This window comes from Saimiri boliviensis, chromosome 8 (genome assembly GCF_048565385.1).
Source record: "Saimiri boliviensis isolate mSaiBol1 chromosome 8, mSaiBol1.pri, whole genome shotgun sequence".
In the NCBI taxonomy this organism is placed as follows: Eukaryota; Metazoa; Chordata; class Mammalia; order Primates; family Cebidae; genus Saimiri; species Saimiri boliviensis.
Genome location: NC_133456.1, coordinates 92618075 through 92680318, shown reverse-complemented (window position 1 = coordinate 92680318; position 62244 = coordinate 92618075). Strand labels below are relative to the sequence as shown.

Here is a 62244-nt window from a genome sequence, read left to right as displayed (position 1 = left end):
GAGTTTGGGAAAAAATGGGAAGTTACTGCTGATAGGTGTGAGATTTTCTTCTGGGAAAATAAAAATATTTTAAATTGATTACAGTGATGATTGCCAACTCTGCTAATATATTAAAATTATTGACTTTTACACTTTAAATTGGTGAATTTTATGATATGTAAGTTACATCTCAATAAAACTGTCATTAAAAAAATACCCTAACAGGATTAGATGTCCTAACAGGATTGAGACAGAATTCTGGATAGTTAGACAAATTCTAGTGCAAAATCTATCTGTGGATTTATCAGGTGTAGCTAAAATTAAAAGCATGTCATTATTCAATAAAGAATTTAAGTAGCTTAAGTTTTTCTTCAGTTCTTTAGTTAGAGACCAGTTCTTTGCTCTGAAAATCAGGAAAATCAACCAGAATGTGTAAAAACAATAGCAAAAGCCATACAATTAAACATATTTTGTTAATGTAGGTTAATGCTCCATTTCAGTTAAAAGAGAAACTGCCATGTTCCTGGGACTGTCAATTACCTTATACACATGATCATATCATAGCCCTATAAACCTATTTTACAGATGAGTATACTGAGGCTTATGTAATTTACATAGCACAGACTCTTTGTGATGCTCTCCAAATTCACATTGTCTAGAATGGCAAAACCTTAATTCTATGATTGTTGTAATTATTATTTTTGAAAAAATAGTACAAGTGTTTAACTTGTACTTTCTGATTTGACAGTGGTAGGTGCAGAATTCCTCTTGAGAAACTCCGATTATTTCAGAGTAAGTCTGAATGTCACCTTATTAGGGAAGATCTCTCTCTCTTGTCTCTCCTTCAAGTATGCATTAAACTGCTGCTTGTATGTGTCTACTCATTTTTTTTGAGGTGTCTCCTAGGCTGAAATGCTGTGGTGTGATCATGACTCACTGAAACTCAATCTCCTTGGCTCAAGTAATCCTCTTGCTTCCGCCCCCCAAGTAGCTGGGACTACAGGTGCACACCACCATGCTAGGCTAATTTTTATATTTTGTGTAGAGACAAGCTTTCGCTATGTTGTCCAGGGTGATATTGAACTCCTACGCTCAAGTGATAAACCCACTTTGGCCTCCCAAAGCACTGAGATTACAGGCGTGAACCATCATGCCTGGCCTTACTTAAATTTTATACCATGCCAAATATTATGTTTATATCTCTGTCTCCACCACAGAGATGGCCAGGTGCAAGTCTCATATCTCTGAACTGAATGTAGATTAGACAATAGGTCTTTATTTTATTGAGCTTGGTTTTGCCAGAATTCATCCTAGTGTCTATCCAACACATAGAGTATGTTCTTGTGCTTTAAAAGGAAAGAGAGTTTCTGTTTTCGTAAAAGATAATTCCATTTGAACGTATATTTTAAAGGTAAAACATGCAATGGAGAACATCACAAGGAAGCTGCATTAGGCTTCTCTTGATTCTGATCTGAGGCTGCTGATAATTCAGAATTTTGAAGGTGATTATTCACAGCCTTTCCCTTGGGCCTTCATTCTTTTAACTATTATTGAAGTCCTATGTTTTAAAATTAATGACCCGGTATGACATTTCAGAGCAGCTAAAATTGATTTGTCTATTTACTTACCTCTTTTAAATGTAAAATAAAATTGCATTTGTGTGTAAAATCCCCCAGCACCAATGAAAATTGCGATTCTACATTTGCTGAGAAATATCTTTATTTGTCCTCTGGGAGATCTTAAACTTTAGTTGCCTTCTATTAAACTTTTATGAGAACGAAACTAGTGAATGACTTTTTCTCCAAATAGGTACTTTTTGTTGTTTCAAAGAAAGAACACATTCTTTAAACAGAACGTGTTCTTTTAAGCAAATTACTCAGTGTCACTTACAATGAAAAGTGAGGGTGGGGAGGTGTGTGAAGAAATTGCAGAATATTAAAATTAGGTCATATTTATGTTTTTATTTGACTTGTCCAAATATTGCCTCAAATAGCTCTCCCAAGAGGCCTAAAGTGCTATAATTTAAGTTTTTTTGCAGAGGCAGTGTCTCACCATGTTGTCTAGGTTTGTCTCAAACTCCTGTGCTCAAATGATCCTCCTGCCTCAGTCTCCTTAAATGCTAGGATTATAGGTGTGAGCCTCTGTGCCCAGCCTAATTCATATTTTCATAGAAACCATTATTTTACCTTTACTGTCCTATTTTATTTATTTATTTTTGAGATGAAATCTTGCTGGGTCACTGACACTGGAGTGCAGTGGTACAATTATGGCTCACTGCAGCCTCAATCTCCTGGGCTCAAGTGGTCCTCCCACCTTTACTTCCCAAGGAGCTGGAACAAGAGACTTGTGCCACCACACCTGGCTGATTTAAAAAAAAATCTATTTTTAGTATAGACAAGGTCTGGCTATGTTGCCTGGGCTAGTCTCTAATTCCTTAGCTCAGGTGATCCTCCCACCTTGGCCTCCAAAGTGCTGGAATTGCAGGTGTGAGCTACTGTACCCAGCCTAATTCATATTTTTATGGAAAGCATTATTCTTCCTTCTCTGTCATATTATAAAATGCAAGTGCTTTGGTAACGCTGATATATTAGGGAAGGCTGATGTGGAGGAGACAGTCCTGAAGTGAGTGCTGGTGGGCAGAGGCATACTCTATCAGAAAGGTCTCACCCTGCTATTTGATGGGTCTACCTCTAGTCAGTTGCGCATTTTCATTTGAAATCTAACTACCTGTGGCTCATGCCTGTAATCCCAGCACTTTAGGAGGCTGAGGCAGGTGGATCACATGAGGTCAGAAGTTCCAGACCAGCCTTACCAACATGGTGCAACCCAATAGCTACTAAAACACAAATATTACAGGGGCCTGGTGGTGGGTGCCTGTAATCCTAGCTACTTTGGAGGCTGATGCAGGAGAAATGGCTTAATTCAGGAGGTGGAGGTTGCAGTGAGCTGAGATTGCATCACTGCACTCCAGCCTGGGTGATAGAATGGGACTCCATCTTAAAAAAAAAAAAAAAAGTAAAATAAAAAAAGGAAAGGAAAAAATGAAATTGAACTACTTGCCTAAAACCTAGAAAGTAGGAGTGGGAAACAGAGAAAGTATTCAGCATTGAGGCAGATGCAGTTAATGTCAAGTCGAGCCATTAATTCTTTTTGACATCATTTTTCTTGATAGTCGTATCATCTTTTCATCCACTAGTTGGTAAAGCACAGGCTTGGCGGTTGTGGTAAGGCAGCCCTGTGGACCCATTGTAGACTTCTGACCTCCAGGACTGTAAGATGATACCCTAATGTGATTTTAAGCCACGAAGTGGGTCCTAATTTGTCACAGCAGCCATAGGAAGTGAATGCAGGGGTCATCTCTCTTTTCCTCATGTCTCACTCCATCCTCACACCTTCCAGTTTGACTCTGGTATCCACTCACTTCTATTACCTCCTGTGACAATGTCCTGACCCACCCTCCTGGGCACAACTGTCCCAGCCTCTAGCCTGGGCTCTCCAACCCATTTTCATGCTGCAGCCTGCCTGATTGCAGGAAAGCACAAATATGTTTATGAAAACCCCTGCTTTGAAAAACCTTTAATGTCTTGCTATTATCATTAAAATTAAATCCAGATGTCATCCTGAGAAGCACCCAGCACTGCATGCTCTAGTCCCTGCCTGCTTCTCCAGCCTTATCAGTGTTCAATGGTGGTTTTGAGGCAGAATTGTCTGGGTTCTTTTTTTTTTTTTTTTTTTTTTTTTTTTTTTGAGACAGAGTTTCACTCTTGTTACCCAGGCTGGAGTGCAATGGCGTGATCTCGGCTCACCGCAACCTCCGCCTCCTGGGTTCAGGCAATTCTCCTGCCTCAGCCTCCTGAGTAGCTGGGATTACAGGCACACGCAACCATGCCCAGCTAATTTTTTTTTGTATTTTTAGTAGAGACGGGGTTTCACCATGTTGACCAGGATGGTCTCGATCTCCTGACCTCGTGATCCATCCGCCTCAGCCTCCCAAAGTGCTGGGATTACAGGCTTGAGCCACCACGCCTGGCAAAAAAAAAAAAAAAAAAAAAAAAAAAAGAATTGTCTGGGTTCAAATTCTGCTTGTGCCACTTACTTTCTCTAGGATCTTATACAAATAAACCTCTCTATGCTTCAGTTTTCGTTTCTATAAAGTACCTAATTGGGTGAAGATTAAACAAGTTAATCCAAAAAAATGCCTGGCAGTGTTCTAAACAAAATATAATTGGTAGGTAGCCTTATTCTTACTATATTACTCATTGCCACTGGCACATCATGAACACGGAAACATTTGGTGAATGAGTGAATGAATGAATGCATAAGTGACTGGAGGTAATGTTACATTCACAACTTCTCTATGTGTACGATTGCTTCTCTCTCCAGTGTGCAGAATGAATCAGTGTCACAGAAACACAGTCAAAACTTAGATAAACCAAGAAACAACTGAACACTGGGGAGACATATTTTGGCTACTAGATGTATAAAGAACAGGATCTGAGATCTGGTTTACTATGAAGAAAGATGGAAGCTCTTTGAGAAAATTGCTAAACTCTTGAGGGCATCTATAGTAAGCACTGAAGGACACTCAAACCAGCGTTAAGACCTAACATTGATGTTTCTAAAAAACATTAATATGTATTTCTAAGCTGTTCTTATCTCACTTTCCTGAACAAAAAAAAAAGTTTTTTTTTGAGATAGAGTTGTGCTTTGTCGCCCAGGCTAGAGTGCAGTGGTGGGATCTTAGCTCACTGTAAACCTTTACCTCCCACGTTTGAGTGATTCTCTTGTTTCAGCCTCCCGAGTAGCTAGGATTCCAGGTTGCTCAGATAGTTTTTGTATTATTGTTCCTTTTTTTGTAGAAACAGAATTCCACCATGTTGACTGGTCTGGTCTTGAACTCCTGGCCCCAAGTGATCTGCCAGTCTCAGCCTCCCAAAGTGCTGGGCTCACAGGCGTAAGCCACCACTCCTGGCTTCCTGAACTTACTTAATAAGGAGTAGCCTTCTAACTGAAGAATAATATTCATGACTGTGGTGTTTCCAAAGAATGGTGTAAACTTGCCAGATGCTAGCAGTACTCCCTGTCTATGGTATTTACTTTGGGGTATGCCCTACAGAAAGAGAAAATTTCCAGTAGGATTTCTGTGCAGTAAATGTCAGTTCCTTTGCAGATGAAGTTTTATTTCCCTTAGGGTGGGTCTATATTAAGAGATAATAGAAAGTATCTGGTGTGGAGGAGAGGAATTTGAGATTGCTTTAGTTGTTCTCATAATATCCTAAGGGTTGAACTGGGCATTCTGTCCAGAGTTCTTTCCCCCTTTAGTTTAATGGCCTCAAAGTTCTCTGTCCTGCTTTCATAGGTACATGTTTCAATACTTGAATTAACTTAAGTTTCATGTTCTAATTTATTTTTTTGCTGATATATAAAAGTATGATTGCTTTTGGGGGAAGGTTCATTGAGATATAATTTACTAGCAGGAACGTTTATCTTTTCAATGTACTTGATATGGTTTGGGTCTGTGTCCCCGTTCAAATCTCTCATCAAATGGTAATCTCCAATGTTGGAGGTGGGGCCTGGTGGGAAGTGACTGGATCAGGGGGGTGGATTTCCCCATTGGTGGTGTTCTTCTGACAGTGAGTAAGTTGTAGTGAGATCTGGTAGTTTAAAAGTGTGTAGTACCTCCCCATCACCCCTTTTTCCTGCTCTGGCCGTGTAAGAGGAGCCTACCTCCCCTTCACCTTCCACCATGACTGTAAGTTTCCTGAGGCATCTCCAGCCATGCTTCTTATACAGCCTCTTTTCTTTATAAATTGCCCAGTCTCAAGTGTTGCTTTACAGCAGTGTGAGAATGGGCTAAAACAATACTGTTCTATGCATTATGGCAAACACACGGTTACTTAATCACCACTATAATCAAAACATAGAACAATTCTATCACCTTTTTCTCCTCTCTGAATTCTCTCGTGCACTTTTGTAGTCAGTAACTCCTCCCATCTTGAGCCCCTGGCAAGAAGTGATCTATATTTTGTTTCTATAGTTTTGCCTTTTCTGGATGCCATATGAATTCAGTCTATTACATGCAGTCTCTTGAATGTGGCTTTCTTCACTTGAGAGTCAAATGTGTTGCTGTGTGTATCAGCAGTTTGTTCTTCACCTTGTTCAGTAGTATTCCATTGTATGGATATACTCCATGTTGCTTATCCATTCATCTGCTGAAAGAAACCTGGGTTATTTTTAGTTTGGAATAATTATAAATAAAGTGAGCACACCATTCACATACACTTTTTAGTGTGAACCTAAGTTTTAATTTTTCTCAGGTAAGTATCCAGGGGTAGTATTGCTGGGCCGTAAGGTAAATGTATACCCAGTTTTATCAGACACCATTAAACTGTTTACCAAAGTGGCTGGACCAGTTTGTATTGCCACCCACAGTGTATGAGAGTTTCAGTTGCTCTTCCTCCTCATCAGCACTTGATATGTCCAGGTGTTTCAATTTTAGACATTGTAATGGTTATGTAAAGGTATCTCATTATTGGATAGGTGCAGTGGCTCACGCCTGTAATCCCAGTACTTTGGGAGGCTGAGGTGGGTGGATCACCAGGTCAAGACTTGGAGGCCAGCCTGGCCAACACAGAGAAACCTCGTCTCTACTAAAAACACAAAAATTAGCCAAGTGTGGTGGCACGTGCCTGTAATCCTGGCTACTTGGGAGGCTGAGGCAGGAGAATGGCTTGAACCTGGAAGGCAGAAGTCGCAGTGAGCCAAGACCACACTATGGCACTCCAGCCTGGGTGACAGAGTGAGACTCCCTCTCACAAAAAAAAGTTGTGTAATTTGTATTTCACTAGGGACTTTATTATATATATAAAAATACATATTTACATTATATTCTATTCGATTATATTTTAGACAGGGTCTCACTGTGTTGTCTAGGCTGGAATGCAGTGGTGCAACCATAGTTCAATACAGCCTGGACTTCCTGGGATCAAAATGTTTCTGCCACCTCAGCCTCCTGAGTAACTGAAAATACAGGCACATAACACCAACACTGGTTACTAAAAAAAACATTACAGAGAAGGGATCTTACTGTATTTCCCAGGCTGATATCAAACACCTGGGCTCAAGCAATCGTTCCACTTTAACCTCCCAAAGTGTTGGGATTACAGGCAAGAGCTACCATATCTGGCCTCTCAGTGATTGATGATGCTGTATATCTTTACATATGTTTGGTTGCTAACTATATAGCTTCTCTTATTACACTTCTTCAAATATGATATATATATTTTTACATACTACATTTTCGCTGTTAGTATATAAAACTAGAATTGATTTATGTATATTAACTGAGACCTTCCTAAATTTGTTAGTTCTGGTAGTTTTGTCAATTATGTGTAAACCACAATCGTGCTATCTGAAAATAGGGACAATTTTACTTCCTTCTGAATTGTTACACTTTCCATATCTTTTAATTGCTTTATTAATGTTTATAAACTATAGACAAATGTTAAAAAGAAGTGGTAAGATGGGGCATCCTTGCCTTGTTCTTGATATGAGGGTAAGCGTGTTCAAAACATTAATGTCAAGTCTGATATTGGCTATAGATTTTTCATGGATGTCCTTTACCATATTGAGGAAGTCTCTTCTAGATTTTTTTTTTGGCAGTTTTTATGAGTAGGTATTGAATTTTAAGTGGTCTGTCTGCGTTTATTGGGATGATGATAGTTTTTCTTTTTCAGCCTGTTAATATGGTGAATTACATTGATTGGTTTTTAGATCTTGAATTCACCTTGCATTCCTTGCATTTGGGGTAAACCCAAATCGATCATGATGTATTATCTTTCTATATACTGATGGATTCATTTCCTGACATTTTATTAAAGTTTTTTTGTTTCTATGTTCATGTAGTCTATTAAGCTGTACATTAATTTTTTTGTAGTGTTGATGTGAAGTTATTTGGGTTACACTGGCCTCAGAATAAGGGTAAAACTGTTTCCTCTTCTATTTTTTAAACAGATTTTGTACAAGATTGAAGTTCATTCTTCCTTATGTGTTTGATAAATTTGTCTTGAAACCACCTGGGCCTGGAATTACTTTTGTGGGAAGTCTGTTGAACAACATTCAATTTCTTTAAAAAATGAAGAGCTATTCAGATTTTTAAATTTTACCCTATTTCAGTTATGACAAATTGTCTTTTTTATAGAATTGGTGCATTTCATCTACATTGCCAAATTAATTGGCGTGAAATTATTCATAACATCTTCTAATGTCTATATGATCTGTAGTAATATCCCTGTTTTTATTTCATTTTCTTAGTCATTATAGTAGGAATTCTCTCCCTCTCTTTCTTCTCTCTCTCTCCAGTTGACCTTCCATAGCCATGGGTTTTGCATCCGTGGATTCAACTGCCACAGATCAAAAATATTAAGTAAGACTGGGCACTGAGGCTCATGTCTGTAATCCTAGCACTTTGGGAGGCAAAGGTGGGTGGACCTGAGGTCAGCAGTTTGAGATTAGCCTGGCCAACATGGTGAAGCCCTATCTCTACTAAAAATACAAAGATTAGCTGGGCGTGGTGTCGGGTGCCTGTAATCCCAGCTACTTGAAAGGCTGAGGCAGAGGCTGTAGTGAGCCCAGATGGTGCCACTGCACTCCAGTCGGGGCGACAGAGGGTTGAAACTCCGTATCAAAAGTAAATAAATAAAATAAATAGCAATTTAAAAATACAAAGAAGCAATATAGCATAACGACTGTTTACACAGCATTTACATTATATCAAGGTATTATAAGTAATCTAGAAATAATTTAAAGTATACTAGTGAATGTGGATAGGCTATATGCAAATACTATGCCATTTTATATAAAGAACTTGAACATTGGTTGGGGTGGCTTTCTGAAACCAATCCCCCATGGATACGGAAGGACAACTGTGTATACACATATATATATATACAAACTATGTATTTACATGGACAGAAATTGGTTATTTGAGGGTGCCCAGCACAGTAACTGGCACGAAATAAGTTACCATAACAGTCGTAATTAGCGTTGCCTTCATAGGTGGTGACTTGGAGAATCTATTGTAGTTGGGTACAGCAACGAAGGCTTTGGTCCAGTTTGTCTAGAGTCATGGTGGTGAGAAATAGGAGATAAGCCTGAAAGAGTAATTTGGGGCTTTCCTGGCTCTGTTAAGCCACTGGATTAAATCTTTGAATGTCAATTTGGAAAGCCAGTCCCGTGCTGCTTAAAACAGGATACTCCACACCCTGAAAAGCTGTGGTAATTGGGTATTTTACTTTTTACATTATAGAGTGTCTACAGAGAGTGGGGCTGAAAAGTTTGGGAAGAACAGGTAGGTGTGTGGGGAGGGCAAAAGAACAGAAATACCAAGCACATGCATTTTTCTAGGAAAATTTGGGGGAAAGCTAGGTGATGTATAGTTACACTGAAAAGACTACACATTTCCGCACTTTCAGGGCTCAACGGCTGTATTCCCACTCCTATGCCACTCTCTTTGCTCTTCTCTGCTCTAGAAAAAAAATTAAAGAATTGAATCAAATCTAAGTTCTCCACTTTACAGCTGCAAAGCCTCCAGGCCAAGGAGGGCAATGGTTACACAACCAGGTAAGAAAATAAAATATGCCCAGTAATTTCACAGGACCAGAGGGCTTACATTTAGAATGCGTGTGACTGTCTGTGGACCCGACCCTTTGCAGGGATTACAGAACAGTCAAGCAAGAATAAGTTAACATTTGCCGAACTGCCTCGGTTCCGCGGAGGAACTGGCCATCGTCGCCCTGGGGAAGGTTTTGTTAACAGTGTCGTTTTGCAGAGGAAGACAGCCAGCTGCCAGTTGTCCCAGATGGCCCCGGCATGCCGTGTGGACCAGCGTCTGACTAGCTCAGGGCCAAACAGAGGTGCGGCGAGAGGCGCGTGATTAAACAAACGCGCGCTGGTTTCCTCCGGGCCCCCTAGGGTTCCGCTTCGCCCAGGTGTGCCTCGGCCGGGCGGAAAAAACCGGTTCCGAGCTTCACCGCCTGCTGTAGAAGAGCGAGGGGAGCGTGAAGCCCTTCGGGCCGCCCCCGCCCCGTCCGCTCCCTGCCGCGACTTCCTATTGGCTTCCAACCGACGTGCGTCGGTGACGTCACCGCGTTCACCGTCCCGGAAGTGTGCGTGGCGGCGGCGGCGGCGGCGGCGGCAACAACTGGGCGGGTAAGCAGGCGTGTAGCGCTCGGGAGGGCAGCGTCGGTCGCACCAAGCATCCTCTCCCGCTGCCGGCCGGGTGTGCCGTGCCTCGGGTCCGCGAGGAAGGCGGGAGCGGGACGTGGCGAGAGGCCCTCAGCACTGGGCGAAAGAACCTTGACACGGTGGTCACGTCTCTGCCGACCGCACGCGCGGATTCGCTGGTTTCCTTCGGCATTTTCTCCTCGGCGCGGGCGGCCCTCAGGCGCTTTCTCACTGGGCCTGGTCCCCAGCACCCGGCTTTGGGGGCCGGACGCGCCTTTTCAGGGCCAGGGTTCCCAGCGCGTTTTCCCAAGTTGAGGCGGAGGTGCCAGGAAACGGAGTCGGTCTTTCTGTCCCGCTTGGCCTGCTGGGAAGCGCCGCACCTGCGTCCCGTTTCCGCGGCATGGGATGGTTTTTCTCTGGAAGTTTGCACTGGGGTTTCTCGAGAGCTGCTGTCGCCTCCCCGTACCGGGAGAACGAGGGTGGTATGGAGAAGGGAAGGCAGGGGCGTGCTGGAGATCCGAGGAGATTGCGAGATGGTAGGACAAGCATGAAGAAAATGGGGGCAGCTAAGCTAATTGATTCATCAAACTACACTTCCTAGGAGCTATCCCAGAGTTAGGAATTCTCGAGTGCAGGTGCGGAAGTAGGGTGATACCCACCTGTGACCGACAAGTTCTGCAGACCAGGTGTTGCTGGTCTAATGGATCGAGTTTCTAGAACCCCGCACCCCTCACACACCGAAGCCCTGTTCTGGGGAGAGTGTCATCACAGTACTATGTGGCTTGCGAGTGAAGTGCTCCTGGACCGAACCACCAAAGCAAGGGTCGGGCTACTTACTCCCGCCGTCCAATAACTAGATGCAGATAACCTGGAAAAGAAGGGAGTTTATTTCTGTAACTGTGTACAGGGAGAAGGCCTGGAAAATACCACCAGACTAGATCATTTAAAAAGTTTTCCGGAGCCTATATACTTTCTAAGCTATATGTTTACGTGTAAGTGTGCATTCATCTAGAGACTTAAGTGATTCACTTTAGATCTGTAACTAAGATCTGAATCCTGAAGACCTTCCTCTGGAGCCTCAGTAAATTTACTTAATCTAAATGGGTTCAGGTGCTGGGGTGGTCACACTTACCTTCTCTCCTGCTAAACATGAAGGTTTGGGGAGTTCCTTCAGACCCCCGGTAAACTTGTTTGTGGAGGCCTGGAGAGTTTCCACAGACCCCCAGTAGAACTTGTTTAATACTAAACTGGTCCTGTTAAGAGTTCCTTTGTGGCCAGGGGCGGTGGGTCACACCTGTAATCTCAGCACTTTGGGAGGCTGAGGCGGGCAGATCACTTGAGGGCAGGAGATACAGATCAGCCTGGCCAACATGATGAAACGCGGTCTCTACCAAAAAAGTAGAAAAAATTAGCCAGGTGTGGTGGCCTGCGCCTATAATCCCAACTACTGGGGAGGCTGAGGCAGGAGAATAGCTTGAACCCTGGAGGCGGAGGTTGCAGTGAGCCGAGATCATGCCACTGTAGTCCAGCCTGGGTGGCAGAGCCAGACTCCGCCTCAAAAAAAAAAAGAATTTCTTGGTTATCATGCCTCAAGGCTCAGGAAAGGCTTAGGCAAAACTCTTGGTTGGGCTTTTGTTACCTTCCAGCCTTTGTTTAAGGGAACTGACTGGCTCTTTCAGCTTTTAATGTACTCAGCCACTCAGTCAGTACTGAAACAGTTGTGATGGAGGCCTGCCTTAGTGAGACCTGGCCTGCCACAGTAAGTATTTCTGGAGAACAAAACCAGGTAGATACATAGATCTAGTCTTAATGATCCCTCAGACTGACACCTTTTTCAGTTTTTCATCTGAACAAGAGGTGAATTTCTGAGTTGATAAAGTTGCAACGTGTCTCTTTATTTTCCTTCACTTTGAAATTTCATTGGTGTGTCTTTGTGTTTGCCTTGTAGACGTATAGTTGGCGACTGCCTCTCCAGATGCTGAGGTGCTTGTATCATTGGCACAAGCCAGTACTGAGCTGCAGGTGGAGTAGGCTGTGCCTTCTGAAGCAGTATCTATTTACAATGAAGTTGCAGTCTCCAGAATTCCAGTCACTTTTTACAGAAGGATTGAAGAGTCTGACAGGTGAGAGATTAGGCTGCCTTTACTTGATTTGGAAACGTGTATACATGGAGAAGTAGAGGATTAACTTTTTTTTTTTTTTTTTTTTTTTTTTCTGAGACGGAGTCTAGCTCTGTCACCCAGTCTGGAGTATAGTGCAATCTTGGCTCACTGCACTGTCTGCCTCCCAGGTTCAAGTGATTCTCCTCCCTCAGCCTCCCGAGTAGCTGGGACTACAGGTGTGTGCCACCATGCCTGGCTAATTGTTTGTATTTTCAGTGGAGAGGAGGTTGTGTTAGCCCGGATGGTCTCGATCTCCTGATCCACCTGCCTCAGCCTCCTAAAGTGCTCAGATTACAAGTGTGAGCCACTGTGCCTGGCTGAGGGTTAACTTTTTTAGCTAGCATTTGGATATTTTCATTGTTGTTTTAATTATTTTTATGTAAAAAAAAAACGAAACAAGTAGAGAGTCTCAGTGTGTTACCCAAGCTGGTCTGTAACTCCTGGGCTCAATCCTTGGCCTCCCAAAGTGCTGGCATTACTAGCAGGTGTGAGCCATGATGCCCAGCCGACATGTTTTCATTGTTGGAAGGAAGGCTTGTCTGGGTGTACCCAGCCTGTAATCTCTTAGGGAGGCCAAGGTGGGAGGATTACTTGAGCCCTGGAGTTTGAGACTGGAGTGAACTATGATCATGCCACTCTATCGTGGGCAGCAGAGTGAGACCCTGTCTCAAAAAAAAAAGGCGAAGAAATATTAAGAGAAAAATGAAAGGCTTGCATATGGGTGATCCACAAATATAGCTAAATCACTGGAAAAGGCAAGAAGTTGACTGCAATAAAAAGCTTGGCTTTTCTGTATGCTAAGTACTTTCCATACTTTACAGGACTGGTCCTACTAACTTAATGAGTAGGTATATTTTGACTTGTTAGGTGGAAAAGGAAAGATTCTTAGGCATGTGAAGTGCTTTGCTTATGTTTCTGTAACTAATAACAAGAGAATTGGGTTTCGAACTTGTGCGGTCTGATTTCAGAGTCTAGCTTGTAACCACTAAGCTCTGTTTCCTTTCTAAGTATAAATGCTTTCCATGAGAACTGAAGGAAGAAGGATATAGGAGTTACCTCCATCATGCACTTTGCAAAACCTGTCTGGAAGGAGCACAGGAAATGGCTTTAGCTAAGTGCGTGATTCCAGTAGCTTCTTGGCTGTTGCCAGTTTTATCAGTATTGGTCCTTAATGTTATCTGATGTTGCGAAAGCAGCCACACGGTAGCATTTCAAAGCCTGTGGGAATTTTAGTAGCACTTTCATAAATATACTGTGTATTATATGTAGAAATATGACCTAAACAGCCGTGGCTGTCTATTAGATTCACCTGGAGAGCTTTTAAAACATACACATGCTGGGGTTCTGCCTGCAGCCTGCTGAATTGGAATCTCTGGATGGGATGACCATTTTAATAAAAACTCCACAGTTTAATTCTGATGCACAGAAGGTAGAAGAATCATTACTTTAATATGACTCACCTTGTATGAGCTTATTCCCAAAGGTACTTTACCATTTTTGAAATTAGATGATGGCTTTTTAGGTACATGCCAGAGATAAACGGCCCAGAACATGTTGATTCTTTTAGGTTCTTTTAGGTAGACTTCAAGTAGAGGGCTTAAATGCAGGTTTGGTTATGCTGATGCTTCGCTCTTTTTTAATTGGAAAGAGTGAAAATTGCTAAAAACTCACTGTTGAATAGAAATTTATGAGCCCATATGTAATACAAACTTTTCTACTAACCACATTAAAAAGATAAAAAGAAATGGTGAAATAAATTTTAATAATTATTTTTAGTACATCTAATTTAATCCAATATATCTAAGATCCTATCAGTTTGAACTTTGCATAAAAATTGTTAATGAGGCCAGGCACAGTGGCTCCCACCTTTAATCCTAGTACTTTGGGAGGCTGGTCGCAGTGACTGAGGCCTGTGATTCCAGCATTTTGAGTGGCTGAGGTGGGTGGATTGCTTGAGCCCAGGAGTTCAAGACCAGCCTGGGCAACACAGTGAAACCCCATCTCTACTAAAAATACAAAAAAATAGGCAGACATAGTGGTATGTGTCTGTAGTCCCTGCTGCTCGGGAGGCTGAGGTGGGAGGATCACTTGAGCCTGGGAGGTGGGGATTGCAGTGAGCTGAGATTGTGCCACTGCATTCCAGCCTGGGAGACACAGACTGTGTCTTTAAAAAAAAAAATGGTTAATGAGATATTTCATATTTGGAAGTCTTTGAAATCTGTGCATTTAACACGTACAGCACATTTGAATTCAGACTTACCACACTTGAAGTGCTCAGTAAGCACAAGTGGCTGCTGTTTGAATAGTGCAGATTTAGAAGCTCTGATCTTAAATTGAGTTAGGTTTTTTCTTTCTGTGTATGCCATTCACCACCCCAACTTTTTCAACTTCAGTTGCAAGAGGCCTCTTAGAAGAAAGAAAAGAAAAGCATTTTTTGGAAATACGATTGTAGATGTTGATTACTATAATTTCTTGAACATCATTTTAACAATTGTGTTTAACTTTTTAATCCTGGATTAGAAATAATTGGATTTTCTCCACCCTGAGAAATGAGGTCCTAAGTAAGTTACAGAGTAAATGGTATGGTAAGGTAGAAGTAGTGTTGCTTCCAGAGTTCTGTCCTTCGAGGCCTGGCAAATGAGAACATGGATAGATTCTAAAGTTGACTTTTTCTAGGCTACTGGAGAAGTGGCAGGAATGGAATGTTTTAGTGCAATGATCAACAAGTTAGAATGTCAGACACTTGGGTGCTGTGTTAAAATGTAATGTTCTGAATAAAAACAAAATGTACAAAAACACACAGCCTTTGTGATGGCTGCTGTATAGTGATACTTGGAGTTTAAATCTTACTGTAGCAATTCTCAAATCTTAATAGCTGCTTTGCCATGTGTAAAATTTATTTTCAGTTTGCAAGAATATGAGAGACTAGAATAATGTATTGTCATATCATAAGGGTTTTATAATTTGCCAGGTTATTTTATTTATCTTTTTGCTTTCGTACAGTCATATACTAGTGGCATATACGATTATTTCTCAGCTAGCTGTGGTAGCTCGTGCCTAAAATTCCAGGACTTTGGGAGGCCAAGGGGGAAAATTGCTTGAGGCCAGGAGTTAAAGACCAGCCTGACCAAGATAGTGAGATCCCATCTCTACAAATAATAATAATAATAATAATAATAAGCAATTTAGCCAGTTATGGTGATGCACACCTGTAGTCCCAGCTACTGAGGAAGCTGACGCAGGGGGTTCCTTGGAGTCGGGGTCAAGACTGCACAGTGAGCTGTGATGTTGTCACTGTACTCCAGCCTGGATGACAGAGTGAGATCCTCTCTCAAAAAATAATAATTTTTTTGTCCTAGAGATGAGGCTAAAGTTAAAGTTCCCAATGTAGATGATTTTTGCTTGAATTAATAGCACTAGTAGATGAGCAAGGACTTCTTTGGTCCCTTGGCTGTTGTCCATAACGCATGATAGCCAGTCAGTGTTATGTCAGAAATCCATCATATTAAAGTTTAGCGTAATAGAAACAACTGATCACTCTCTTGAAGTCCGGAGCTCTTAAAACAGATGGTCTGTTTTCCTGTGGTAATGGTCATGCCATGACTTCCCACTCATAGCTCCCACTCACTGCCCCCTACCCCACCCTAGCATCCAGTCGTCAAAATTCAGAGTTGTAAAGGGAACAAGTTCATGAAAATTTAAAGTTAACATTAAAAAGAGGTGACAATTATAAAAGATTTCTGACACATCAATATATGGTCTTTCGAACTGCTGAGAAGAGTAACAATTGCTTACTATCAGATGTGGCATTTGGAGCAGATAAACAGTTTGGGAATGAAGAGATTCTGCATTTCTTGACTTTTAGGCTTGAGTTTACAGTTAAATTTAGTTGCCTTAGGTGTTATTTTCACTGAATTATTTCAATGAATGTATCTTGCATAGTCTTTTGAAATGTTGACTGCATTCCTATTTCTGTAAGGCTGAAGATATCAGTAACAGGAATAAAGAAATCTTTAAGCTTCATAGTACCTGCTGTTTTGGGCCAATGTGAAATTTTGCTTTTCTTATAATTTTTATGACTACTCTTTCATATAGACAGATAAATATGCCTTGATATGTCTTTCTCAGTTGTATTAAATGTTATTTTAAAAATCCTGAATGGTAAGTTTTTCAGAGTGGTTTAATAAGGCTAATCAAAATGGTGAATATATTACTTGGAGTTCTGGATCTCTTTTTAATGCAACTAAGTTACCAAGTAACTTTGAACTTAGCATTTTATTTTAGTAAAGCCAGCAGTAGAATCTTAAAACAGTAGTTATCTATATAGATTCAGCCTTGACCTTCTTCATCCTATTTAAAGTAGGTTCAAATGAACATGAAACTTGCCCTTTATTTGCTTGAATTTCAGAACAGCTACTTGATACTGTTTTAATCTGAAGGAAGAAAACTTAAAAAAAACCCCAATACTTTCCAGTCTAGTCATTCCTTTTTTTTTTTTTTTAATAGCTAGAATATCACAGTTCGGTTTAATTATGAGCCAAATTGGTATAATGATGAATAAGATAGTCTCCCCTTGACAAGTGGGGAGACAAAGACATAAAACAGGTAATTTTAATATAATTGTTATGTATAAAGATATGCTATACTAGTAGCTTAGAAGAAATTCACTTAACCTCACCTTCAGGAGAGGCTTCTTAAAGTGAATCACAGCAGATAAGTAAGAGTGAGCTAGATCGGTGTTTTCCAACTGGGTAGTTACCCCTTAGTGGGCCATAAAGTTAATTTAGTGGCCATGACCAATATTTAAAAAAAAGTGATGAGAGACTAAGGGGTAGTTACCCCTTAGTGGGCCATAAAGTCAATTTAGTGGTCATGACCAGTATTTTAAAAAAAGAGACAGATTGCATGGTAGACATACAAATTTCAGTGACTGCTAGTGAATGTCTTAGTGTGGGTTATGGGCCAAGAAGTGTCACAGCCAGCCACTGAACTAGATGAGTAAGTTAGGGAGGTGTTTCACTAAAGTTACTCACAGAAGCATAATTGTGGAGGAAAGCTACAGGGACAGTTTAGTGCAGAGTGTGATGCAAGGTTTAGCAAGAGATGAGACAAATACGTTATGGAAGCCTTTGGATATAGCACTGAGGAGTTTGGGTACTGTGTTGTGAGTAGTTGTTAGGAGCAGTTAATGCATAGCATAATTAAACTGGTGTTTTAGATCTCTAAGTCTGGATGGCGGAGGCTGAACGAGGTGATGTGGTCCTGGAAGTGAGCCTTGATGGAAAATGTGGCATTAAGGGAATATGAACACTTCGCCTTGGGGAGAGCTTATGGAAAGGATATCCTTAATTAAGGTCAGAGGGTAGAGGGAGGGAGCATTTGTTATTTTTAAGCATTTTAAGGAGTCTACAGAGAGTGAGACTGAAAGATTTGGGAAGAGTAGCTAGAAGAGGAGTGTGGGCAGGACAGAGACGTTGAGGTAGGGTTGGAGGATTATGTTTTTAGTTGTGATTGGGGTGCCAGAATTCTGATGTATGATGAATTTAGCTGAATGCTCATGTCACTGTCCTCTAGTCAAAGGCCAACAGGGACACAAGTTGGGTTGTTGGTCCTGGCAGTGAGGAGCAACATGCTGAGTGAGGAGCAGCATGCTGACCCTGGATCCAGTGAGGAGCAACACGCTGAGTGAGGAGTAGCCTATGTATACTCAGTAAGAGGACTGTAGAAAGGATTTCTTATAGTTGGGCTTGTATTGGGTCGTTTTGGAGAGGGTTTAAGGTAGTAGAGCTTTGCAGTGGGTTAGATGCTGTCAGGAAGCAGAAGTATTTCTGTGATTGGGTGTCTTAATAATGCTTTCCTAGAAGTTGAGTACAGTGTGAGACTAAAACTAATTGGTAAGACAGAATCACTCTTATCAACTATTGTAGGGTGTATCATGGACAGTGTTCATATATTGTGTATGTTTAGGTGATTACAGAGTTGTCTTGATGATCCATCATGGTCACAGAATGGGCTTGTCTGATACTGATTTTCTGTGAAATTGTTTCTGTTCCACAGAACCACAGGGTCTAGTTTTGTGGGAGGCCAGCTCCTGGATGTCATTCTCACTAGGTTGCGTATTGTGTCCTTTGGGCATATGGATATACTCATAGTGGACTTTTCTTATGCTTTACACATAGAGGAGTCAGCTATGTAGTTGCTTATAGTCATTCATTCCAGTGTTCAAATGGTTCTGCCTAGGGCACAGATAGGAGTTGATTTTAGAATCATTTCTTGAAGGATTCTTAGCTATAAACATTTATCATAAGTGGTATGATAGACTAATGTCTGATAGTTCCATAGTTTGATGCATGAATATTCTGCCTCAACATCTATCTGTGTACAGAGAAGTACAAGAACATGTTACCATTTCAAAATATGCATATAACTGGGGTGGGCCGGGGGCGGGGGAAGCAGAATTGTTTGATTTACTTTTTTTTTTTTTTTTTTTTTAAGAGAATGTCTTCCTCTGTCACTCAGGCGGGAGTATAGTGGCACGATCTTAGCTTTCTGCAGTGTTGAACTCCTGGGCTCAAGCCATTCTCCCACCTCGGCCTCCCGAGTAGCTGGGACTGCTGCTACTAGTGTGCACCACTGAACCTGGCTCTTCTTTTTTGTAGAGACAGGGTCTTGCTGTTTGTTCAGGTTGGTCTTGAACTCCTGGGCTCAAGTGGTCCTTTCGCCTCAGCCTCCCAAAGTATTGTGAGCCACTGCACCTGGCCTGCTTTAGGCTTTAGTAGTAGTTCACATTTATATTGATCACTTTGAGGCATCTTGGAATTCTGAATTATCTTCTGAATAAGCAAAGAAAAACTCTAAGTTCCTTGTTTCCCGTGGTCCTCAGAGACATTCTCCTGTAAGCAAGTCTTTTTACTTCTTTGGGCCTTGTTCTCATTTTTCATATGAAAAACCTCAGTTAATTGAATCTCCGCTGTTCCAACTAGATGGAAAAGCCTTGTACTTTTGTGGTTCTTAAAAGAAACATTGAAATAAAGATCTTTTTTCTCTCATTTCAGAATTATTTGTCAAAGAGAATCATGAATTAAGAATAGCAGGAGGAGCAGTGAGGGATTTATTAAATGGAGTAAAGCCTCAGGATGTCGATTTTGCCACCACTGCTACCCCTATTCAAATGAAGGAGATGTTTCAGTCGGCTGGGATTCGGATGATTAACAACAGAGGAGAAAAGCACGGAACAATTACTGCCAGGGTGAGTGAAAAGTTTGACAGTTAATTACATTGCTTTTTTGGTAATTTTTTAAAATTTAATGATTTTTTCTAGTTAAAAGCAGATAACAAAAACTCTAATAAAAAAACATTAGTCTCCTCTACCCGTCTTAAAACCTGTAGTCCTCTGTTCTTGCAGCTGTGTTTAATTTTTATGTTACCTCTCTATTTCTAAAAAGACCTTTGTATGCTACAGTATTTACTTTTACTATCCCAGTTTTAAGATGTGTTATGTATTGACTTCCCATGAGGGAAGATGATTTAGCTTTCTTACCACACCCTTCTCAACAACAGGCACGTACAATTCTCCTTCTCCCATCTTCCTAGTATATTTATATAATAATTTTTGGTTAAGTCAATATTCAGGGTTTACATTTATGACTCTGTATTGTTTACAGCCAGATTGTGAAGTAAATTATGATTACTTTTCTTCTTTTGGCATGTTTTTAATTTTCCTGCAGTTAATAGCATTTTTCTTTCACATAGCTTTCCATGTACCACTAATTTATTCCTGCGCTCTGTGCCAGAGCTGTAGAGTTCCTCTCAAAAGATTTAAAACATATCACATCAAGTTTCAGTTGGGTTTTCGGGAGACATCTTACCTGGTGCTGTCTTCCTGCTCCAATATATACTTTTAGGGATTTCCTTGGCCTCTCTTTTTATTTAGACCTCCTGTTTCCTGGGTCCCATGTGCTGTTCTTTCTTGGTTTAAGCCGTCATTTTAATAATCCAAATCCTGAGGAAGCTCTACACATGTGAAAATATTTTTATTTTACCTCCACACTGGTTTGATAGTTTTGGTTATAGAATTCTAGGCTGGGAATATTTTTATGCAGAATTTAAAGGCATTGTTTTCTAGCTTCAAGTACTGCCACTAAGTCTAGTTCCATTTAGATTTTTTGTTTAAAACCTGATTATCATTATTTCCTTTTGGAAGTCTTTCTGATCTTTTTATGCCTAATGTTTTTAATTTCAAGACGATATAACTTGTTTTGGGTTTTTCACTTGCCATGCAAGGCACTTAATGCCTTCTTATGTTTCTTTCAAAATTTCATCCCTTTTGTTAAATATTTTCTCCTTTGGAAACTCCTATTATTTGGATGCAGGACTGTTGGGATTGGCCTTCTAGTTTTATCTTTTGCCTTTTTAAAAATATATTCTCTTGTCTTTCACTTTCTATGAGAGTGCCTTAACTTCATCTCCCAATCATTGTATGATATTGACAACTTCTGTGGTCTTGTAGAATTTCAAGAGGTCTTTCTTAGTATATTTCTTTCCTGTTCATGTTTAAGATGCAAGATATTTTATTTCTCTTAGGATATCTAATGTAGTTATTTTGACAATGGCTTTGTTTCCTCTGAGCTTTTTCTTTCATGTTGGCTTTCCTTAAATGTGGGTATTCTTTGGCTTTGCCTTTATATTTTATTTGGGTGATGCTCTATAATTGAGGACTTTTTTATAATTTTGCATGGGACGTGTCAGCCAATTGGGACTCCCAATGTAAGTCTCAGTAGGAGTTTTCATTAGGAGAAATCAGAGAACACTCCAGGATTATGCCACGGAAGGAGGCATGAGGATGATGTTAAGTTTCATTGATCTTGTTTTCATCTTGATGCTTCATTTCCATGAACATCTGTGCCTGGTGCAACAAGTTCTGATTACTTTTGGTTCAGCCTTTCAAGAGAGTCAATCCCTGGTTTTCTGTCTCTAAGGGAGTCATTCTAGGTGGGTCTGATTATTTCTTATGATGAGTTTCAATTAGTTTTCCTATTTCAAACCTTATTTTATTCTTTGCCTCAAGAGATACCTGTGCCTTAAATTCTTGAGTTCTGGAATTCCATAGTGAGAGATAGATTAGCTTGTATCTAGAGAAGAGTATCTATGAAATTGAGAGAAATCCTAGAAAAGACTGCTGGTGATCATTAATGGCTGTCACTTACCAAATTCCTAACTTCTGCTTGGCATATCAAACACTATACTCTCTACTCCTAAATGCTAATATGCTGTCAGGTATACTTTCTCTTTTACATATATTCCTCTTTCTCCATGGTGCCTGTGGTCTTTTCTCTGCATTTGAAATTTTCTTATCACACCTGCGTGTACAGACCCTGCTGCTTCTTCAAGGCTTGGCACAGATACCACCCTATCATGAAATTACTCAGCTTCCCCAGCTGGAGGTAGTCTGTCTTCCTATGATAGAGGTAACTCTTTATTTTAATTTCTTTCTCTTTTGATACAGGGTCTCACTCTTTTGCCCAGGCTGGAGTGCACAGTGTGATCTCATTTCACTGCAGCCTCTGCCTTGTGGGCTCAAGCGATCCTCCCACCTCAGTCTCCTGGGTAGCTAGGACCACAGAGTGTACCACAACACCTTGCTTTTTTTTTTTTTTTTGTATTTTTGGGAGAGACAGGATTTTACCATTTTACCCAGACTGGTCTTGAACTCTTGAGCTCAAGTGATCTGCCTGCCTTGGCCTCCCAAAATTGTGGGAATACAGGCGTAAGCCACCATCCTGGCCTTTTTTTAGTTTTATTGGAGATTACCAGTAGGGGACTTGCAGGATCTGTTAGCTGTACTTCCTCCTTTATCAGTCTTTGGCTCAATGACATATATTCCATAAAGCAACATTCGCCTCTTTGCAAACTGGAGCTATTAAAAATACTTCAGATAATAGTTTGATTTTAAATTGAAGAACAGTTTTGAGAGTTTCTACATACCACCTGGCAGAGCTGACATGTTTGTGTATTAAACTTCTATTTTTTAATAATGATGGGTATTTAAAAAAAATCATTTTTTGGATCTGGTTTTGAATAATGTGGCTATTTTTGTTTCAATGTTTGGTATGATAGTTGATGTTAAAAGGACTAACTGTCACGGCTTATGGTATCATCCCTTTATAAAGACAAAAACTTATTTTTTTTCAATTCACTAGTATGAAAAACTAAACAACAAAAAAAACCCCATGTATTTAATTGCAGCTTCATGAAGAAAATTTTGAGATTACTACACTACGGATTGATGTCACCACTGATGGAAGACATGCTGAGGTAGAATTTACAACTGATTGGCAGAAAGATGCTGAACGCAGAGATCTCACTATAAATTCTATGTTTTTAGGTAATATTTGTAGATACAACCATGTTTTAAATGGGTTTATCAAAATGCCTTCTTTTCAAGTAAAACCTACATTCTGGAAATGTTCTTCAACTTGAGAAGCTGCATTAATTTCTTCTAAGAGATGGTGTAGCAGATCGCTGAAAAGAATAGACTCTGGAGCCAAAATCCCTAGGGTCAAATTCTGACTCCATCACTCGCTAGCCATAAAACGAAAATGTTAATTAATATTGACTTTCTTTGTACAGCTCTTGTGAGGGTTAAGAGAGTTAATAATTATAAATGCTTAGAACACTGCCCGACACATGTACACATTCAGTGAATGCTAACTTCTTTACTGCATCTAAACATGAACATTTCAGGGAAGAAAAATGCACACATGCCTGCATGTACACACTTCACATACACCCATACCCAGCATCATTCTTTTTCCTCTGCACTATCTTTCATGAATGTGTATTCATTCTTTCCTCTCTTCTGCTGCCTGGACACACAATGGTGAATGTCTTCACCACCTTTTTTACTGCTCTGCCTACACACAACCTCAGATTCTTTTTTAGCATTGTATTCTAGGAATCATCAATAATCAGTCAGAGTTGGCATGTAAGAGGAAACCTATTTATTTCAGCTTATCTTTTTTGTTTAATGAAAGCACTGAGAATTATATGGGGTGGTTATGAATTATGTGAGTGTTTTGTTACATTACTGATATGTTGTACTTTAAAGTTAAGACAAGCCCTTTAATGTTTAAGATTTTGGATTAAAAAAGAAAGGATGAAACATCCACTATTCATAGTCTGGTTCGTAGCAACAGTGTGGTAAAAAGGTAAAGTAATAGGATTTACTGCATGCATGGATGGCCAAGAAGTTTATAAGCTAAAGTGGCATCTCTTGCTGATTACAGCAATGACAAATAAAATTTCTAGGGTACCTACTGGGTTCTAGTTACAACCTTAGGTATCTGATAATACTTTTTATTTCATTGAACTGTCAGAAAAACTAAAGTAAGAAGCCCACTTGATAGAATAGATAACTTGAGACTCGGAGATATTAAGTAACTTAGTTTAAGTTACAGAGAACCATGATGTTGGCTTGTTTCCAAAGCCAATATATGACCATAGGGAGCGCAACTAGTGCACTGTCTCTCAGTTACATAGTCAGAGCTCCTGGTATCTGTTTCTTCTCATATTACTCATGGAGGAAACTGCTCCAAATAGTGCAATAAAGAGAATATTGTCTAACTAGCTTCTCATAAGCATACTTAACTGAAAGAGAGAAACTTAATATTCTTTTTCAGTGTCATCGTTTATAAAATAAAAGCTATTCTTATTGATAATACCATTTTCTTAACCCTTATAACGTGCCAGGCGCTGTTCTAAGCACCTTATTTAATCTTAATCTCCTGACAACCCTATGAAGCAGATACTTCTGTTTAACCAATGGTAACTTGCCCATAGTTGCACAGCTTGTAAATGATAGGATTAGAATTCCAACTCAGGCAGCCTGACTCCAGAGGTCACATTCTTAACCACCACATTATTGCCTGCAACACAACTGTATATTTTTATTTACTGTATTTTAAAAGGATGATATTCAGAGCAAAACAAAATGAACACCAATATGATGCTTACTAAGCTTTGTGCAATTTTCTATCCTGGCTTTGTCCAAGCATTACTGGATCAAGCATTAATAGTTCCGGCATTTATGGTTGGTTACTTAGCTTCCCAAACCCTCATTTTTGCTTTGGTCATATTCCTACGATTTTTTCCTCCAAATTTTGATTTTGCTTTAGGTTTCCCATGGAGAGTTACAAGTCTCTTCACTGGGAGAAATAACAGAGATGGATATACTATATTATTTGCTACTTTGTGATCATATTTGTGTCTGTTACTTATTTCCTTTTGATCTTCATTTCCTTTTATGTCTTTTTGAATCTGAAGCCTTCAAAATTGGCCATATACATCAAGATGGTTCCCTTTTAAAAGTCACTATGCATATAAAACTATTAACAGCTTGGGAAGAGTTAAGCATTAAGTGTGAACTTACCAATATATTGTTGCTTTGGAGATAAAGAGCATTCAAGTTCAAACAGAACTAAATTGACAAGAGGTGTTTTTGATAAGTAGTTGTCAAAAACTACTGTGATGCTACTGAGTAAAGTGTCTCATGGGGTCACTGACCTCCCCATTTGGTTAGCTAAATGGTATCTGTGTTTTAGCTTTAAATTGCTTTTTTTTTTTTAACGTCTCCATGGTAACCAACTGTCTTAAGTTTGCTGAGCTTGAAAGACTTCCTTGGATGTGTGATTTTCAACTTTAAAACTAGGAGTCTCAGGCAAACAGTTTGAAGTGGTCACTCTGCTAATTAATACTTAAGGTTTTATGTCACTTTTTCTTTTTTAGTTTAATATATGAGAGAACATTTGCTTGTTACCATTTTTGTGAATGGCTAATAGATGAACATGGTTCAAAATTCACGAAGTTTTAAAGGCTCTGAAGTGAAGTTTCCTGATCTATAATGAACAGGACTGCCTGTTTTACCACACCCTTGCTAACACCGTTATCAAATGTTTGGATCATTGCCAATCTGAAAAATGCTATCTTAAAAATTTGTATTCACTGGCCAGGCTTGGTGGCTCATGCCTGTAATCCCAGTTCTTTGAGACGCTGAGGTGGTCCTATCACTTTTTGAGATAAGCCTGGCCAACATGCCAAAAACCTGTCTCTACTAAAAATACAAAAATTTGCCAGGTGTAGTGGCGGGTGCCTGTAATCTCAGCTACTTGGGAAGCTGAGGCAGGAGTATCATCTGAACCTGGGAGGTGGAAGGTGCAGTGAGCAGAGATTGCACCACTGCACTTCAACCAGGGTGACAAAGTGAGCTTCTAACTCAAAGGGGGGGGAAAAAAAAAGGATTTATGACTAAGGATGAAAATCTTCATTATTAAAGAGATTTCTGTATTTCCTTTATATGTAGCCTGTTTTTCTATTTATGTGGCCTTTTTATTTATCAGAGCTTTATATTATGGAAATTAGCCATTTGATTTTTTAATATTGACTTAGATATATTTTTCCCCAGATGTCACTTATCTTAGGATTTTGTGTGACAGTGGTTTCTGCCATATAGGCATACTTGGTTTTTTTTTTGTCATTCAGTTATTTATTTGAAAATCCTGTTGTTTTGTTTTCTGTTTTCTTGCTAAGTAGAGTTTGAAAGATCTTCCCCATTCCAAGATTACAAAATAATTTTCTCTTTTTTTTTCTGTTAATCCTGTTATATATTTTTTCCATTTTATTTTGGCTATTTTCTCATGTTGTGAAAATCAGCTTGTATGGTGTCTTGTTGGCCCCACTACACCTCATGTAAGTTTTGCATATTTCTGTTTTAGTTTATTCTTGGATTATCTTTTCAGTTGTAATTGTAAATGCAGTTGAACAGACTAAAAGACAATCTTTTATTGTCTTCCATTTGCTAGTTGGTATATATGAATACTTACATGTTTTAATAACTCTTCACCTTGCTGAATTCTTACTGTTTGTGATAGTTTTTAGCTGATCTTCTTGTGTTTTCAAATTCTTACTCGCCAACAGTAATGTTTCTCTTTTTTAATGAATAGGTTTTGATGGCACTTTATTTGACTACTTTAATGGTTATGAAGATTTAAAAAATAAGAAAGTTAGATTTGTTGGACAAGCTAAACAGAGAATACAAGAGGATTATCTTAGAATTTTAAGATACTTCAGGTAAGAATTTTTAAAAATAAAAAATGATAGTTTTAATATCATCACCAGAGCATTAACACTGGTCACATGAAACACACAGCAGGTCATTGTACAAAATGGTGACATCCCAAATGTCTGTCTCTAGTGGAGACCTAGCAACCAATGACTTACGAGTGAAAATTACTTAGATACATCATACTCTATTTTCATTCCCAGAACGGACATACACTTACTCCATTTTACGTGATCTTTCCTATAATTCTGATTTATATCATTTTTTAAAATGCCCATTTTTCTTTGTGATTAATGATATTTCCTCCAGTGATATTAATTACACAGGTGTTCAAACGCTTACCACAGGTCAATTCCTGTGCTAGGTGCATTAAACATGGTAATGAATGAATGAAAGTGTTTGCCTTCATATAGCTTATGGTCTTAGTTGGTCGTGAAAATCTCAGATGCTTCACAACAAAATGATTTTGGTGAAAAGAAATACCTGTTACATGGTCAGTAAAAAATCAAAGTATAGATATACTCAAAATTTGGATAAACCTGGTAAATACGAAATGCATGAAGAGTTTTGTGGGTAGCAGTGATTTTTACATGCCACACACTAACCTCTTTAAAAAACTGAATTGGCTAGTTTGTGTCCAGTAATACTCATTTTTCACTTGATTGGGATTGCTCTCAGAATATTCTATTAACAGATCACACATATTTTATCAATAAATGTAGTTTCTGTAAACTTGGATATTTGCAGCTTCTGTTAAAATAATAGAACTTAGATTAAGACTTAGCTGTATTTGGGTCACTAATCCAAAGTTAGCATTACTTAGGACCACTGATGAATAGAGGGTATTTTTCATTAGAATTTTAGGCGTATGAGTGGTAAAACACATGTACTTTAGGGCTTCCAGTTCTAAGATTCCATGAAATATACTCTAGGGTGTACAACTAGATTAGTCATATTTGAAGATTTTCATTGAAAGTATTAATGTGCAGACAGGCAGGCTTTGAGGAATTAAGACTGTTAAGGCACTGCAGTCTGGTTTTAATTTGCTGCCTTTACAAGAATGCTGTATTCATCTCTAAGTGCCAATTCAGTAATTGCGTTTGATGACTATTCCGAGTGTCTGAGTCAGTGATTTGGAAGTGAGGTTGAGACCCTAAGGTTCTAGTTCTTCTTGACCTTAAGAAGGCTGCTTATATTTTATTCAATCTTGGGTTTTCTTATCTGGAAGAAAAAAAGGAGGTGGAGAAATGACTAGTTGCTTTCTAAGGTCCCTTCTATACCTAACGAATTCTATGTTGTTTTCATTAAGTACATATATGGGATAGTACCAAATAAAAATGAAAAACAGATTTTTCTTGTGACATGCCAGTATAGAGGTAATACCCTGTGAAGATTTTGTCTTCTAGGTTTTATGGGAGAATTGTAGACAAACCTGGTGACCATGATCCTGAAACTTTGGAAGCAATTGCAGAAAACGCCACAGGCTTGGCTGGAATCTCAGGAGAGAGGATTTGGGTGGAACTGAAAAAAATTCTTGTTGGTAACCATGTAAATCATTTGATTCACCTTATCTATGATCTTGATGTGGCTCCTCATATAGGTGAGAGCAAGTTTTAAAGTGTTTGAATTTTTGGCAGTGAAATACCTGGTTTCAGATTTCGTAAGGAAAAAATGATTCATTTGGTTGAAGAATTCTTGTTGGAGAAATGGAATATTTTAAAATAAGACAAAGTTTGGGTTATGGGATAGGTCTAAGTTTTGTCATGAGTAGGGAACAGCTCAAAGACAGCCTACGGTGCTTGTAGTCTTGAGTCAGATCTGATTTGAAGGAAGCTCAGCCCCTTATCTAATCTTTGCAACCTGGCTTAGTTTCTAACTTAAAAATGGGGTTTAAAAATAATATAGCATCTATCTAACAGAAAAGCTAAAAGGATTCAGTGAGTTAATATATGTGAAGATCTTTTAGAAGAATGACTTGTACATAGAAGTTTTTCAGTAAATGTTGTAATTCATTTTCACAAAGAACAGTGGGATTACATGGTTTCTCACACTTCTGAAAACTTGCTATATTATTTCAAATTTCAATAACATTGAATGGAAGGTGGATGTTGTATCAATGGGAAGTCGGGAATTTGTGACTGCAAAGAGTATGCCTTGTGAGTCTGATATCACTACCTCTGGACCTCTTGATGTAGGTTGTTGGAAACAAGAACATTTTAGAGGTTTTGAGGGTGACGGGAGAGAATAGCGATAATGTATTAGTGGTTTGCCTATAAGTTGGAACATCAGACTGAACCTATATAATGTATCCTATCCTAGTGACAAGGCATTTCCGTATACCAAAACAGTGGTCAGCTTTAGGATATGAGTGGTTTTTTACCTCACTAAAAACGGGAAAAATGCTTTTGTCCCTACAGGTTTACCTGCTAATGCAAGTTTAGAAGAATTTGACAAAGTCAGTAAAAATGTTGAAGGTTTTTCACCAAAACCAATGACTCTTTTGGCTTCATTATTCAAAGTACAAGATGATGTCACAAAATTGGATTTGAGGTTGAAGATCGCAAAAGAAGAGAAAAACCTTGGCTTGTTTATAGTTAAAAATAGGAAAGATTTAATTAAAGCAGCAGATACTTCGGAGCCATTAAAACCCTATCAAGACTGCATTATAGATGTAAGTATATACTAGGCTTGGTCAGAAATATAATAAAGTATCTTCACTAATTTAGAATTTATATGTTTGAAACTAAGGTCTACAATTCTGTGAATTTTAAATGAAAAAATTTATGTTGAGTAGTATTTAAATTTTACGTTAAGATCCTAAGTGTGTGTTTTCATGTGTGATGAAACTATTTCATGTTTGATTTTGACATGTAGTCTAGGGAACCTGATGCAACTACTCGTGTATGTGAACTACTGAAGTACCAAGGAGAACACTGTCTCCTCAAGGAAATGCAGCAGTGGTCCATTCCTCCATTTCCTGTAAGTGGCCATGACATCAGAAAAGTTGGCATTTCTTCAGGAAAAGAAATTGGGGCTCTATTACAACAGTTGCGAGAACAGTGGAAAAAAAGTGGTTACCAAATGGAAAAAGATGAACTTCTGAGTTACATAAAGAAGACCTAAAACTGATGGCTACAGAAAAGCAGAGCGTTTTTGGTAGGACTCATTTTTCTCTCCTCACTCTGGATGAGGTTTTAGAAACTATGCCAGTTTAGAGGACCTCTTTAGAACGAGGGTCTTATTTTGTGACTTCTGTTTCAAGAACTAAACTAAGATCCATCTTTCTTGATCTGATTTGGAATAGTTTCAAGTGAGAAAGGCATAGTTGGCTATTATTTTAACCTGTTCAGGCTTTTAAAAAAATGTTGGTTTTGCATAGGGTGGTACTAAGATTAATCTTAGAAGATGGTAACTATTGAAGAAAAAAATGTTTATTAATGTTTGCAATTGAAATAACTGCGTTACCTTGTACAGTGACTATCTACAGTGTGTCAGTTCTTATATGAATTCCAAAATAAACTTGTGCTTAAAAAGGAAATAATTGACAAGTTTGCATAAAATACGAATACTAAATGTGTCCCTAGTTGCTGGCATTCATACATACAGGATTTGTTCCAGCAGGCTATGTTTTAGTATGCAGTTGATATTTTTCTGTCACAATGATTTCTTTATGCATGCAGAGCCTGGGAAAGTAAAGCGATTAACTTGAGGGTTACTCTTGAGCCTATTAGTTTAGTAAAATGTTGTTATTATGTGTTTATGTGGTATCTGACAATATATATCTGGTGCCATATACAGTGGTTAATATGCCTCTCTTTAAAAGTTAACAAACTAAATGTTAACTTATTTTTCTAATTTAAATGGATACAGCTTACATTATTATATATTTACAAGATTTGTGTCCTAAATGCTTTCATTTGGTAAATATGGTAAATATATTTATAATGCAAACTATTGTTTATTTCAGCTGCTATACTGACATTTCATAATTCATTTTCCTTCCTGTGTAGCCAGTCAAGACATCTTTGTACTCTCTGAGCAAATAGTAATATTGGACCTTGATAAAACAATTTTGTAGAGTGTAATATTTCTAAGAGGAAGTTTAACAGGGGCTATGATGCAAGAAAGGGAGCCTCAGAAATTCCTGCGCACAGGTCAGTAGTTAATGCATTATAAAATACTTTGGAATATTTAAGTACTGCCAAAATACAGATTTAGACCCAACACCATGGAATACATACTATTTCTATATAGAAAGTATGCAAATTTGGCTATATTGGAGGTCTCGTTTTGTCATTATATGCTTGTTTTTACATATCAGAAAATTTTATTTGCTAGTAAACAGTATGGGACATTGAAAGTACACCTTTTCAGGGGAAAAGGTAACTCATTCTAACTGGTTTAGATTTCATCCTATAGAGATGTACTATGCTACTGAAAAGAACTTCCTGGGATCCTCTTAGCTCAAGTTTTAGTGCAGTGTAAGAACTATATGAACAACCAGTAAAGTCATATAAACCCAAAACTATTAAAAGTAGAAAACTATTAAAAGTTAGTTAAGTAGAGCTTAGAAAAAATAAGGCAGGGGCATATCCTGAACAGCAGCATTGTTGAATTGCTTTTCATCTACTCTATTTATGTAAATAAATATGCAATTTGATACTCAACTGATTCCACTCAACGCATGTTTGGGCAAAACCAATTTTGGCCTCATACTATTACCATAGTTCGTACATTTAACCTAATGGGTTTTATTGATAGTCCTTTGCTACTTTAAAACTAAAGTTGTTACATAAATGTGAAAGGACCCACTAAACCCTTTATGTATAAGCAAAGAGGTCCATGGCAAAGCAGTCTTTTGAGGACTTTACATGATTTAAACAAAGAACATGTTTAGTTTCACGCTTAAGGTTTACTTAGATTTTCTCCAACTTACCAACATTGAACAAAATACAGTATCACGTCTAGCCTGTGTGAAGGGGACATGTTTTGGCATCTCTTCCGTATGGTAGTTTTAGTTCAAATTAATTTTTGAAAAATTGCTCTTGTATGGAACAGAATAAATGGGCTTATAGTTCAAATACTGAGCAAATACACAGAAAAGACTAACAGGCACATGAGGGAAATGACAACTATTTGTGAGCTCAAAACTATATACTCTAATATTTTTAAATTAGAGTTAAAATTAGATTTTACAAATCAGTATTGAACAAAGCCCTTTTAGAATAATATCCATTGCCTTGCCTCTTTTGAAAAAGGAACATGCAGTTATCAGAGCATTGGTACAGATAACGCTGTCCCATCCATCAGGATCAACTGATTGATTAGTTTCACATTGGTTTCATGTAGGAATTTATGATATTCTACACAGAAAGTCATCTCATCATTTCCAAAGATGTCTTTATGTCGCATCAATGACATGCTACAGACACATCAGATTCCACAGGATAATGGCACCAAGCTACCCATGTAGATATTTCTGAAACTAAATTTGTATTCTAGACTGCCGTTTATCCTTTCCAAAAGTATACTACTTTAAGTTTCAGATACAGTTTTAACTTGAGAACTGCAACCCTCCAAGTAATGTTACGTATCAGAGGCAGTAATTTCCAAAGCAGATCTGATTTTAGAATAACAAATTTGTTAGATAAATTTATCTCTAGCACATCTGTTTACAAGCAAAGTATTACTTTGTCTGGACTTATTTCATCTTCTGTGTCTGGGATTGTAGGCAACAGCGCAGATCGTGTTAAGCCCCAAAATTTCTGAGGTGACATGTCTTTTTTGGTGGCTGTAAACTTCCATCCAATATGGCTTGCACAGATCTTACACTGGGCAACAGTCCAGGCATACCTAAAAAATTAGGGAAAAGTATCAGCTAAGGAAACAAACACTTCTTTACTCCAATCCTATCTTAGAGACAAATTCTAAGTGAAGATTTGATCTATACAGTTCCCTGAAACCTCGTACTATCTAATTTGGATACATTCTATGATAATACATCAGTGTGTTACATATAATTTTGTAATATATATGAGTTTTATGCTCTTAAGCTATGTTTACATTTTTCCTCCACTCCACAGAAGTAATCTTACGAATATCTTTACACAACTTGCTGGTTGCCAGGATCACATTCTAACTTGCACTGGCTTCTCCTTTGTTGTAGTTAGTTAGAAAACAGCAACCACCTGCAGAAATAGATACTTCTATCTGAGTCAAACTGGATGGAACAGGAAGGACTTGTTGTCTCATAAAATACTTGAAAACTACTATTCTAAAATAAGAATGATTGTCAGACAATGCAACCAGAAATACAAACCATGGCATTTCTGTTCTTACTTTGTCCATTTGTATACTATGCTACATCTACTATTTACAGTAACAAATTTATTCTACTTTTAGTCATCACACAGGGTGCCAAATAAGCTAGTTAAAGGCAATCCAAGTGATACGGTCCTAACTCACTCCAGAGTAGCAAGTAATCCCTACTTAGCATCCCTCTTTGAAAATTGAAGCTACTACAGCTGAGGGAACCGAACAGGTAGGATCATACTTCAAAATCATTAAGGTGAAACAAAAAAAAAGGCAAACTAGAAGAAAAAATGTGTTCTGCATCTTAGTCTACCATTGCTTGATAAACATTCTTCAGTTTTACATTACTACAGAATATGATCCAGATGTAACGTTTTACTGGGTCATAAGACACTTGATTTTCAGGATGACATGACAGAAAAAGAGTGTTTTGGATTTAACTGTAATTTGAGGACAACTGCAGTTGCCAACCTTTCCCTTCACTAATAGAAATCAGTTTTCATTCACTGATACTATATAAAAATACAAAAAAAGTGTAACAGGTGTTTCTAGCTATTTGTGGAATGAAGAACATTTAAATAAAATCAAATTTTGTCTCACTCTGTCACCCAGGCTGGAGTGCAGTGGCACAATCCTGGCTCACTGCAACCTCTGCCTCCTGGGTTCAATTAATTCTTGTGCTCAGCCTCCTGAATAGCTGGGATTATAGGCGTCTGTCACCACACCTGGCTAATTTTTGTATAAAATCATTCATTTCATTGTCTACTTGTTATTACAAAGATTGTAGCAACTCTGCTTAGGATTGCGGGTTTTTCTACCCAATTAAGGTAAAACAAAAGCAACCACCACCATAATCTTACCCAGGAAACCAGCTGTGTTCTGTAGAAGGCCGGCCTATCAGATTCAAGTTGCAAGCCTTATACACAGTAAGTGTCTCATGCACGTAGCCATGAGGATTTACATAAGCTGCCATCGGCCCACATAAGGATAAACTAAAAGAAACAACATGGGGGACAAGTCAAAATGAGAAGTCTAATCCTATTAAATGGTTAGAATTTTCTTGAAGTTCACCAAGAAATTTAGTTTTTAATACTTTAGTTTTACCTAATAGCAGGATCTTAGTACAAAAACGGGGTAGGGGATACAGCTGGCAGACCTGTTTTGTTCAGTCTAAATGTTTTATGTGATCACTCAAAGGAAATTTTAAAACCCTTCTCAAGACAGACATTGTCAAGAATACAAAACTCAAATGCTTCTAAAGGAGTCTGAAAGTGAAAATGCAATGAAAAGGTCCTGTGTGGTCATTCTGGGGCAATTGATTATTGAGTAGAAAGCAGTTTCCTTTCTTTCTTGATTTATAATTCTGATGAATCTGTCATAAAATGATTTTCAAACACCGTTGCATCAGTAAGTGTTCCGAATCATGTCCTACTTTGTATGGCAGAACTGATTACTGAAACATAATTTCTGAGGTATCTACATTAGGGCCTAATAGAACACAACTAGTATGCATATGTCTAAGATAGTCTAATATATAGGTTGTCAACAAGAATTGGGGAAAAAAGAATTGCTCAGTTGTTTCACTTTACCGTGCTCATTACCTGTGGGTAATCCCTGACATGCATTGTTGCTCTGAGTACCCAATCTGGAAGACAGTCTTACCAAAAGTGAGCTACTTCCCTGTATTTCATTGGCTAAGTGTTTGTAACTTTTAAGTATTGGAGGAAAGTGTATGGAAAACAGAAATACAGTTTTGATTATAATTCTGGCAAGGTAAGTATACTAAAAATGTAATAAAGAACTTACCTGAATATTTCATTTTTGGTTGTTATTTCTGTTTCTTGACATTGTTTACAGCAAAGGGAAGTACACTAAAAAATTTGAGAGAAAAATTATTGTTGGGAAAAGCTGGCATTCATTTTATCATGTAATCACATAGATGATCAAGAAACTTCTAAAGATATTGCTGTCTCTGAATATCACATTCTCCTTCCAACCATTCAAAAACTTTTAGTTTTAAAAATGCAGGAAGCAAAGCAAAACTGAGATCTGCCACGTATTTAAACTAAATGACTTTCTAGGGTAAAGGAATAGTGATATATAACCTCAGGTATTAGAAATCAAGTTGATAACTATTCACATTTGACAGCACAAAACAATCTGAGTTTATCTGTAAGAGCCAAATTGCATGACTACATTACTGGACTCTTATTTTAGCTCCATTGGTCCCAACAGAGCATCCTAGTTCTCTAGCCTGACTAAACATGGGCATCAAAAACATAGTCGCTTTACTCACTTTATTCATAATGTCTAATTCACAGCGAAGTCGCTGGATAGCACTGCCAATTTTAAGGAGCTGAATTCTCAATACATCATCAATAGGAAGACAAGCAGCTACTCTGTAAGAAAAATCTTAAACACATAGTTTTTCAAGTTTTAAACTTATGAGTCAGATAAGCATCAGATTACTTAAAAATTGGATAATGTCCTTTTGAAATAAACCCTTCTCTATAAAGTTACACATTTTATACTAAAAACAGTGCTAAAATACACCAATCAAAGATATACTTTTCAGAAGCTCTAAATTTAAAATCTTTTCCTGTACTTTTTTTTGGTAAAATCCTTTTATGTTAAACATGAACCTGAATACATGTTAGAAATTGCTTATTTGCCAAGAGACTAGAAAAATAAACTATACCTTATAAACAGATACAGTATATGTAATTAAGGTAGGTCCTGCAACTAGAGTCAATTCTTTTAAAAAAGTACCTTAAAGAACAGGGAGAGGAGTCCTTATACTCAAGGAAGTGTTTTTGGATGACAGCCACTTACTGCAATTTGAACTTTTTATAGAAAACTTATCTAAAATTGTAGTGCTCACAGAATGTAAGGATTTTATTACAATTTTGAAATACTCTTTTTTTTCAACTGCTCAAAGGAAATCATGCTTTTCAGAATTAAAATGTTTTTAATCAGTCTTAGAAACTAAAATATATGATTTAATCCATTAGAAAACTATTTTTTAAATAGCAAGACATTCAGGCCACAGCCAGGAAAGTTAACTTTCATACCTATTGGATTTGAAGGAAGAGAATCATCTTTTAGATTTTCATCCCATTCACGTAGCTGTTTCTTGATTCTGTCCATTAAGGTTTCCTTGTTTAAAATAAAGGTAGACATGAAATCAAGTTCACAGACTTATTAAAATTTAAATAAAACTAACATTGGTAGCAATTTAATCACTGTGGTAAAATCTCAGTCCTAGTTTAAGTATCTCCATTTTCTTAGGCAGAAATGATCAAACTCCAGCTCCTTTGCCCAGCACTAAGTCTGCCTTCCAGCCTTCTCTCACTGTCTTATCCCAAGGGTATATACTCCCAACTGCCTGTGGATTGCTCTGTCTGTTCTATGCACCTGCTTGGAACTCGCCTCTCTTCTGCTATTAGGCCATTCTTGACCCAATCCATAGGGACTATGGCACCTATAAATTGCACTAGCACTTACTATCTACATACCTAACTTGGACCTATTTACTACATTATTTTCACAAGCATATGCAAAACGTATGCAGAAATATTCTTGTATAGTGTGTCTTTGGAAGGCTTAAAAGCTGCCAAACAGCAGAGATCAATTGCAGTTCCCTTTAGTATCATGCATGTTGTTGAGTTTTCCCAGGACTCCAGATCTATCGGCAATGATTCATTAAGGGAAATAATTAGCATTTACTGAATGCCCACTATGCACACCAAGTATAATAGCTACCATTATATCCATTTTATAGCTCCTTGGAGAAATAATTTGCTCCAGACCCACAGAGTGACAGGAATGAGACTCTGAGGTCAGTCTCTGCTCTGAAACCTAGATTCTTAAAACTACTTCAGCACTATCCCTTACTTAAGATTTGCAAAACGTGGCAATGCCTAGTGTCAAACTCTGAGGAGCAGAAACCATCATGGATGCATTAATTAATAGACTACTGATCAAGAGATGCAAGTTAATCTACTTGTTTAGAGAAAAAGCAAAACTGTTATATAAGGATGCTGTAATGTTCTAAAAGTATCACCCAACCCAACAAGACTTCAAGTGCTTAATAAAACTATAGAGTCTTACGATACTTTTTTTTTTTTTTTTTTTTTTTGAGACAGAGTCTTGCTTTGTTGTCCAGGCTGGAGTAGAGTGGCACAAACTCAGTTTTCTGCAGCCTCAACCTCCCAGGCTCAATCAGTTACCGCAGCCCAGCCTCCCACGTAGCTGGGACTATAGCCACAAGCTACCATGTCTGGGTAATTTTCCTATTTTTAGAGATGGGGTTACGCCATGTTGCCTAGGCTGGTCTTGAATGCCTGGCCTCAAGCAATCCATCTGCCTTGGCCTCCCAAAGTGGATTACAGGTGTGAGTCACCCTATGGCATCTTGTTCTTAAAAGGCACTAGCAACTGGAAAAAGTAAAAATTCTATAAATAAAGCTATCCAGCAGTATCTCTGACTGCTCCCTGTTTACTTGAAATGTACAAATGGCATTAGTTCTGAAAATAAAATAGTAACAAGTATGAAAACCTTTGTTTTTAAATTACCATTAAGTATGACATGGCCTACCACAGACAAAGTAAATTTAAGGTACATTACTTACAGCATCATATAAGGAATATAGCCAGCGAGGCCATGAAGTCAGATTTGCACAATGAAACTTTCTCTGAAAAGAAAACAAAACAAAAAGGCACTAAATAACCCTTCTCTATAAGGTTACACATTATAGAGAAGATTCTAATGGTAGAATGAGCAACATCTGAGAAATGATTCTGGCCTAGGAAAACATCTAATTTTAAAAAGATTTTTTTTTTTAGCTAATCTGTAACATGACTATGAAATGTAAAATCATGCTTCTATATCCTTCAAATATGTATTTTAACTAGAATCTTGATTGCTATTTAAAAAGGTCATATTAAAGTTTCAATGCTGAAGACAACTTTGAAAAGATAAATGTGAAGAATAACTTAACACCATGCTTCTATTATGACCATGTTAGTTGACTTCATACTAGTAATAACTTTTCCAGTATCTGAAGTGAAAACCTCAAAATATTATCCAAACTGTTTGTATAAAAACTTTAAATGAGTCTCAACTGAATCAGTATAAGGGCAGACATAACAAGTGATACAATCCCCAGAAAGATGAACCATTCATATACTTGAGACTTCATGATGAAGTTCTCCACTAAATAAAACTCAAGGAAAGGGGAAACCCATTACATGTCACCTTCAACTGTAAATGAAGTCCACACAGAAGCATGCCTAAATCCATTTAAAAATGTGAATTGTACTTGATTCTGTTAGAATTTGAGTATTTGAGAAGGAGACTCAATGTTGTTAAGATGTCAGTCCTCAAATTATGTATTTAGTGCAATAGCAGTGAGACTGGAATTTGTAAGAATAATTTAAAGTTCATTTGGAAAAAAATAACTGCAAAAATAACCACAAAATTTTTGAAAGAGAAGCAAATGGTCTATAGGACACAAAAATATTGCTGAAGGGATGTACTGCAGCAGTGTTGCTAATAGCAACAAATCAGAAACAACCTAAACATCGATCAGAAATAGAGTGAAATACATTATAATATGTTTATACCAAGGAATGCTCTCCAAGTGATCAAACAGGGTATAGCAGAATATAAAGAATTACATTTTTCTCAAAAAATAAAACCTGCATATGTACAAATCTTTGTAATTTCACTGTAAATATTAATTGACATACGACATGACACATAAAAGTAACAGAGAAAAGGAGTAAGGTAGATCGAAAGGGACATTTAACAGATCAGAAGAAGAAAAACAAGGTAATATTTAGCACAGCAAGAGGAAGACCCTACTCCTGCACCTGCAAGATCAAATGACTGGGTATATTTCATATGCTGAGTGATACTGACCCTAGGTATGTTTCACACCTAGTCATTTGATCTTGCAAGTACAGGAGCAGAATCTGCAGGAAATGTGGGTAAACAGCCCACACGAAAGGGACTTGGGACTGAGCTGATAGCTGGAATTGTGCTACGCAACTGTACAATGCGCTACATTACTCACACCCTCTACTTCCCTACCACCCCAATCCTATTCTAGCTATGCTAGTTGGTGCAAAAGTAACTGTGGTTTTAATAGAAGACTAGAATCTTAGAGACAGTGTTACTCTATTCCATGATGTTCAAATATGGGAACTTTATCAAAGGGAACGTCTTGTTATCGGGGATGTTCAGTTTAGAGCTGTCTCTCAAGTGGGCATACTTGTTTTCAAATATTTTAGGAGTTGCAACAGAGAAGAGGACAGACCTGTTCTAAAACATGAGCTACAGCTCAAAATAAAGAATTCCTTAATGAGAAACATTTATGGCTTAATATAATCCTTGTATTTGAGACTATGCAAGAGATCAATAGTCCCCAACCTTTTTTGGCACCAGGGACCAGTCTTGTGGAAAACAATTTTTCAAAAGATGGGGTGGAGGATGGTTTTGGAATGATTCCAATGTATTATATGCATGCAATCTAGATCCCTGATAAGCGCAGTTCACAGTTGGGTTAACAATCCTATGAGAATCTGTGCCACCACTAATCCGGTAAAAGGCAGAGCTCGGCTTCACTTGCTCATTCACTACGCACCTCCTGATGTGCGACCCAGTACCTAACAGGCCACAGACCAGTGCTGGGCCGCGGCCCAGGATTTGGGGATCCCTGTCAAAGATTATCTGAGATGGCCTCCGACTATGTGCTCTGGTAGTAAAGCCTGAGAAAACAGACCATGAGACCCTTAAGGTACTTGCCAGTAAGTTGCCCTTCACTTTTAAGACCAAATATCTAATGCTAAGATTATTGTCACAGTCCAATTGCGGAATTTTAAAAAATCCTACCAGCAGCACATCAAGTAGCTCTGAATATTCAGGAACAGCAATGGCAACCATTGGTATTATGCCAAGAACTTCACATTTCTTTTAAGAACACTATATGGTGAGCAGATTATCTCCATTCTAAAGATAAGGAAACCAAGGCACAAAAGGATGGTATAACTTGCCCAAGGTCACACAATCGGTAAAAAGGAAGAAGCTACGATTTGTATGCAGGGAGGCTGACTAACCATTATTCGTTCAACAAATACTGTGAGTGCCTGATATGGTTTGGCTTGTCCCCACACAGAGATCATCTTGAATTGTAGTTCCTAAAATCCCCACATGTTGTGGGAGGGATCCAGAGGGAGGTAATTGAATCATGGGGACAGTTATCTCCATGTTTTTCTCATGAGAGTGAGTTCTCATGAGATCTGCTGGTTTTAGGCTTTTCCCCTTTTGCTTGGTACTTCCCCTTCCTGCCATCATGTGAATAACATGTTTGCTTCCCCTTCTGCTGTGATGGTAAGTTTCCTGATGCTTCCCTAGCAATGCTGAACTGTGAGTCAAATAAAACTCTTTTCTTTATCAATTACCCAGTCTCGCGTATGTCTTTATTTGCAGTGTAAAACCAGACCAATACAGTGCCTAACATGTGTCAGGCTAATTATTTTTATACATTTAGGCTATGCCAGTGAATACGGGAAAAACAGACTAAATTCATTGCCCTGTGGAGCTTATATTTTAGAGGGAAAAAGCTTACTAAGTTATATATTCTTTGAATTACAAAATGACAAAGACCCAACTGAAAGTTTCTTTGGCTGACTGACACATTCCTCATTCAGTTATTAAAATATACTTCACAAATCAGAACGGTCACTTTTGCCATACAAAAAAATGTAAAAAAGTGTAGTACAAAAGTGTAATTTCATTTGGCACCCATGTCAAGGAAGAGAAGCTGAAATAAAATGTGGCACGCTAGCATATTGAGAGCAATGCACTGGGTCAGACATTCACTCTGCCACCATGCCCGGGAGGCAAGCTAGAATCTCAAGTAGCTTATTTTCAGAGTGAGAAGACCTCTATAATTTTATTTTCAAACTACTTAAGGTATTTGTAGTTATTTTTATTATCATTGTTTCATCATGGCCTCACAGGCAATGTGGTATCAAACTTGATGTTTGCTGATCTAAGTGAAATATATTACATTGAAGGTCAATCTGAATTTCTCTGAGAGCAAGGGTAAGCATTTTGTTTTAAGAGCCGTTTGTATTTCCTTTTCTATAAAGTATTTGCACATTTTCCTACTGGCTTGTTAATTTCTTGTAGGCTTCATAATCTCTGTAATTAATGAGTTCCAGACATTTTTCCTATTTTCTATAGGATTTTTAATGGTTAAGAATTTTTAACCCATCTTGATGTGGAAGAACTATTCTATATATGCAAATACTTAATACAGGCATACTTCATTTTACTGCGATTCACAAATATTACCTTAAAAACAAAATTGAAGATTTCTAGCAGCCCTGTTTCAAGCAAGTCTATCAAGCCATTTTTCCAACAGCATATGCTCACTACCTGTCTGTGTCATATTTTGGTAAATCTCACAATACTTCAAACTTCTTAATTGTTACATCTGTTATGATGGTTTGTGATTAGTGAACTCTGATCTTATTACTGTAACTATTTTGGGGGACGATGAACTGTAGCCACTTAAGACAGTAAACTTAGTCATAATAAGTATGTTTTTGACTGCTCCTATGACCCAGCCCTTCCATCTCTAGTCCTCTCCTCAGGCTTCCCTATTTCTCTGAGACACAGCAATATTGAAAGTAGGCCAATTAATAACTCCACAATGGAGTTATTAATTGCAATACACTGGGCTAATTTTTTGGTTTACTTTATGGCTATTTCCCCTATAATAATAATATTTCTGTTCAATGCAAAAACTATTTTAAAGGGAAAACACAATCTGAACAAATGGGGCTGTGAATCTCACAATATTACTGTCATTGAATTGAATTGAGTTGAATTAGAAATTCTTGCAAGTGGTTTATTTCTTTGTTTTTTGGGTAAATATAATGATAGCAAATACAGTTATCTACCTTTCAAAATAGGCAACAAAAGCATGATATCTTCAATATGTATTTTTCCCAAGGAAAAAATAGCATTAATAAAATAGCAGCAGACAAATAAGACAGTCAGCAGGAATAAGAAAGTATGAACTTGATTGAAATTTAACAAAATCTGAACTGAGATTTAACAGCAGCATGGAAAGTTAAGCTACTTTATTATTGCCTTTTAAAGAGTTATCCAACATGAGACTGGTTTACAGCAATAGAACCTTTCCTAGTATTTGTTATGAATTTTTTTCCCGTGAAGCACTTTGCTGACTTGATACCTCAGTATACAAACGGGGAAATGCTAATCTGCAGCTCTCTCCATGAAACATCTTGAGGGCCACTTCTAACATCTTTCCAATGGAATAAAATAAAATGTTTCTTATCTTGAAAAAAAAAAAAAAAATTCAGTTTCAAAGTTGTTTGAGAGTCTTCAAGCAGTCTAATTATATCTTCCTGATTAGAATCTTCCTTAGAAACACTAGTCAAAACACACTGCACTATGAAACAGATAAGACCAGGAAGTCTTAAAGACACCAGTTATAATCCTGATGCCCATCAAGTGCCCATTCTACACAAGTTTTCAGTGAAAATTTGAGGAATTTTACTGCCAAAACAATAAAAGTTGGGTACAATGACTAGTGTGTAAATCTGCTTCATAAACTATCCGTACTAATTTATGTTAAATTAGGATCCTATACTAATTTACATTAAAATATTAAATCCTCACCACTCAACAAAGGGATAATACAGAATTTTTAAGGTTGCAATGGAAATTGTCTTTCCATATTTAAAAAAATAAACCTCAAAAAGCCCAATTATTCTAAATTTAGAAACTAGTAATTTTTTTCTTTAGGCAGAAATTAAAAATATTACCTATACTTAAAACCACACATCTCACAAATGAGTAGAAACAGGCTCCTTCAATTTTTTTTTCCCCTATGACAATTATGATTTAGTCAAAAGGATATACTTGGGAATTAGTGTCCAAACAAGCAACATTTTTAAAGAGCATCAGGTTTCATGTCAGTGTTTGCAATGTCAACTGCATTTCACTGAAACACATAGCAAAAAAAAAAAAAAAAAAAAAAAAAAATGCTTTTCTCTCTGGTCTGTAAGAAGGAAAACAGACTCTACGTCTCTACTACCCACTCTACCCCAAATGAATCCTCCCTTCTTTAAGATATTGGAATGTTTATGACTCAAGAGCCAAACATCTAATTTGAACATTTAATAAGTGATTCCTATGGAATTTGCAATCATAAGCTGTCAATATAACTGATAAGCATAACAAAGACACCTTACAGCTGTGTGACATTTTGTTATTTTTGCAAACTGCTTTTACATAAAATAGCTGCTTTTGGAATTTTCAGAGTGACTGGCCATGATCAAATGCAGCTACAACAGTGCCACACAGGAAAAAACCAACCTGTCTTTGTTTTTTGAAGATGCATAAAAAATGAGTTTCTCACCTTCTGGTATTTCTGCCACCATTTATATGAACACTGGTCTTCCCATGAGACAGGTTTTGAAGGAAATATCTGGCATTTATTGAGGGATTCTAACTGGACTGCAGACATGGTGGAAGGCAGCACACATTCGGGAAGAATCTGCACTTTAGCTTGCTGGATTCTAAAATGAAGAGGACCAAGCATGGTATTCATTTCTAAGATCAACTCACCCAAACTCTAAGTTTCTAAACACTGATGATAATTTTAAAAACTAAGACTTTCAAAATTTTATCTTTTAACATATTCATCAAATGCTGATGTTAAGATATAAAAACTTTCAGAAAATAATTTTATTTCCTAAATCATACCAAAGTTAAAACCAAAGATAAACTAAGCTATGGATTTTCAATGTCACTGTAGAATGGAAAGGGAGATCTATACATTTCGGGTAAATACAGAGTCTATAAATGAAAGTTTTAAAAATAATCAACATACAACTACTGCTTGATAATAATTTCTTAAACATTCTTACGATACCCAAACTCTTCTATCCTTACTTCTTATGCTGCTTAACTTTTACATATATCCTTTCTCATAAGTTATCTAATCTGAGTAGAGAAATGTAGAGAAAAATAAAAAATGTATTTACATAGATGAATTAAAATAACACTAAAGAATTACATGCAGCCTTTCTGTGTGCATTCCTTTTCACATTCTTGAAAGTTTACCTTGAATACACAAAGGATCACACTATACATTATATTTTTTCTTAAACGTTATTTTAAAATGTCATAATAAAGTCATTTCCAAGATGCTACTTGAGAATAGAATTGCAAACATCTTATCATGAACTAGTGCAAACAGGAAGGTTGTAACTATGAGCTGTCTTCCTGTGAGGCGTTCTATCTTTTGGAGTATAGCTTTTGAAATGTAGAATATGTTACTATATTCAAATGCTAGTACAAAACACTGTTAGACTGACAAAGTCAAAAAGTTTCTGCTTTATTACTAGTTATACCTAAGACTTCTAAAGTAGTCTTTCGTAATAACCACCGTTGGACCACAAAATATTATGGACAAAATTCTGACATTTTACTTATTTATTCAAAGAAAATAGCTGAGTGTGTCAGGAAGTATCTAAGTTTAATGATAATAGTAGACTCACTCTACTAACTTTATTTTCTTCCTGCAAATTCATTAGAAATACTCAGAAAATTTCTGTCTACATGACTTGGGGAAAATGTTAAAAATTTTACTATAGTCAAACTATGGTCAAGTGTTCTTGCATTATTAGAGCTCATTAGAAACAAAATCTCAATTTTCTTCACCTTATTCATGAACACAAATAACTTGTTAATTATATTATTAAGGTGTCCTATAGAAATTTTTAGAAATCTGATTCAGTTATAAGCAACTGAATTAAGAATTATGCTTTACCAACTACTGTATAAGATTTGATTATGATAAAAGTAATATTATTGATCCCCTGGCTTATAGATCATGTTAATAATTAATTAGTCTGCAATACAGCTGTCTGAATTGTCTTGCAGGGTTAAGGAATGCTCTCCTTCACCTGGTTAAACATGCCCAGGGTCCACTGCATATGCAGTGGCTGGTTCTTCTCCCAGCATTTGAGTTTTGTTTTTAACATAAGCTAGTTTTGTTTCTTTCCAACTGGTTTATCACAGTTGTTTTTTGATTACAGCAACATAATTTATACAAATGTTATAAAAACCAGTGAAATATGAGTACAACAATAACATTGCTTCAAGGAACATTAAGTTGAGACATTAAAAAACTGCTTTCAAATTAGGTGCAGACAACTCTAATAGTAGGAAAAAACTGAACAAATCTGGAAAAAATATGCACTCACATTGCCTTGTGACTATCTTTAGAATCTCTCTCTAAAGAAAAACTAGCAGTATAAACTGTGGATAATGTACGATGAAAGAGTCAGAAAGTCTACAGTAACCTCCCATCGGCAGACCTGCTTCAATTAAAAGACCTTGGCCTCTCCAAATGAAAAATGAGTCAATTTATATACTTTAAGTAAAAATAAAATATTTAAGCTATGTATGTGTAACATTTTGTGATTTCCAGCTTAACTTTTTGACTAACAATTACTGGTATCAATCATGACAGGTAAGAAGTCTTCTCTTGTGATGCCAACAGGATATATCAATCCCCTCCTCCTCCTCTCTACATGCTAAGAAGTAGCAACTTCTGAAGAGTCCTACGTCAGAGACCTATGTTTTTATTAATTAAAAAAAATTTCCATGTGTTCAGAAGTGTGTGCGCGCACACGCATGCGTGCGCGCACACACACACACACACAGACTCTGGTTGCTGTATCTTTTTTTTAGATGGAGCCTCAATCTGTTGGCCAGGCTGGAGTGCAGTGGTATGATCTTTGCTCATTGCAACCTCTCCCTCCCATGTTCAGATGATTCTTGTGCCTCAGCCTCCCAAGTAGCTGTAATTACACTACTTGTAAAATACTTGTAAAAATACACTACTTGTATTTTTAGTAGTGATGGGGCTGGTCTGAAATTCCTGGCCTCAAGAGATCCACACACCTTGGTCTCCCAGAGTGCTGAGATTACAGGTATGAGCCACCATACCCGGCCTCTGTAGTATACTTCTAATACATAAAGTATCATTTAGGTAAAAGACAAATGGAAATTTTTATTTTTTTTAAATGTTTTTCTATATGCTTATTTCTCAAAAAAAAAAAAATGAAAAGAATATATTTTACTGGAGAAAGGGAAACTGGCTTGAGTTTCAAATGTGCTATGGATAAATTCTGGTATAATGGAAGAGTACTAGTTTGGAAGTCAAGGGACCTAGAACCAATCAGATCTGTCGCTTACTAGCTGTTTAGGCAAATTACCTATCCTCTCTAGTACTTGGCATTCTGATATAGAAAAGACTAGACTGCACTAGATCACCTCAAGAATTTCTTTGATTTCATCATTTCCAGTGAAGGTGGTTAAAGGGCCAGAGAAGCAGTGGAGCCAAGAGACATCTCATTCCACAGAGGCCTTTTAAATGCAGACAGACATACCCTTACGAGAGGCCTTAATAATGGGTCCACAAAATACTAGAGAGGATATCCCCCCAAGGCTTGTCTAGCTCTGTCAGTCTGATATTAATCTTTAGAGTCAAACAGCCATTCCTTGTCTTGTTTTCAGAGTTAATGATATACTGCCATCTTGTGTTCAATAGTTTTTCTACACTCAAAAGTCACTAATGTCAAGACAGTCTGAGAAGTATACTTTTCCCCAAGTCAATTTTCCTTTATGGTTCTGGAATAGTATTCACAAATATTCAAAATTGTATGAAGGTAAGAAGTACTTTAAAAATGGAACTGTTAGCAAAATCCACAGTAACAAAACAGTGTGCTAATTATCATAATGCAGACCCTACTGGAGATCATTCTTTCATTTGTTCTTATAAAATTTATGGTCCTAAATGTAAAACATAAATAAGTCTTGGTCACTATTCTCAAACAGCTTATCTACTGAGGGAGACAGACAAATAATCCTGTAAGGACAGTGCAATGTGGTAAGGCTATCAGAATGTGCACAATAAATGTTCTGGGAAAGTACCGGGAGAGAACTAAACAGCCTAAGAGCTCTGGCAATCCCATCTCACATTCCTTTATGCTCTCTTTACTCCAAAGAGCTGCCTGACACTTCAATATTTTTACAATTCAAAAATATATAGGTATGCCCACCATGTGGAACAAAAACAGACAAAACCTTCCTGCCCTCACGCTGCTGATACTCTTTTTTTCAGTGTTAACCCCACACCCTCAAAAAACTCAGAACTTGCATGTGTTCAGAAGACATTACCTGTGCAACAGAGGTCTGATGAGATTTTCAACTCTGGGTATAAACTGGAAACCAGTTCAGTAGTACTGTATGGAACCCAGGATTGTGTATCTGTAAGACCTCACAGGTGACATGTCACAGCTGAGACGCACTCCCTTAAGAGGTAACATCCAATGATCAAGACAAATGCTTTATTTTGTTTGCTTTTTAAAAGAGGATTTTAAACTAGACTTTTTCTGTCTGTTTTAATGTATATCTCTTGAATTTGTGCAAAACCTAGTCATGAGAGCTATGCCAAAATGAGTAACTGCTACAACAGTACACTAAGGGAATTTCTAAATGTCAGAAGGTACATAGAGTACAGGTATTTACTGATCACTTACTATGTAAACAGCATTTCTAGGTGATATAAAATTCACACTAGAGATGGACACTGAATGTAAATGGCTTGTATATCTCAGATAGAGCAGCTGGCAGATGTAACCAGTGTGGCTTTCAAACATCACAACAATGCTACAAAAACCACAGCTGTCCTGGTGAGCACACAGGCAACTCACAAGCCTCTGGTCTCCCTAACCTCTTACCCTCTGAGAGGCCTTCAATCCTTAAGAAGCCAAGACCCAAACAGCACTTCCCTTTGTGTTTACATTACTGTTCTCAAACCTGGTGGGACATTAGAATCACCTGAAACTCATTTTTAAAAGATGCTGCAGCCTCATCACTCTCTGGAGATGGGAGATGAGGTTGGAACTCAAGCTTCTATAGTTTTAAAAGCTTCCCAGGTGATTCTCATGCATAGCAAGGTTGGAAACCACTGGGCTATACCTTAGAAGGGAAAGAGAACAACTAGTTAAACGTTACAAAATATCAAGGGTCAGCAGAAGAGAAAAAGTACAAGAAAACCACTTCATTATAAGACATTCACAGAGCTTTAAGGTGTATGTTATTTCTTACCCATCTGACTGTGTTCTTAGCTCAAGGACTTTGAACCTTTGTCTTCCAATTGCTTTCACTTTCACTATCTCAATTCCAAAATCCTGTTCTTCTCGATAGGCATATATCTCTGCTGTTGTTCCGAATTGTGCTTCCCTTTCCTGTATATTGCTTCCAAGAAGATTTTTAAAAGAAAGAAATTTCAACACTTGAATTTTAAATATAAGCAAATTTGGCAAAATCAATATATATAAACAATTTATAGAACCAACCCTTCTTACAAAGCTATTATAATTTATGTATTTATTTATCTGGCACAGAGTCTTGTTCTGTCGCCCAGAGTGCAGTGGCACAATCTCAGTTCACTGCAACTTCTGCCTCCTGGATTCAAGGGATTCTCCTGCCTCAGCCTCCTGAGCATCTGGGATTATAGGCATGCGCCACCACACCAGGCCAATTTTTGTATTTTTAGTAAAGACAGGGTTTCACCATTTTGGTGAGGCTGGTCTCATACTCCCAACCTCCCGCCTTGGCCTCCCAAAGTGCAGGGATTACAGGTATGAGCCACCATGTCCAGACAATTTTATTTATTTTTAAATTGCATGGGGGATATAGAAGGAGGATTCAAAAAGTACAATTAGAGAACTTTAGGAAAAGAGAAGATTTCTAGTCACTGAAAATAATTTAAAACTTACAGGGGTTTAAACTCATTTCCCAAACCAAACATTTCTTCACTTTGTGAAATGACTTAACCATTTCTGCTGCTTACTGGCAGTACTATATGGGGGTGGGAGCTTCCTGTATGTATTTCCTGCCTCTACTGCAGATTTCCTTTATTTGCCATGGGATACTCAAAAGTTCAGCTCCAATTTAAAATGGTACACATTATCAATTTTGAGAGAGAAAGGGAAAGAACAGACCACTTCTTTTGGAAAAGTAGTTCTTTACGTTCAAATATAAAAGCCTTATTTCTCGTTTATTAAAGACAGTTATTGAAACTAAGATTCCAAAAATGATTTTCATGAAATGATTAAAAATTTTTCAAATACCAGAAAGTTAAATTGTGTATGACAGTGAAGAGCTGAGTTAGATGGTAATGAAATGAACAAAAATACTACAACTTGCACTATCCAATTTCTGCTTAACCAAATCCCTCACCTCACATTCTTATCCACCCTCTCCTGTACATGCAAAACAACAGCCTGCTTTGGTTTTAATGCTGACCACTGCAATTACCCACGAGAGGAAATGTGTTAAGCAAATGGACTCCAATATTTTACCTGTATGCAAGAACAGCAAAGGTTCTATCTTTCTGAATTAAATTCCGCACCATACTGACTTCTTGAGGGTGAAAAAGTTGAAGAGGTAATGTCTGTCCAGGAATCAGGATCATCATCACCTGTGGCAGAACTGGAATCACCTGACAGCTGTCATCATCGTGCAAAGTCCTGCCATGAAATTCTTCCATATCAGCGCCCAGGTACTATTTAAGAACATATATAGGTACAGTGTCATGATTGATATGTAATAAAAATACAAATAAAAATACAAGCTCAGCAGACTAAACAGCAAATCACATTAAAAGAAATACAGGCCGGGCATGGTGACTCATGTCTGTAATCTCAGCACTTTGGGAGGACGAGGTGGGCAGATCACCTGGTGTCAGGAGTTCAAGATCAACCTGGCCAACACAGTGAAACCCTCTCTACTAAAAATACAAAAATTAGCCGGGTGTGGTGGCAGATGCCTGTAATCCCACCAACTAGAGAGGCTGAGACAGGGGAACCACCTGAACCCAGAAAGCAGAGGTTGCAGTGAGCTCAGACTGTGCCACTGCACTTACTCCAGCCTAAGCGACAGGGCAAGACTCAATCTCAAAAAAAAAAAAAAAAAAAAAAAAAAAAAAAAAAAAAGAAATACCAATAGGGTTACAAATATTTACTTTAAAAATGTGGTATATAAGCATCCCAAGTGAAAATATAATTTTTAATCTAACAACTTTAACTCTTAGAAGTAGAATTTCTAATCTTTTTGAATATCTCAAAAACATACAAATTCAAGGATTTTTTAGTACAAGCTATTTTCTTTTTATCAAGATAAGAAACATCTCTATGTCCAAATATCACAAACAGCAAGTATAAAATGTTACATGTTCAATAACACTCCACTACCTAGAACAGGCGTCCTCAAACTTTTTACACAGGGGGCCAGTTCACTGTCCCTCAGATTGTTGGAGGGCCGCCACATACTGTGCTCCTCTCACTGACCACCAGTGAAAGAGGTGCCCCTTCCTGAAGTGCGGCGGGGGGCCGGATAAATGGCCTCAGGGGGCTGCATGCGGCCCATGGGCCGTAGTTTGGGGACGCCTGACCTAGAAGTACAGGGAAGTACTTAATAGCTCAATTACTAGAAAGACTATAAAGAGCAACAATTCCTCAAGCAATTCCATCACAACATAGTATTAAGCTTCTTAAAAATTACAGTTATGGCTGGGTGCAGTGGCCCAAAGTGCGCCTGTAATCCCAGCACTTTGGGAGGCTAAGGGGGGCAGATCATGAGGTCAGGAGATCGAGACAATCCTGGCCAACATAGTGAAACCCTGTCTCTACTAAAATACGCAAAATTAGCCAAGCATGGTGGTGCATGCCTGTAGTCCCAGCTACTCAAGAGACTGAGGCAGGGGAATCACTTGAACCTGGGAGGTGGAGGTTGCAGTAAGCGAAGATCATGCTACTGCACTCCAGCCTGGTGACAGAGCAAGGCTCCATCTTAAAAACAAAACAAAACAAAAAAACAACAAAAAACCTTAGTTACATGTTTATCTACTTGCAAATAGCCTATGTCCCCATCCACAATTTCTGATGTCCAGTAAGAAAAAATCTGCCACTTGTTTTTAATGAACTTTTTTCTACATTTATATGTACATTATATTAGCTCTATTACTAAATTACATACCGTATGTGATGTCGGCAGACTGGTGTCAAAATTTATGATGTTTGGTTTTTTGGCTTCTTTACTATCCTGGTCTTCAACTTCCATTTCATCTTCTTCCTCACTCTCTGCTGTAAGAGTAGAATATTGTAAGAAAAAAAAAAGATGAAAACCCTATCAAACACATAATTCCATCTTCAGAAAAGGGGTACTTGTAAAACCACATGCCTTTGGTAAACTCTACAGTACTGTAAAGAGGCAGCCAGAGGGCTGGGATTTATGCTGGTCTCTGTTACTATCTTTTTTTTAAGTCAACTTTGAATTTTAGAATAGTTTAACATTTATAGAGAAGTTGCAAAGATAGTACAGAGTGCTCCTGTGTGTCACACATACTTTTCCCCTACAGCTAACAATTTATATTAGCATCGTACATTTGCTACGACGAAGGAGTCAGTCTTGGTACACTGCTATAACTAAAGATCACATTTTATTTGGACCTCCTTAGTTTTTATTTAATCTTTTTGTGTTCTAGGATCCCATATTACATTTAGTTATCATGTCTCCTACCCTCCTCTCAGCTAGGATGATTCTTCAGACTTTGCTTGTTTCCGAGTTTTGAGGGGTACTGGTCAGCTATTTTGTAGAGTATCCCTCAACTGGGTTTTGTTTGATGTAATTCCCATGATTAGACTGAAGCTATGTGTTTTAGGGAGGAAGACCACAGAAGTGAAGTATCGTTATTCTTTTCTTTTTTAGAAATGGGGTCTGTTGCCAATGTACTGTTTTTATTATATATCAAGCCTACATATTATGAACTATCCCTGTTGATGTTCACCTTGATCACCTGGCTAAAGCAGTATGTTTCAGGTTTTTCCACTGTAAAGTTACTCTTCCCCTCCTTTTCACACTGTAGCCTTAGGCAGCAAATCATCAGGTGCAGCCTACACTCAAGAGGTGATGTTCCACTCCCTTGAAGGGGAAATACCTATATAAGTTATTTAAAACTCTTCTATATGGGATATTTTTCACTTCTCCTTCACCAGTAATTTTAATGCCTCAGACAACTCACTCGGCCCAATTAAACTTTAGTTTCTTCATCTGCAAAATGACAGGCTTGAACAAGTCAATCTCTAAGGTTCTTTCAAACTCTCAACTTCAAAGAGTTCCTACCTAAGAAAGAAAAGAAATGAGGCAGGCAAGATCTGTTAATTAAAAGTGAGAGAAAGAATCTGGCAGGAAGAATTTTACAGCATTTTTCCAGTGACATCATTCCCCTGACTATCCCCATTATTCTAAAATGAAGGCTGGTTGTGGTAGTTCACACCTGTTATCCCAGCACTTTGGGAGGCCAAGGTAGGTGGATCACTTGAGGTCAGGAGTTTGAGACTAGCCTGGCCAACATCTTGAAATCCTGTCCCTACTAAAAATCAAAAATTAGCTGGGTGTGGTGACAGGTGCCTGTAATCCCAGCTACTTAGGAGGCTGAGGCAGGAGAATTGCTTGAATCAGGGAGCTGAGATTGCACCATTGCACTCCAGCCTGTGGGACAAAGATTTTGCAATCATTTTCATACCGTTTTGCTTTGTAATTTTAAATTTAAAAATAAAGTTGGGATGAAGCATAAAACATTTTAAAAGAATGTCTTAGAAAACCAGATGTTACCCATGACAGCAAATAAAATTAGAAAAAGGTACATAATACAGGGGCTATTCTACTAACTGTGAGTCTGTCCTTTTCATACAAAGTATGAGTAAATTTCCTGTCTTAGATCAATGACTCTCAACCACAGGTGATCCTGCCTCAGGGGATATTGGTTGTCATAACTAAAGGAGTCTGACTGGCATCTAATGGGCAGAGGCCAGGTATGCAGCTAAGTATTTTACAATGCAGAAGACAATCCCACCCAAAGAATTCTCCAGCCCAAAAGTCAAGTGTTGAAGTTGGGAAACCCTGGCCTAGATGGATAATAAAGGATTACTGGATCTCATTTCTCAATCCCTAGTTCACGTATTTTTAAATGCCCCAAATAAACTTCTAAATCGATAAAATGTCATTACAAAATAATCCTTTTTTTCCTTTGTGCATATCATTATTTAAGTCAAATCACTTCTAACCAGGTACCTGACAGAAAATACAAATGTTTTTCAATATGGTAACTGCCTTGGACTTTCTATTTATTTCTACAATTCGTAGATATAAAACTCCCTCAAAAACAGAATGACTTCAACTTCATACAAATTTTCCTTGGAACATGTAAGTTTCACTAAGAGATAAAGAACAATCTAAATGAACGAGAAAAATATTCTAAGTCAAATTCTTTGTATTTCCGACTCTGACAGCATGGCTATCACTTGGCATGCAGCACAACCCATTTTACTGTTCTACTGCAGAAAGTTGAAAAGATAAACTATCAGCTCAAAGGCTGGAATTAATATTGTTAAAAATTTACATTTTAACTCTTCTGACTTCGTCTCTAAAAAATTTCTTTGGTAACATTTTTTCATAAGTATGGCTAAAAACCACTTTCCCCTACTATTAACATTTCACTTGCCTAGGATAAATTCTTCACATCTCAAATATAGGACTTTTTGTTGGAACCTAGAGGATTTACTCTTCAGAACTCGTACTACATGGAATTATGAAAAATCCAACATTTTTCTACAAATAAAACTTGTGTAATTTGGAAAGGCATTATTGCTATATCTACATAATCTCTGGGTCCTCTCAATTTTTTTCTGAAAAAAAAAAAACAAAAAAAAAAAACAAAAAAACAAAAAACCACACACACTGTTCAGAGCTATCAGAGTGAAATCAGAGTGAAGTCTGATGACTCATCTCATGCAGAAACACCATGTGAATGCTGACAGAACATCACTATCCTCCCTCCTCTATTCACCATTCTCCCTGAAACACTGGATTTGGCACAGAGAGTAGGGCTAATGTCTCTGAAAAAACAGCTCAGCTTTACAGCAAAGACTGGCATACTTACCTTTCTGTCAATTCAGCTAGGATGGCTTCAGGAACAATCACTGAGTATGACTTATTTTTATAGGAAAGTTCTCTCCTATATGGTGGGCATACACTCAATGTCTTCCTCTTTTAATCCATGCTGCTAGCAGTGGACAAATTAATCTTCCAAGCATAGATTTCCCTAGGCAATTACCTGAGACCTAACATTGTTTCTTGGCAACCCACAGGAAAAACCCGAACCCACCGGCAGGAGATGCCAGGTTGTCAACAACTTAGACCCAATCTACCTCCTAGGCCTTATGTCCCACAACCATATCCTAAATATGTGCTTTTGGATGTTACCGTAAAAGGCTCTTCCACAACTCCTCTGACACTCGAACAACCTGTCTGAAAAACCATAAAAGCATTCATTTATCTGGCCCTAAATCAACCACCTCTGCAGCTGATTTATGTTTAGTTATATTCTCAGGAGCCCCGCCTAGACAGTAAACCTCAAGTATCAGATTCCGTATTAGCTCTTATTTCATCCCCAAAACAACTCTGTCTGTCATATAACGAAGGGATGCGGGTAATAGTCTCAAGTTTAGATGCATCTCTTGAAAAGCATTCCATGGAAAGTTTATACAATATTCCACGCCTTTTTGTTTTCTGCTCAGTATTTCAACATCAGGCCAAGGTCTAAACACTTCACACAACATACAGGAAAAAGAAAAACTAAGTATCTCTGATTAAGCATATTCGAACTCGCCTGAGAAAAACAGACCAGTAGTAAGAAAAACAAACTAAATACAGAAGTGGTTTAGAGATATGACAGACACACCCGGGCTAGAATCCTGGATCTGCAACTGTGTGACCTTGGGCAAGTCACTGAACTAATCTGCAAATCCATTACTCGCTTATCAAATCGGAAACTGAAAAGTGATGCGGGAAGGATTAAAAGGCGAAATGCATGCCAGGCGTTAACTGCAAGGCTCCTAACATGGTAAGGGCTTAGTACGTGTTAGCTCTCATTCTTAATAAAAGGAAGGAGTCCAGCAAAAGTAACAGCTGTGAATCTGACCCGGTCCCCTAGTTTCAGAGCATTTCCTAGGAGCTCAATTCAGGAGACAGGGAGGATGGGAGGACAGGTTCCCTGTTTTGGGAGCAAACGCCCCCTACCCCCACCCCCGACACCCTAGCCCACAGCTTGGGGCGATAGAGCAGCAAAGAAAGCGCCGCGACTCCATCGCTGGCCGAGGGCCGACGGCCGACGTGAAGCAGCTTCCCAGTGCGGCCCTGCTGGAAAGGCTGGCCAGCCTCGGCGCCCCCACGCCCGCCTCCCAGGCCCAGCTGCACCGCCAGCGGCTCCGGGGCTCGCCCCACTCCCGCCTCCAAGGAACGGCTCCGGGCGGTTACCAGGCAGGAGCGGCAGGTGGTTGCCCATGTTGTGCGCAGCGTCCTGCTGGTCTCCCTCGCCGGCCATGTCTGTTTACCCGCAAAGGAGGCTGGGACAGGGCGGCGCCGGCGGCTCCGGGGGAGGGTCCGCGTCGCGCCGCTGCCGCGCACCGGGGCCGCAGCGCCTCCTGGCGGCCCCAGAGGAGCTAAGGCGGCGCCGACCCAGACCTGGAAGTGATGCCCTAGGCGGGAGGACAATTAAAAGCCTGTGCTCTGCCCAGGACAGAACGCTGTCTCCTGCCATCCATGGCTAAGTGCCCTTCGTACACGCTAAGAGAGCCCTCACCTCGTTCCAGCCCTTAGTATGACTTATTTAATCATGATATTTTGCATATGGAGAAACTAAGGCTGAGAGCCTTTAGTCTCCACCTTGTTCTTAAACGAAGAGGGCAAGAAGCAAAGAGAAACCTGTTCATGCAGCATTAGTTTTAATTCTTAAAATAAGAAGCATGTATATAAAGCCTGGGGAAATGCATCAGTTATTCGGAGAGTGTTGAATTACTGCTGATTTTCTTTTCAATAACTTCAGTAGTTTCCATATATGTACATTCCAAAATTATCAAGTATTAATCAGAAACATACTTGAAACGATGATTGCACAGAATGGAAAAAAGTCCTATAATTGGAAAGTAAAATTGTCCGAATATAAACTAGCCTACTCATTATGACTTCAGCTATGTTGAAACAAGGCACTAAGTGGCAAAAAATAAAGACTATGTAAAAAATGAAGATAATTCTGTTATAACGCTGGAGTTGTGACTGGTAAGATACTTGTTTTGGAGGGTACACAAACGTTTTCTTGGTGTATTTTCAACATCATAATCCCAGCGAGGAAGGAAAACTGAAAAAATCCTTAAATGAAATACAGCAATACAGCATCTAAACGTGGTGGTGGTGGTGGGCGGGGGGTGAGACGAAGCAACAGCATTGCTCGACAGAAAAGTCATGGATCTGAGGTTTGAGAAAATGATTTCAGAACATCTGCCTCCCTTGTGACAGGGGCTTGTGAATCACTCCTGTCTTATTTTGCCTTCTGTCTCCCAACTGGTCTGTGGCCTTGGTCAAATCACTTATAGCCACAGGCCTCAGTTCGCTCATTTGCAAAATAAGAACGAACCAAAAAGTGTTGCATATTTGTTCCAGTTAATAGTGTCTGCAATATTAATCATAGCATCACATTTTATGATTAGGTTAACAACAATTACTTATATTACGTGATGAGATAGTGGAGTTAAGGTGATCATTCTGGTCAACTGAAGGATTATTCTATGCCAGAATGCCAGCACAGAATGATGAGGGAATATCCGGTGTATGTGTGTGAGTGTGTGTGTGCACATGTAAAAAAGAGAGAACGCGCATGCACGCTGGTAGCATGCACTAAGTAATAGGTGTGTGTGTGTTTGATGCTGTAGCATTATCAGTCTCACTATAGTGTAGACTTTGTAGAATTTCAATAATCTCTGCTTACCTGCAGCAGAATTTTCTTTACACAAGCATCTGGCTTCTAAACAAGGAAGTTCTGACTTTCTGCTGGTCCTCCCCAGAGGTGACAACGGAACTGTCTGAACCCTGGGTCAATTGAGAACTCTCTGGACAAGAAAGCACAGCTGCAAGCCTGATAGAGTCCACAGATGTGGCTAGCTCTTTCTTTCTTCTTTTGTGCATTGCTTCAAGATTGCCAGAGCTCCCATCTGCATATCTTTAACTCCCCATTCTCCTCCTTTTCTCCCCTCTTTTCACATTCACTATCTGCTTCCTCCTTCATTTTATGCCTTCAGAGTCTACCCAGTCGTCTATAGCTACACGTTTCCAGGCGTCCCCAAACTACAGCCCTCGGGCAGCATGCGGCCCCCTGAGGCCATTTATCCGGCCCCCTGCCGCACTTCAGGAAGGGGCACCTCTTTCACTGGTGGTCAGTGAGAGGAGCACAGTATGTGGCGGCCCTCCAACGGTCTGAGGGACAGTGAACTGGCCCCCTGTGTAAAAAGTTTGGGGACGCCTGCAACAGACGATCATTGAACAAAAATATCTAAGTAAGCAGGTTTCTTGGATTAAGCACTGGTTATTAAAACCAAAAAGAAAACATAATCATTTGCCATTGATTTTTGATTTGGTAGATTTATCCTGAAACAAGATATCATACTGAGTTCCTCACATTTCCTTTTGGTTGCATGAAATGTCGAAGGGTAAGGAGCTCTGCAAACCAGAAGGAAAAGAAATATGTAGGTTCTTAGATCACTGTCTTACAGCGCAAGAATTAACTTTAATAGTACAGAATTGAGGCTGGTATAAGATGTGAGAAAGTGTAAATGAAAAAGACCATGGCTCTTTCAATATCTGGCTTCTACACACGATTAGCAGCAAGAGATAACGTATGCTTAGAGAAGACGAGAAGACATTTCTGTCTCCCTTTTTTAAAAATTTTCTCTCTGCATATATATCTATTTCTTCCTCAAGGCAGGGCCTTGTTCTGTCCTAGGCTGTAGTGCAGTGGTGCAATCTTGGCTCACTGCAACTTCCACTTCCCGGGCTCAAGTGATCTTCCCACCTCAGCATCCAGAGTACCTGAGACCACAGGCACCAGCCACCACAGCCAGCTAATTTGTGTATATTTAGTAGAGATGGAGTTTCGTCATGTCACCCAGGCTGATCTAGAACTCCTTAGCTTAAGCCATCTGCCCACCTTCACCTCTCAAAGTTCTGGGATTAAGGGATTAAGGCATGAACCACCACACCTAGTCTCATATTTAACACATGTTTTTTAATACGTTAAAGAATGCTACTCTGGTCTAAGCAGTTGATTATCTCTTGCCTGGAGTATCGCAATAGCATCAATACTGGTTTCTCAGCTTCTACCCTTAGCTCTACAGCACTTTCTCAACAAAGCAGTCTGAGTGATCCTGTTAAGCCACAAGTCAGATCATGTGAATCCCCAGCTCAGTACCCTTCCTTGGCTTCCCATCTCCCTTGTAATGGTCCTTATAATGCACACTGGGTCCCCTGTGTCCTGCTCTGATGTCACTTCGCTGCTGCTCTTTGGGCTTTCCCTCCCCTCCATCAACACTAACCTTCTTCTTCCAGAATCACACAGACCCATGACCACCTCAGGGCGTTTGCAATTCCTTTTCCTTTGCCTGGAATGCTCTCCTTCCCCGTGGATGCATGACTTTCTCCCTTATACCTTTTGGGTCAAATGCCCCTTCCTTGGAGAGTCCTTCCTACACGACCTAGTGTCAGATTGTGATCCTCTTCCCAGACTTCCCACCATTCTCTACCCTTCTTCTCTGCTTCATTTGCCTTCAAAGCATTTCTCAGCTTTTAAAATACTATGAGGCCTGGATGACAGAATGAGATCTTGTCACCAAAATAATAACAGAACAATAAAATACTGTGAGGCTTACTTTTAAAAATGGTCTCATTTCTCACCCCTCAAAGATATAAGGTCTGGATGGGGGATCTCTGCTCCCAAGAACAGGTTCTGGCAATTAAAAGCTGCTCAAAAGGATGCTCATTAAATGAAAGATGAATTGCACAGTTGTTGCAGACACTGCTGATTTCCTGCCTACTCAACAGCAGTTCTCTTCCTGCCTTGCCAAGAACTCTGATTTTGTTTGGGGCAATAATGTGCTCTGCTATGGGGTCATGTTTACTATAAGCCTGAAATAATGAGCCCACTCTCTTCCCCAAGCTCCTCTATGGCTGATGGTATCACCTGACCCGGTCCCAGCTGATAACACCTAGAGAAAGTCAGCTTGGTAGCCTCTGAGAACGAGAAAGGGGGAAGATGACTTTTAGAAGAGATTTTCATCTGTGATTAAAGGCAAAGATGTCATTCCTACCCACTTCCTGCTGGGATGAAGATTAAGACCCATATTGGTTTGACAGATAAAGCCAGCCAACCTAGACCAAAGAGCCAACATTTTTTAAAGGAAGCTGAATTTTAGAAAAAGCAAAGCTAGATTAACTTGCAGGCATATTCGGCTACCATTTTTTGAATAGATGAATTCGTTAATTTTGGAACTGCATAAATCCTCCCATGCTTTCTCCCTTGGGGCAAAAGCAAGGGTGAGCTCCATGAGCACGTTCCTCTCGCAGTGCTGCAGTTCCCTCTGCCATTCTGTGAGACAGAGGTCACAAACAGGTGGCCTCCCAAGCTAGAGGCTTTCTTGCCCTGTGTGATATTTTGAGTTTTTGAATTATACGATTGCCAGCCAGCATTTGGCAGTTGAAGAGTGCAGATACCAATATTGATTTCCAGCTTCTCTTTAAAAATGGGAAGATTTGGCAACCATAGTTCAGATTCATGCATGGGAACAATTATCTTCAACTAAATAACAATGCCTGGCTTAGATGGGGCAGTCCTTGTCGGTCACAGAACTCAACCAGCCAGTATGTGTGTGTTACCTGCCTGGGTCTGGCCTGCATTTGTATATGCAACCACTTATATGAGTATGTAGCAATAGATAGGGCAACCCCACATTGCAATTTGCCCAGGACAGCCCTGGTATGTGTTTGTTCTATCAGCGTAACTACCAGAGCAGCCCGAACCCTGGCCTCATTCCACTCGTTGAAGTACGCCAGTTTGGACAATAAATTATCCTACATATGAAGCGGCAGAGGTGCTCGCAGCACTGTAACTGGGCTGTGAGCAGACATCCCTGTCTGCCTGGAGAGTCACATTCATATTCAGCCTCCTTTGACAATGAAGGGTCATTATCAATCCTTAAATCCTTTGTAGCTGTCTGATTCAGGCACAGAGAATCATGTTCATGAATTTTCTTTGAACTATGCTAGTTGTGCTGTCACTAACTTAAAATAAAACATCTTTAGAATTAAACCAGGGTAATTCTCAACTTCCCAGTCTTCTGAGGCTACCAACAATTTCCCAAACTTATCCCAGTGGAAAAAGCTTTGAAACTTTTTGGCAACCTATAAATCAAGAAAAATAGTAAAATTTTCAGGAATGCCTTTTTTTTTTTTTTTTTTTTTTTTTTAAGTCTCCTTCTTACCATCAAGTTCAGGGGCTAAAAGCCATGGCTGTGGAATGTGTGCAGAAGCATTTTATCCTGTAAATCCCAGAATTACAAGAGAATGAAAGATAGATCTTGTCAGCTGTATGCAGACCTAGAGAGAAGAAAAACAGGGAAGCCTGCTCTGTTAGCAGGCAGGAAACTAGATGTCGTAAGAGTATTTCATAGCCCCTTCAAAATGTTGACAATTTATTAATGACTCAGTTTCCTATTTCAGGAATATGGTGAATAATTTGGGATTTGAAAAAAATTCCTTTATATGCAACTTTCCCTGCTACAGTAATATTTTCAGGTACCCCAGAGCCTATACAAGACCCAAGAATGTTGGATTATTTGCAAAAAAAAGTTATTTGTGATGATACTTAATGTTGCAATTTACTCAGACTTCCTGCCAGTACATCCATCTCTGACTTGACGGGTAAAGTAGGGAAGATTTTTGCAAGACAGTAACATGTTGGGCAATTTATGGTTTTTAAACTTGTGTGCAAAACTGTGTTCATGACTCACCCAACAGCTTGTCCTGACACTACGTGCTGTTCCCACTGGAAGCAAAGGCATACAGAATATTGCAGAGGGATGAACACAAAGCAAGGGAAGAGGAGACCTCGGTTCTATTCACTGCCTTGTTTCTACCTGTAACTTTAGTTGGGTTATTTCAATGTCTTCCTCCCTGGACTTGTATTCTTGGTCTTGCAAATAAGGGTTTACAAAGGCCAGGATATGTGAGGTTTTGCCACTGCAACAAAATTTCAGCAGCTTAACTAATGGAGGTGTATTTTTTGCTCAAATCAAATATTCTGTGGACTTGGTGACTCTCCAGGGCATCATATTCTTGCCTGTTGACAGATCACCAGGCAAGGCTACTTTGGTCTCGTGGAACCCTCACATCAGTATGTGCTTCTACAATTGCAGAGTGCCATGGCTGAAAGAAAAAGCTTGGAGAATTGAACACTGTCTCCCAAATGCTTCTGCCTGGAAGTTACACGTATCACTTTCACTCATATTTTACAGGCTAAGGTGAATCCCAGGCTCAGTCTAACTTCAAGGGAGCAGAGAAGTCTACTACTGTGTGTGGAAGAAATGGAATTTGGATACATTAGTAGTCTCTGCCACAGGGTAGTACTAACTTAGTGATTTTTATATCTGTGTACATATGTTGATACTTGCATGTATGCATACAAATGTATACATGCATACACATATATATTCACATATATAAGCTTCAAAATTCTTTGCTCAGAGGAAATCTTACATGGAAACATAAATATAGCAAATGAAAGTGGAGCTACTAAGGATGATGTTCTTGGCTCCTATCCCCATTTTATACTTGAAGGAGACCAACATTTCACAATCCCTGGACCGTTCTAAAATGCTGCGATGCTATTCAGTGGCCAGAAACAGAATAACTTCATAAGAAACTAGCTGATAAGCAACTTCAGCAAAGTCTTAAAATACAAAATCAATGTGAAGAAATCACAAGCATTCCCATACACCAATAACAGACAAACAGAGAGGCAAATCAAAAGTGAACTCCTATTCACAATTGCTATAAGGAGAATAAAATACCTAGGAATACAACTAACAAAGGAGGTAAAGGACCTCTTCAAGGAAAACTAAAAACCACTGCTCAAGGAAATAAGAGAGGACACAAACAGATGGAGAAACATTCCATGCTCATGGTTAGGAAGAATCAATATCATGAAAATGGCCATACTGCCCAAAGTAATGTACACATTTAACACTATCCCCATCAAACTACAAATGACCATCTTCACAGAACTGAAAATGACAGTTTAAAGTTCATATGGAATTGAAAAAGAGCCTGCATAGCCAAAACAATCCTAAGCAAAAAGAACAAAGCTGGCGGCATCATGCTGCTGGA

At 38.6% G+C, this 62244-nt stretch overlaps 2 protein-coding genes across 7 annotated transcripts; one reads left to right on the top strand and one right to left on the bottom strand.

The window, feature by feature from the left end:
* The first annotated feature begins 10119 nt into the window (after positions 1 to 10119).
* On the top strand, positions 10120 to 34604 carry TRNT1 (tRNA nucleotidyl transferase 1). Of its 3 annotated transcripts, none has more exons than XM_003927132.4 (8): positions 10120 to 10188; positions 12152 to 12326; positions 19421 to 19614; positions 22611 to 22749; positions 26363 to 26489; positions 27888 to 28081; positions 28899 to 29152; positions 29356 to 34604. In XM_003927132.4, the coding sequence occupies exons 2-8, from the start codon at positions 12179 to 12181 to the stop codon at positions 29602 to 29604; spliced, it is 1305 nt and encodes a 434-aa protein (XP_003927181.1). In that variant the 5' UTR covers positions 10120 to 10188; positions 12152 to 12178; the 3' UTR covers positions 29605 to 34604. The 3 variants fall into 3 exon arrangements, with proteins under 3 accessions (XP_003927181.1, XP_039334580.1, XP_074260987.1); XM_039478646.2 differs by lacking the exon at positions 10120 to 10188 and adding an exon at positions 10373 to 10739; XM_074404886.1 differs by lacking the exon at positions 10120 to 10188 and having other exon boundaries at positions 29356 to 29637; positions 30492 to 34604.
* Positions 26360 to 55386, bottom strand: CRBN (cereblon). 4 transcript variants are annotated; one of them, XM_074404890.1, is made up of 12 exons: positions 55294 to 55386; positions 54241 to 54285; positions 50953 to 51059; positions 49278 to 49480; positions 48019 to 48168; positions 43253 to 43412; positions 37424 to 37486; positions 35865 to 35949; positions 35090 to 35205; positions 34600 to 34664; positions 33654 to 33785; positions 26360 to 32334 (listed from the first exon to the last, which is right to left on the bottom strand). In XM_074404890.1, the coding sequence occupies exons 1-12, from the start codon at positions 55358 to 55360 to the stop codon at positions 32154 to 32156; spliced, it is 1374 nt and encodes a 457-aa protein (XP_074260991.1). In that variant the 5' UTR covers positions 55361 to 55386; the 3' UTR covers positions 26360 to 32153. The 4 variants fall into 4 exon arrangements, with proteins under 4 accessions (XP_074260991.1, XP_074260992.1, XP_003927182.1 ...); XM_074404891.1 differs by lacking the exon at positions 54241 to 54285 and adding an exon at positions 51998 to 52098 and having other exon boundaries at positions 55294 to 55356; XM_003927133.4 differs by lacking the exon at positions 54241 to 54285.
* Between the last annotated feature and the right edge of the window lie 6858 nt (positions 55387 to 62244).

Coding starts and splice junctions, on each gene's coding strand:
- CRBN (XM_074404890.1), bottom strand. CDS start 55,360: ATGGCCGGCGAGGGAGACCAGCAGGACGCTGCGCACAACATGGGCAAC. Junction 51,060..54,240: donor TTGTGGAAGAGCCTTTTACG/GTAACATCCAAA, acceptor CTACTCTTACAG/CAGAGAGTGAGGAAGAAGAT. Junction 37,487..43,252: donor GGTGGCAGAAATACCAGAAG/GTGAGAAACTCA, acceptor TTTTCTTTTCAG/AGAAAGTTTCATTGTGCAAA.
- TRNT1 (XM_039478646.2), top strand. Junction 26,490..27,887: donor AGAATTTTAAGATACTTCAG/GTAAGAATTTTT, acceptor TTTGTCTTCTAG/GTTTTATGGGAGAATTGTAG. Junction 28,082..28,898: donor TGATGTGGCTCCTCATATAG/GTGAGAGCAAGT, acceptor TTGTCCCTACAG/GTTTACCTGCTAATGCAAGT.